General features: G+C 37.0%; 1 protein-coding gene across 1 annotated transcript; it reads left to right on the top strand.

Moving 5' to 3' along the window:
* Nucleotides 1-22,504: 22,504 nt before the first annotated feature.
* On the top strand, nucleotides 22,505-46,248 carry LOC122730446 (transmembrane protease serine 11B-like). The gene is made up of 9 exons (XM_043969573.1): nucleotides 22,505-22,583; nucleotides 27,348-27,463; nucleotides 27,561-27,628; nucleotides 31,441-31,601; nucleotides 32,911-32,949; nucleotides 37,225-37,414; nucleotides 43,286-43,545; nucleotides 45,351-45,493; nucleotides 46,090-46,248. Exons 1-9 carry the CDS (start codon nucleotides 22,505-22,507, stop codon nucleotides 46,246-46,248), a joined length of 1,215 nt encoding a protein of 404 aa, XP_043825508.1.
* Nucleotides 46,249-60,948: the final 14,700 nt, after the last annotated feature.

Below are 60,948 nucleotides of genomic sequence, written 5' to 3'. Positions count from 1 at the left end.
AATTGGAACCCAAAACTATAAATAAAAATGTTTCTTTTAAAAAAAGAAATGATAAAGTGGTGATAATATCATAGTGTTTTAACTGCTCCTGGCCCTGTGTTTAAGAAAACTCTTCTTTGTGCTCCACCCTAAAATACCCAGAAAAACTGGTGTGATTACTGAAAATTGACTTAATGACATCATATCAACTAATCAATCAATCAAAAAGTACTTACTAAGTTTCTATGATACATCAGGCTCTGTGCTAGACATGGGGGATACACATACAAAGAATGATCTAATCCGTATTCACAATGAACTTGTAATCTTTTTTAAAATTTAATTTAATTTATTTTTTAAAAAGGATGTTTCTCTCCCTCCAATCTCTCCATACCAGGTGGGTGTATAATATATAGTAAGGCTGAAAAGATAGGTTAAGATGTTTGTACCCTAGAGGCCATAGGAAGTCACTGGAGTTGGTTGAGTAGGACAGTGGTATCAAACTAAAATAGAAATTGGGGTTACTAAACCCTAAATAAAGATACTTGAATGTTGCTCATTGACTTAGAAAACCACATATTACCATTATCTATGCCCTATTGTATTTAAGTTTTGTTAAATATTTCCCAATTACATTTTAATTTTGTTCAGTCATTCAGTTCCATGTTTGATACCTTTGTAATAGGAGACTCATCCCAAGGTCAGATCTGTGCTGAACGGAAGTTACTTTGGCCAAAGGAGAAGATGGTCAACAATGTCAAATGTTTCAGTGAGGTCTATAAGACCATCAGATTTGGCTATTTCAAAGTCACTGGTAACTTTCGAGAAGAGTTTCAGTTAAGCAATAAGGTCAAGAGCCATATTTGCAGAGGGTTGAGGAGTGATTGAGAGTAGAGGAAATGGTATGTTCTCAGAGTCTACATTTATGGGAAAGAAGCAGTCTTGGAAACAGTTATGAATGTAAATATTAAAGTAGGAAAGAATCAAGTAGGATTAGGGAGAGTAAAGAAAATAGGGTCACTGATAAATCAATCAATAAATATGATTAATTAAACATCTTCTATGTATTGGGCTCTGGAGAAATGAGACAAAATTGAAATGGAACCTGTTCTCAAACAGTACATCTTGTCTGGGGAAATTACATATACGAACATGGGAGACTGAGTGGTGCATTGGAAAGGGCAGTGAACTTGTACTCACAGAAATTTAATTGGAATTCTAGCCCGGTTCTTTGTGACCTTAGGCAAGTAAACCTTTCAGGTCCTCATTTTCCTCATCTATAAAATGAGAGTGTTGTGCCAGATGACCTATAAGGGCCCTCCAAGTTCTAGACTGATGGGTGTATGATCCTAAATATATATAAAATATATACAAAATAAACACAAGGTCATTTTGATGGAGAGAAAGGTCTCATGGAGGATATGATGCTTCAGCTGAGCCTTGAAGGAGGCTAGGAATTCTAAGAGACAAGGATGAAGAGGGAGAAGATTCTAGGCAAGTGAAGCAGTCTATGAAAAGTCACAGAGGCTGGAAATGGAATGTTAGATGTTAGGGACAGGAGGAAGGTCAATCTGTCTGAACTACAGAACAGAGAAAGTGATCAATGTACAGTAGGTAAAAGTGGGTGGAAGCCTTAATGTAAAGGGTTCAGGTGCTTAATAAAATCTTACTGAATAAAAAAAAAGAAAAACTAAATAGGAAAATAACTAACTTCAGTTTTCTGTCAATGACATACTTATTATTGCATAAACCAAAACAAGTAATACTGGAATAGGGACTATCCTAGACCACCCTAGAGTGGTTTGGATTCTATTTCTGGTTCTAACTTTGTGAAACATCTTCTTAGATAGTTATAGAAAACAATAAAAAAAACTGAGTGCTGGTCTATCACTCTTAGTCCTCTCTGCCTTCAGTTATAATTAGATCTAGAGGATAAAAACATGAGGGATTTTGCTAGAAACAGTTTTAAAATTTAGAAAATGGGGAAGGATGAGCTGCATGAAAATGAGATCAAGTAAGATGAAGTGAACAATAAAGAATAAAGAGGCTAGTATGTAAATTGCACTTGTCTTGTGAGGTATGGCTTTAGACCTAGGCAGACTAGTCATCCTATTGCTTTCTAGGGTTTGGTTTGAAGGACAACAAAGACCCTTTCTAAAAATCTGCCCTCCCACTCTGAGTTTTGTTTGACAATTTTTCTTCATGTGGTTATGTATAATTTACAGTTCTTTTTTAAAAATTAATAAAATATTTTATTTTTTTCCCGTTACATGTAAAGATAGTTCTCAACTTTTGTTTATACAAGCTTTCCAATTTCAGATTTTTCTCCCTCCCCCCTCCCCTAGACAACAGGTAATCTGATATAGGTTATACATATAATAACATTAATCCTATTTCTGCATTAGTCATGTTTTAAGAGAAGAATCAGAGCAATGATGAAAAACCTCAAAATAGAAAAAACAACAGCACCAAAAACAAAAGAAATAGTATGGTTCAATCAGCATCTGTACTCCACAGTTCTTTTTTTTTTTTTTCTTGGATTTGGAGATCCTCTTCTATCATGAGTTCCCTGGAACTCTTCTGTACCATTGCATTGGTGAGAAGAATATAGTCCATCACAGTAGACCAACACTCAATGTTGATGATACTGTGTACAATGTTCTTCTGGTTCTGCTCATCTCACTCATCATCAGCCCATGCAAGACCCTCCAGGTTTCTCTGAACTCCTCCTGCTCATCGTTTCTTACAGCACAATAGTATTCCATTGTATTCATATACCACAACTTGTCCACAACCAATTGATGGGCATCCCCTCAACTTCCAATTCCTTGCCACCACATAAAGACCAGCTATAAATATTTTTGTACATGTGGGTCCCTTTCCCCTTTCCATGATTTCTTTGGGCAAAAGACCCAAAAGTGGTATTGCTGGGTCAAAGGGTATGGACAGCTTTATCACCCTTTGGGCATAATTCCAAATTGCTCTCCAGAATGGTTGGATCAGTTCACAGCTCCACCAGCAATGCATTACTGTTCCAATTTTCCCACAGCTTCTCCAACATTTATTATTTTCCTTTTTTGTCATTTTAGCCAATCTTACAGTTCTTTTTGATAACTGTTCATATCCTTTGATCACTAGGGAATAGATGATAGAGCTGTATATATATGTATATATACATATAATTATATATGTGTATATATGCATATTTGTGTATATACACATATATGTATGTGTGTATACACACATATACATACATACATACACACACATGTGAGTCATGCCTGACTCTTCATGACTTTGTGGACCATATATGCCAGTATTGTTCATGGTGTTTTCTTGGCATAGATACTAGAGTGGTTTGCTATTTGCTTCTCCAATGGATTAAGGCAAACAGAGGTTAAATGACTTACCCAGGTTTATAGAGCTAGTAAGTAAGGGCAGATTGGAACTCAGGTCTTCCTGACTCTAGGCCCAGTGCTCTATCCACTGTCATACTGTCTCTCTCTCTCTCTCTGAATATGTATATCATATACATATGTGACATATCTTGCAAAGTAAACCCTTATCACAGAAATTTGATACAAAGTTTCCCCCTACTCTATTCAACTCCTTCCCTTCTTATCCTAGGTGCATTAATGTTGTCTGTGGAGAAGCTTTTTCATTTCAAATAATCAAAATTATCCTTTTTTATCTTTTGTAATTGCCTGTATCTCTTATTTGATTAAGAATACATCTCCTATCCATAACTGTTAGAGAGGTATAATCTGTGTTTCTTTTATTTTTAATAGCATGATCTTTAATATTAAGGTCACATTTGTATCTAGAATGCATTGTGGAGATTGACGAAAAGTCGGTCTAAACAATTTCTGCTAGACTGTTTTCCAGGCTTTCCAGCAGGTTTTTTAAACAAACAGGGATTTTTCCCAAGGTAATTTGTTTTCTACTTTATTAAACACTGAGTTATTGAGTTCTATTGTTTCTGAATTTCCTTTGTTCAATATATTTCATTTATCTATCAATTCTTGAATCTGTATGAGATGTTTTTGGTGACTACTGCTTTATAATGTGGTTTAAAACTGAAAGTGATATTCTCCCTTTGACCTTACTTCATTTTATCATTTCCCTTGATGTTGTATTTCTTTCATTTTTTCAAATAAATTTTTCATTAATTTATCAAGTTCTATAAAGTATCCCCTTTGTTATTTGATTGGTATAATTTGAAATGTAAATTAATTTTGGTAGTGTTATCATTTTTACTATATTGGCATGACTAAGTTTTGAATGTAATCGTTCATCAGTTGAATAAGCCCCTATGGCAAATCCATTCACCTCCCCAGAGTAATGAACCTCATGTGACCCTCAAAGCTGGGGACAGTGGCAGAATACTTTGGATTGCTCAAACAACACATGATGAGGAACTGGAAACTCAGACATGTGATCAAGAGAAAATTCCATGAGGACATAAGTCTGGATCCTGAAACAGCCTATGCTGGAATCAGCTTGTCCACAGATAGGAAAACAATGAGAGGAAGAAATTCACAGAAATCAAAACAATTTATAGTTATTTGGAAAAATGCTCTAAATCACTATTGATTAGAGAAATGCAAATTACAACCTTGATATATAATTTCACACCTATGTGATTGGCTAAAATGATTGAAGGGGAAAGTGACAAATGTTGGAAGGGAAGTGGAAAAATTGGGGACACTAATTCATTGTTGGTGGAATTGTGAACTAATTCAACCATTTTAGAGAGTAATACGGAATTATGCCCAAAGGGTTAATAAACTGTCTATACCCTTTGACTCAGCAATACCACTACTACGTCTATTTCCAAAGATGATTAAGGAAAAATCAAAAGAACATATATGTTCTAAAATGTTTATAGCGGCTCTATCTGTGGTGGCAAAACCCTGGAAATTGCAGGGATATCCATCAGTTAGGAATGACTGAACAAGTTGTAGTATATGATTGTGATGAATACTACTGTGCTATAAGAAATGTTGAGCTCAATGATCTTATAAAAACATGGAAAGAATTGCATGATATAATGATGAGTGAAATGAACAGAACCAAGAAATCATTTTACACAGTAACAGCAATATTGTTTTAAGAATGACTTCAAGTGAATAATTCATTTTGACTATTATAAATATCCAAAACAACTATAATGGACTTATGAAGAAAGATGCTATTTGCATCCAGAGAAAGAACTGATAAATAGAAGTTTCATAGGATAATTTTCCATATAGATATATCTATTTGTGTCTAATGGTAGCCATCTCTAGGATAGGGGGAGAGGGGAAAATTATATGATAACTTTGTTATATATTTAAAAGGAATAGCAAATTATAGATAATAGCCTCCTAGTTTCATGTGTAATCAACTTTTTCCCCATTATTCTATGTTATGGAAATGCTTTATTCCATGAATGAAAAATAAAACAAATAAAAAATGCAAAAACCCCAAACAACCCCCCCAAAACAACTATAAGGAGAGTTGGTTGGCTTAGTGTAGGGAAGTGTTCTGCAAATCACTGCCATCCTTGACATCAGATGGAATTCATAGTTAACCTCACAGTGCAGGAAGCTGAGACTGGGGAGTAAACTATGTTGAAAGCTGGGATTACTTCAAGGTTAAGGGGACCAGACTTTTGAACTGCTGGTTTCTACCTGATTCTATGTCCTCCATTATGTGTCTTTTTCATAAAGCCATTTGGATCACTTTGGAATTAAAATTGAGCATGGAACAGAATTAATTGAGCTAGAAGAGTCTGGATATGGCCAGATTGCTACTGCATGTACCTATCAAGTTAATTTTCCTTCCTAAGGAAAAAAGAGTAGAGGTGTAGAAGAATGATTATGGTGCCTTTAAAAATTCAGGAATGCTAATTAATGTAAAGATATGGCAAAAAGGGGAGGAAAAAAGGCTGAAAGGAAATGGATCCCTAAGAAGGGAAAGGAACAGGCATTTATTAAATGCCAACTTTGTGTTAGGCCCTTGGTTAAGCACTTTATAAATATTTCATTTAATCCTCAGAACAACCCTGGGAGGTAAGTGCTATTATTATTTTCATTTTACAGTTAAAAAATTGAGGCAGAGTTAAAGTGACTTGTTCAAGGTCACATAGCAAATAGGTATCTGATGCCATGAACTCAGTATGAACTCAGGTTGTTTTTTGTTGTTGTTGTTGTTGTTTGTTTGTTTGTTTGTTTTTGTGGGGCAATGAGGGTTAAGTGACTTGCCCAGGGTCACACAGCTAGTAAATGTCAAGTGTCTGAAGCCAGATTTTGAACTCAGGTCCTCCTGAATCCAGCACTGGTGCTTTTTCCACTGTACCACCTAGCTGCCCTGCAAACTCAGGGGTTTTTTGTTTTTGTTTTTGTTTTTTTTTTTACTCCAGGCCCAGTACTTTAAGATCAGGCAAATTGAACACAATGAGCATAGAGGATCATTGAAATGATGAGTAGAGTGTCTCTGGGCTAGTAAAGTTTTTTTTCAATAAATGTTTCTTGAGTGCTATCATGTGCCCAGCATTATGTGGCATATTAAAGGAGAGGAAAAGGTTATCTGCTCCACAGAGGATTTCCTATCCAATTCAGGAGATAAGGCTCAATACATAAAGTGATCCAAGAAAAACACAACACTGAGAAATAGCCAGAATGGAAAAAGTACTCAACGGAGTCAGGAGATGTGGGTGGGGCAGTTACCCTGGTGTCAACTTCTCTAATTTGGGACAAATTTCTGAATTTTGGAGATCCCCAGTGGTCTTATCTATGAAATGAAGGTGTTGGACTAAATGACTTCTGAGGTCCCTTCCAGATCTAAAAATCCCATGAATCTAAATAGTGTTTTTGTTGTTATCACCTCTCCAAACCCTCCCCACTCACAGCAACAACAGCAACAACCATGAGAAAATTTGAATTTGAAAAATTTCCTGAACAAGTACTGACACATAAAGGAGCCCTGAAAATATTATAGAAGGAGGGAAAAGGAATCTGAAGCATGATAATAGTTATTGGTGGTACAAGGTATGAAGATGTGATGAGAAACAGCAGGATATTGTGGAGAGAATATTGGACTTGACATGAAGTGCACCTAGGTTCGAGTGTTTCAGTCGCTTACTAGCTATATAACCCTGGACAAGACACTTAACTTCTCTAGGCATCACTTTCTTTTTTTTGTTTTTTTTTTGCGGGGCAATGGGGGTTAAGTGACTTGCCCAGGGTCACACAGCTAGTAAGTGTCAAGTGTCTGAGGCCGGATTTGAACTCAGGTACTCCTGAATCCAGGGCCGGTGCTTTATCCACTGTGCCACCTAGCTGCCCCCTAGGCATCACTTTCTTACCTATAAGATAAGGAGGTTAAACTCAATGACTGTGAAGGATTCTTTGAGTTCTTAATTTCAGATCCAATGATCTGTGTTTTCCTATGGAAAAGCATGAGACTTTAAAGGAAAGAAATGTGTCTCCAAAGACAAAATTATGAGAAAGGTAAATAACTGCATGCCTTCTGCTTATAAAATGAAGAATAAGTGCTAGTAAGTATCAGAGTATAAGTCTGGTCTGGATATGTGAAATACAACCTCAACATATAAAGGGAAATCACTGCTATTTTAAAGTTATATGGCCATTTGAAAAACCTTTTTTGATAGTACCATAATTTTCCAACAGACTGATCCCCTGACACTCCCCACATTGAACCTGGTTTTATAACAAAGAAAAACAGGCAGAACTGATGAAAAAAATTATTGAGTCTGATGGTTCCCAGCATTTTATACCCACTTCTTCCCCTAGAAGAATAAAATGTGTGTCATCATATTTTTCTAGGACTAAGAATCCTTCTTGAAATGACTATTTTGGCTATGTTTTACTGTTGTTTTATTGTGTGTTTACATACATCATGAACCACACTGTTGAAGCCTCTGTTGTCTTCCTGGTTCTGTTTACTTCAATGGACTTAATTTTGGCTTTTAAAAAAATTTCCTCATTCTAAAGCAATGATTCTCCAGTCATGGATTAGTAATAACCCATGTTATTTCAAGGAATATTTCCAACTGAAAAAAAAATAGGATAAAAGATATAGGGCTGGATAGGACTCCAGAGGCCATCTAATCCAATTCCCTGATTTAACATATTCAAGATAAGATGAATTTTAATTATTTTGGTAAATTGTACATATGCTCAGCATGTCAAGAAACAAAACAGATGAAAAGACTGTATTTCTGTAATTCAGAATATTTTAGTTAAACAGTGAGTCAATGAATCTTGTCACAAATTTGGATGTTTTCAGCTATCTTAGGATTTGTCATCATGGAAAGATATAGATTTGAATGAATAATTTTCCCCCTATGATTAGTATTTAAAGACAGTCTCTGAAGTAGAGATAAAAATATCCTGTCTAAAACCTAACTGAAGGTTCAATCTAGAATATAGATTCAGATCTAATTCTTTCTAGTATAGTATCACTTAAATTGTAAAGAAGACGTGCCCTGCTTTGATTTCAGCCCATTTCCTTTCATTTTGTCTTCCAAGGAGATAAAGAACAAATGTTTATTAGTCTCCTTATAAACTCATAGAAATTGGGCAATCACTTAGTCATCATTTTTTAGGTTAAGTAGACTTTCTCCAAGGAACTGCAGTCCATCTTTTTCTAGTCTAGTAGAAGATTGCTTTCTGCTCACTTCATCTTAAACTATTTTTTAAAGGTGGTCCTGGACCAGTGAGTTCAATGACATCATATAATGCCAATGAGAAAACTCCCTCTACCAATGTACTCTCTCTCCTATAACTGAAAGACTCAAAGGTGTAAGAAATGCATGAGGAAGCTTATTGACTTGCTAATCACACAGTTAGTGTGTGTCAGATGAGAGACCAGAACTCAGGTGTTTTGGACTTTGAGGCTCCCTATTTGCTGTGTTATGTTGCTACTCTTTTTTTTTTTTTTTAAGTGAGGCAATTGGGGTTAAGTGGCTTGCCCAGGGTCACACAGCTCGTAAGTGTTAAGTGTCTGAGGCCGGATTTGAACTCAGGTAATCCTGACTCCAGGGCCGGTGCTCTATCCACTGCGCCATCTAGCTGCTCCCGTTGCTATTCTTTTTAATGATGAGAGACCTGAACTCAGGTGTTTTGGACTTTGAGGCTCCCTATTTGCTGTGTTATGTTGCTACTCTTTTTAATGCAACCCAATATTTTCTTACTGTTGTTTTATTCACAAGAGTAATTTATTTTCTGATTAACTATGAGCTGTGGTTCTTTTTCTGTTACATTCAAGAATAGTTTCCCAACATTTTGTATTTTGATTGTTGACTTTTGTCCCAGTGTCTAATGACTTGTAAAGGAAACTTCATGGATGCATTATTTGTTAAGGTCATGCTATCTGCCAGGCACTTTTTTTTTTGGTGAGGCAATTGGGGTTAAGTGACTTGCCCAGGGTCACACAGCCAGTAAGTGTCAAATGTCTGAGATCTGATTTGAACTCAGGTCCTCCTGACTCCAGGGCCGGTGCTCTATCCACTTCGCCACCTAGCTGTCCCCATGCCAGGCACTTTTATAAACTGCCTCAGACACTTACTAGCAATGTGACTTAAGGCAAATCAGCCTCCTTAAGTCTTAGTTTCCCTATCTGCTATTCCCATCTGAGGATCATAAGAGCACTTATCTCCCAGAATATATGTGAGGATAAACTGAAATGACATTTTAAAAACATTTTGCATACCTTAAAGTGCTATATAAATGCTACTAATTATTGTTATAGAACCATTTCCCCAATTTACTAAGGTCATTTTGAATCTTTATTCCTACCTTGAAAGATTATAGTAGCCTCAATTAATTTAATTCTAGCTGAAAATTTTACAAGAACAGTCCCAATTATTTTGCTTAGATCTCCAATGAAAATAGCTAACATAGATCTCAGGATGGATTTCATGTGATGGACGTCATATGTCTCTATGTTTATCTTCTACCACTGAATAACTGTTTTACATGTAGCTTTTCGATCTCTAACAGTATCATAGTCAAGTTCATGATGCTATACTTAGCTTGTTGATATGAATATCATGGTAGGCAGGACTAAATGCTTTATTGAATTTTTAAAACATCATTTATATCTGTCTCTTTCCTCTTGTTGGGGTTACCTGAAACTATGTTTCTGAGTTTTTTGAATCATGGGCAAGTATTCTGGCTAGATTTTGAAACTGCTATGCCTTTCATATCTACTTTATAGATTCAGATCTTTGACTTTACATGATCATACAGGGTGTTCAAATATTAATGAAGCTCACAAGAGATTGATTTATAAATTTGAGTGCCAATTTATGCAAGACATGTTCATTCCAGTCTGCATAGGGTGCTCCCTTCCTAGTGGGTTGCTTTACTGAGAAAACCAAATTGCAGATGATAGGGTTTCTTGGTGAATTTATAATCAGATTCAAAGTAGTCAGATATTGTCAAGGGATTTTTCTATCAAGCTACAGATACCTAATAAATTGCCTTCTTTGTGAATCCTTCTTCAAATACTCTAGACCAAATTGCTTTTTCCTTCATCTGGACTCATATAATACTCATGGTATGGACTTCTGTTTGGATTTTTATGTGGGAACTGGGGCTGAGAATTGGTATCTGGGGATATATTCTCATTTTTATGGTCTCCTTGTAATTAAGGCTAATAGAACCAGGTAGATTCTATCCAAAGAAAGGCAATCCAATCTTTTGGTTTCTGGATGAGATCTAGAAGGTTTGTAATTTCAAAAGATATAATGCTTACATAACTGAACAGTCAATTAAGTTGTTTTTTTTTTAAATAACAAAAATGCACACCCAGCCCCATTGAACCAGGAGCAGGCTTCAGGAGCCTCTGAATCAGCACTGTAACAACTGCTTCTGGAACTCAGCCCATAGATGGTAAGGGGGTCGAACAGTTGGCCAGAAGGAGATTACAGAGGTCTCTTTGCTAGCACTGAGACAGGAATCTGTTGTTTTGCCCGTACTCATGTACAAGTCATAGTCTTGTGTGGAGCTCCCAGGCAGGGGAGGAGCACAACCACACAAGAGCTTGCAGCCACAGTAGAGCCAGACTATGTTCATAGTTCCAGGGCAGAAAAGCAGGTCTGTGGTTGCTTGCAGACCAGAGCACAGACCAGGAGAGTGGTGATCATACCTCTCATTAAATCATACCAAAACTAAGGACTTACAAATTCCTAGAAGTATCTCAGAGAATAGCTCCACAAACTCCCTGAAGCTTGGGACAGTGCACCCTCCACCCTGGAAGCAGTATCCACTTTAACAAAGAGTTAAAAGTCAAGAAATAGGATGGGGAAATGAGCAAACAGAAAAAAAAATGCTTACTATAGAAAGTTTCTATGGTGACAAGGAAGGTAAAAATACATCCTCAGAAGAAGATAAAAAATTCAAAGCTCCTACATCCAAAGCTTCCAAGAAAATTATGCATGTTCTCAGACCATAAAAGTGCTCTAAAAGGACTTTGAAATAAAAGTAAGAGAGGTTAAAGAGAAAAAATGGAAAGAGAAATGAGAGTTATACAAGAAAATCATGAAAAAATTATCAACAGCTTGGTAAAGGAAACACAAAAAAAATGCTGAAGAAAATGACACCTTAAAAAACAGAGTAGGCCAAATGGTAAAAGAGGTACAAAAATCCAATGAGGAAAAGAATACCTTGAAAAGCCAAATGGAAAAGGAAGTATGAAAGCTCTCTGAAGAAAATAACTCCTTAAAAATTAGGATTGAACAGATGGAAGCTAATGACTTTATGAGAAATCTCCTTTTCCATTTGACTTTTCAAGCTGTTGACTTTTTTCTCATGACTTTCCTACATTGCTCTCATTTATCTTTCCATTCTTTCCTTCCTCTCTCTAAATCTTACTTCTGTCTCTCCTACTTACTCTTCAAAGTCCCTTTTGGCCTGAGATGAGTTCATATTTTTCTTGGAAGCTTTGGATGTAGAGGCCCTGAGGTTGTTTTCTTCTGAGGGTGTGCCTTGATCTTCCTTGTCACTGAAGAAACTTTCTATAATTCTAAACTTTCTTTCTTTGCTCATCTTGCCTTCTTTTACTTGACTTTTAACTCCCCACTGGGGGACCCTGCTTCTAGGCTACACTACTCTTCCCAGCTTCTGAGGGTCCCAGGTGTTTTGGTTTGAGGGAGGGCAGGTTTTTCTCTTTCCTGGCCTGTTCTCTGGTCCAAAGATAACCTCAAGCCTACTTACTAAACAACCAACCAGCAAAGCTTTCTGTGGTGTGGTTCTTAGCTTTGATGAGTCTGCGCTCCTCCCCAACCTGGGCCTCCCACCACTCAGGATTTCTTCCTTGCTGGGGAGGGTTAGCTGAATTCCTCCCTAGGTTCCACTGACACCCCTGCACTTTTCCCCCTGGCCAGCCACTCAGCCCTCTCATCCAACTGCAGGTTCAGTTCCAGAAGATGCTGGTGCAGCTGATTCAGAAGCTCTGGGGTTAAGTTTCTTTGGTGTGGCATGCCTGAGGTCTCTGTCGGTGAGATTGTGGAGTTAGACTTTATCAGTACATCAGCATGGCCCCCTTTAATCTGTCTGTGGCTGGAAAATAATCTCAGCCCATATTTTTGTGGGGTTTTCTGCTCCAGGGGCTCTTTTATTGCTGTTTTGGGGGTAATTGTATCAGGAGCTTTGCACATTTAATGTCTTTTCTCCACCATCTTCCTTTATGAGAAATCAAGAAACAATACAGCAAACCAAAAGGATAAAAAAAATAGAAGGCAATGTGAAATATATCATTTGAAAAACAACTGACTTGAAAAATAGAACCAGGAGAGATAATTTGAAAATTATTCACTACCCGAAAGGCATGATAAAAAAAAGAGCCTAGACATCATCTTCCAAGAAATTGTCAGGGAAAATTGTCCTGATATACTAGAAGGAGAAGGTAAAATTGAAAGAATCCAGTGATCACGTCCTGAAAGAGATCCTAAAATGAAAACTTCCAGGTATATTGTATCCAAATTCCAGAACTCCCAAGTCAAAGAGAAAATATTGCAAACATTCAGAAAGAAACAATTCAAGTATTGTGGAGCCAGTCACAATAACACAAGCCTTAGCAGCTTCTACATTAAAGGATCGAAGGGCTTGGAATATGATATTCTGGAGGGCAAAGGAACTGGGATTACAACCAAGAATCACCTACCCAGCAAAACTGAGTATAATTCTTCAGGGGAATAAATGGAAATTCCATGAAAAAGCAGACTTTCAGACATTCTTGATGAAAAGACCTACACTGAATAGAAAATTTGACTTTCAAATATAAGACTCTAGAGAAGCATAAAAAGGTAAACAGGAAAAAGAAATCAAAAGGGCTATTAAAAGGTTAAACTATTACTTGTAACTCAGAAAAAAATTTCTCATTATTAGGGCAACTAGATGGAGTATACTTAGACAGAGGGCAAAGGTGTGAGTTGAATATGAAGGGATGCTATCTTTAAAAAGATAAAATTAAGGCATGAGAGAGAAATGCACTAGGGAAAAATGGAATGGAGTAAAGTATCTTACATAAAAGAAACAAGAAAAAGCTTATATAGTGGAGGGGAAGATGGGGGAGGTGCTGGGGAGTGAGTGAACCTTACTCTCATCAGAATTGGCTCAAAGAGGGAATAACATACACACTCAATCAGGTAGAGTAATCTATCTTACCCTTCAGGAAAGTAGGAGAGAAAAGGGATAAGGGGGTGTTGAGATAGAAGGGAAGGCAGATTTGGCGATGGGGCAGTCAGAAGCAAAACACTTTTGAGTAGAGACAGGGTGAAAGGAGATAGAAAATAGAGTAAATGCCATGGGGAGAGAATAGCAATAGTAACTGAAAAAAATTTGAAGCAAGTTTGACAGGCCTCATTTCTCAAATACATAGAGAACTGAGTCAAATTTGATAAAATAAAAGCCATTCCCCAATTGATAGATAATCAAAAGATAAGAAGAATTTTCAGATGAAATAATCAAAGCTACCTATAGCCATATGAAAAAATGCTCTAACTCACTATTGATTGAAGAGATGCAGGTCAAAACAATTCTGGGGTACTACCTCCTTCCTATTGGATTGGATAATAGGACAGCAGAGGAAAATGACAAATGTAGGAGATATGGGGAAAATGAGACATTAATGTAGTGTTAGTGAAGTTGTAAACTGAATTTGGAACGCAAAATTTTTAAAAATGGATATTAAAATAGTTTTTACATGTAATTGGGAAAAAATAAGGTTCTAAATAAAATAACAGAAAATATAACATCATTTGCAGTCCTACTCCAATTTCTTATAGTATAGAGTGATCTTCAGTTATCCAATGTCATATAGGTAGAATATGAGGTCTGCAATCCATTGAGGCTGGAAAAGCTTTAAATGTAGGCCCCTGAACAAATTCTGTGTTTGTTATCCAGGAATCAGCATAGATGATGAGAAAGGGTCATCTTGAGGTGTTGAGGTCTTTTGGGCAACATCAACACTTAAAGATTATGTACTGAGATATAGAAGGATTATAACCTGTGCTAATAGAGTGTAATTGAGGACAAGGGACAAAATTGAGAAGGTTCTTGATTTCTCTGTTGAGAACACATTGATATATACATAAAATGAGTTAATTCTAATAGGAGCATTAGAAACATTTCTCTTTGCTTATTTTTTTAATTTAAAATTTTGGTTTTTTATTTTATATTACCTTTATTTCTTAATGTATTCCTCGTCCTTCTTCTACCTAGAAAGTTATCAATTACAACAAAGAATAATAAAAGAAAGGAAAAAAGCTATTTCTGCTTAAATTGAAATGGGATCTAGAAACCACTGGTATTTCTGAGATTTTAAAAAAGTTCCAGCTATCTCCAAAATAATTTTCAATAACAACCTCTTAGACTGTATATTTTTAAAGATTGCTTCATTTATGTGTAACAGGGATATTTTTACCTCTCAGGAGATTATAATGAATGTAATGGCTTTAAAATATTTTTTGTTTTTGTTAATGTGCACTTACAAGTCTTTTGTATCCTAAGCATTTTCTAAGATAAGAGGAAATAAACTATTTTCCTATTCATGATATACATATTATAAACTGAGAACCTTTTCTAGAAAGGATTCCTGTACCTTCTTTTGGGAGATTCATTAGACATGTGCTTTGCTGTAAAGATTTTGAGAAAACCCAGCCCTTCTTTCATGTCAGGAGGAACCTGCTTTAGGAGGAACCCGATCTGTGTGAACTGAGAGCCAAATCCCTTTGTGAGAGAAGGCGCCTACTGAGATGGGTCATAGATGTTACTCTTGGCTTCCCAGTTAAGCTACAAGTTCCTTGAAATATTTTTTTTCTCCCTTGTGTCTCATACAATGTTGGATACATAGTAGATAATCAATAAATGCTTGTTGGCTGCTTGAACTGAATCAAAGACTTCGAAGTGGTCATCTCAAATTAAAACCCATGTCCTTGAGAACAATGACAAACTCTTGCTTCACCACTGTCTTTTCTGTATGTCCCCCACTGATTATCTTCATTGCACATCTTCAGTTTTCATTGTCACTTTTCTTCATGCCAATGGATAAACTTTCATAAGAAGATATAGTTTCTAGGTTTACAGTATGTATACACACATCTATATACATACACATATATTACACACATGTAATATCTATACATTCACATATATACATATATCTGTATACATGCAATTTTGTTGTTCATTCCGTCATGTCTGACCCTGTGACCCCATGGACCATAGCTGTCCATGGAGTCTTCTTGGTAAAAATACTAGAATGGTCTGGCGTTTCCTTCTCCAGCAATTCCAGTGGATCCTTTTGTTAGGCAATCAGAGGTTAAGTGACTTGTCCATGGTCCCACAGCTAGAAGGTGTCTGATACTGTATTGGAACTTAGGACTTCCTAATACTAGGTCCAGTGATCTATCCATAGAACTACCAGCTGCCTCATACATATAATATACATATCTCTCTATATATACACATATGTATCATTTGACATGTTTTACATGGATGTATGTGCACATGTGCACACACACATATAGATATGTTATAACTTTCCATTTAGAGAAGAGAAGACTAAATAATTACTCCAATACCATTTTCAAGATTATAAAAATAGAGGAAGTTGTTAGACTGCTGATTACTATGTTCTAATAATATTATCTTCATTTCTTATTGACATTTAGAGATGTGTCTTGGAATCCATGGAAAATCTGCAAATCAAACTGCGGGATGACATTTCACAATAAATTTTTAATGTGAACTAATCCCTATTCTCTCTGTCTCTGTGTCTGTCTCTTTCTCTAGAAATACATATATATATATATAATATACATATATATAATATACATGTATAAATATATATACATATATTCATATACACATACACATACCTACACAGATATATATTTATTTCTGAGCAGTGCATAATGCTTAGACCGCTTATCTTGGAGTTAGGACAATTCAGATTTGAACTACAACTCATTAGTCATATGACTTTAAGCAAGTTGCTTCACCTCTCTGGGCCTCAGTTCCATCATTTGTAAAATGAATGGGTTAGACTCAATAGTTTTTTAGGTCCCCTTTAGTGCTAAATCTATGATCCTATTATCACTTTGTATTAATCATCTCTTATCCTAAAACTTTGGGATCCAACTTACTTTTGGTTTTAAAATATTTATCTGTTTCACATAAGGGGAAATTAAGTTGACCTGGAATGATGCTTTTAATTTTAATTAGGAAAATACTAATTAAAGCTTTAAAAAAGGATTGTTCATGTCATCTAATAAAATTTTTTCTAGCTAGTTACTGTTGGTTTCAGTTAAGAAAGCATTACATGCTATAGTAGAATTGGTCAAAAACTGAGTCAGAATCTTCCTGATTCATTGATACATTGGGTGTATCTCTGTGGTAAAGAATCCAAGTTTGGGCTATTGTTTTTTCCTAAATAACCAACTCAAGGACATTTTTCATTTCAAGATGACGCCTTCTTCAAAACCATAGAAAAACTGCTGTCATTAACACCTGCTAGACAAGTTTCATCTTGATTGTCCTATGAATTTTCACTCTGCCCATAAAACCTCACCTATCACTGGAGGTAGTATATTAACCAGCAAAGCACACACCAGGAGAAAGGCTACACAGAGAAGTCTCCTTTATCTCAATCATCATCATCATCATTGCCATCAGTACATGATGTATAAGTAAGTGGAGATGTGCTTGTTCATATTGGAATGATGACTTTCAGACAAAAACAGAATATGTTATGGGGGAGTAGCTTACTATTGATTTTCTACTTCTTGGCATTAGGTAGCTATAGTGTGTATTTTAAGAGAACTTTCAGGAGTATTTCAGGGAAAAAAATAGAAGCACAATCTAATATACTGGGAAAGGAATAACATTAACATTTGATTCCTCTAGAAGGGAAATGAGTAAAATGGAGGCAAACTTTTTTAGAATTATAAAATATATAGATAACTAGTATCTATTGACTAGGAGTGATCTTTATCTGTAAAATGAGGGGATTGGATTAGATAGATTATGAAGTCCCTTTTAACCCTAATCTATAATGTTATAAAGATTACAGTAATCCTTTCTTTGCTTTATATTTTCTTTGGAAAATATTTTTTAAAATGAGCAAGAAATTAAAATAATCTTACTGGATTTTTAGTGTTATTTGACTACATTCTAAAATAGGAGTACTCAACCAATAGATCAGTGTATACTATCTCTCTCTCTCTCTCCCTCCCTTCCTTTCTTTCTCCCTCTCTCCTTCCTTCCCTTCTTTGTTCCTTCTCTCTCTCTACTCCCTCCATTCGAAGAGAGGCAGGTGACACATTATAGTCAGCACTGCTCAGAACACATCTAGAGTATGATGTTCTGGGCACCTTTTTTAGAAAAGAGACCTAATAAGCTAGAGAGTATACGATGTGGAGGGAACCAGTCTATTGAGGGGCCTATTGACCATACTACATGGTAGACCACAGAGAATAGGGATTCTTAAACTTTTTTTGTATCATGGATCCCTTTGACAATCCAGTGAATAATGTATTTTGGTGCATAAAATAAAACACAAAGAATAACAAAGGAAATCATTTATATTGAACTATTTCTCTTTCTATTTATAATTGTTTATCCATTCTATCTATCTATCTATCTATCTATCTATCTATCTATCTATCTATCTGTCTGTCTGTCTGTCTGTCTGTCTGTCTGTCTGTCTGTCTGTCTGTCTGTCTGTCTGTCTGTCTATCTATCATCAATCTAAGCTCTCTCTCTCTCTCTCTCTCTCTCTCTCTCTCTCTCTCTCTCTCTCTCTCTCTCTCTCTCTCTCTCCCCTAGAACCCAGGATGTAGATGAAGAGCCCAGAACTGACCCTTGTACAATACCCACCATCAGCAAACAAGTCTTGGGGATGTGGTTTGGATGTTCATCTAACACACGAGATGAGAAAAAGCATGACCAGGAAGGTTGGAGGAGAACCAAAAGAGAGAAGTGCATATAGAAGAGGAGTGGGTGGACCATAGTGCCACCTGCTACAGAAAGTCATGAAAGATGGGTTCTGAGAAAAGGCCATAAAAATAGTCAAGTGGTTATCTTGGGCAGAGAAATGTCAGTGTCTCTTGGAAATGCTAGTTCCCTTCAAGACTCCCCTCAAAGGCTACCTCCTTCAAGAAGCCTCTTCTGATTCCCTTACTTGTTAGGGCTACCTCACCCCCCAAATTACCTTGCATTGATTTTGCATTTACTTATTTAGGTATGGATTTTCCCCTCCTGTAAAGTGTAAGTTCTTTGAGGTCAAGGGCTGTTCTTTTTTTGTCATTGTAACCTTAGTGTCTAGCATAGTTTCTGGTATATCTTAGGTGCTAATAAATGCTTGTTGGTTGAATGTTAGACCTTATTAAAATGAATTCAACTGCTAGAGTAGCAAAAAGACAGTTTCATCAATAAGATAGTGTCAGGCATGGAATCTGAAGATAATATAGTAAGCCTCTGGTCTGAAGAAGCATGGGGTAGGGAGAAGGGGGGAAGAAGGTAGAGATACAGTTTAGGAGGTGGTAGGAGATGATGGTTATCATCATCAATATTATTATATCATTGCTAGTTTATTAGAAAAACTGAGACTAATGTTGACAACAACAAAGAGTATTTTCTTAAAGTCTTTTAGGTACTGAAATGTAATTAATTATAATTAACTTAAGCACCTACATATTTTAAATTGAAGATAAATATTAACTAGTCAGTTAAAATGACTTTTGCTATTGAATTAATTTTTGTCCACAAATCTTTATTTAATTGAATTCAATTGAATTCTGAAATATTAATTTTTATCTTTTGAAATATCTGAACCAAACTTAACCTAACTAATGAAGGAATGAACTGTTCTGGAGGAGATACTGTTGTTGCTACTATATGAATATTACCATTATTATTCTTGGTTTTCCATAATTTACCAGCATACTAGCACTTAAAAAGTGATTCAGAACATAGCATCAACAAATCCACCCTTTATCCAAAACTATAAATCAATCCATAGAACCTAATTACTACAAAAGGGATTAATTAAAACATTTAAAAACTGCAAAAGCCATGTGGAGACTTTTTTTTTCCAAAAGATGTGTAATTATTACTTTGTGAACCACGGCAATTAGCCTCAAACATCTTTGGGATGAGGGGGATCCTCTTGATTGTTTCTGACAGAGATAAAGGAATGGAAATTCCACCAGATAATCATGGTTTCAGGTGGCTTTCAAAGGAAAACTGGTGTAAACTGTCAGGCTACCTGGACTGATAATTGTGTGCTGATCGGCACCAGAAATAGCTCTTTTGAACCAATAATCAACATTTGAACCATTATTTATCCACCCATCAGCATTTGTAATGTCTGTAGGATCAACTCCTAGTATCTAGCATGCATCTTTCCATTGCTGTTTTTTGGGTAAAATCCTGGTGTTCCTTAATTCACCTATCACCATGGCACTTAATAAATATTAGCTGAATTGAATTGAACAGTATAGATTTCATTGAGCGGATTTAGTTCCAGGCCATAATGCAATTAAGAGGCACTGTGTAGAGGAGAGACAACTTTGGAGTTAGAAAGGGCAGGGCTTAAATCTGCCACTAATCCATTGTGGCTGTGTGACAGTGGACAAATCTCTTCATTCTCAGTCCTCAAAGCAATTCTCTAAGACCAAGTTTCATTGGTAAAAATACTGGAATGGTCTGGTGTTTCCTTCTCCAGCAATTCCAGTGGATCCTTTTGTTAGGCAATCAGAGGTTAAGTGACTTGTCCATGGTCCCACAGCTAGAAGGTGTCTGATACTGTATTGGAACTTAGGACTTCCTAATACTAGGTCCAGTGATCTATCCATAGAACTACCAGCTGCCTCATACATATAATACACATATCTCTCTATATATACACATATGTATCATTTGACATGTTTTACATGGATGTATGTGCACATGTGCACACACACATATAGATATGTTATAACTTTCCATTTAGAGAAGAGAAGACTAAATAATTACTCCAATACCATTTTCAAGATTATAAAAATAGAGGAAGTTCCTTATACTAATGAAGTCGCAGGTCCTGTCCCAGTGATGCTATTAGTCAGTCAGAGAGGACTTATTAAATGCTTAGCATAGTGACATATACAAATATACTTTGACATCCCTAGCTTAATCAGACTCTGTTCAGCACATTTTTCATGACATTGGCGAACATCAAACCACTTCTAAAATGTGTCATCAACTCACACAAGAAAGAAACATTGCACCAATATAAGACTTTCCACTCTGTGGATGAGCTCCAAATAGAAACAGATAAATCACTATCTGTAAAGCAAAGGAAGCTATTCTTGAAATTCATCATGAATTAACTATTTCTTTGAGAATCAAGAAGGCTCTTAGGAAATGTTCATTAGAAAGGTCAGAGAAGAGAAAATGAATGTCATTGTAAGGAAAGAGACCAAAGTCTTGCATAAAGGCATGAAGGAAAAACACTCTTAAGGGTTGCAGTAAAGACTGAAGAACCAAAAAGGAACTATTTAGGATGATCCTCGAAGGGATGGAAAGGCCATAAATGAGGTACTCCTTTTTTAATGGTAACATTAAAGTTAGCAAACCCATCAGCAGAGTATAGGTATTTCTCTTGTTGCATGTCTTCTCTGTGATAATGGAGGTGAAATTGTAGAAAGTATGGAACTAAAAATAACAGAGTGAAGATGAAACTTTAAGAATAGAGAAAGAGCTAATACTATTTGAATACAGACTGAAGCATGCTATTTTTCACTTTCTTTTTTCCTTCCTTCCTTCCTTCCTTCCTTCCTTCCTTCCTTCCTTCCTTCCTTCCTTCCTTCCTTCCTTCCTTCCTTCCTTCCTTCCTTCCTTCCTTCCTTCCTTCCTTCCTTCCTTCCTTTCTTCTTTTAATCTTCTTGTATAAAATGGCTAATATAAAAATGTTTAACATGATTGCACATGCATAAACTATCTCAGATTACTCACCATCTCAGAGAGGGAGAAGAGGAGGGAGGAGAGAGGGATAGTATTTGGAACTCAAAACGTTTTAAAAAATGTTTAAAAATTTCAAGTGGAAAAAAGAAAATAGTATATTAATTTTTTTAAAAAAAACATCTGTTATATCATTTCCTCCACACAGCTGCTACCATGACATCAGGCATATTTCCATTAAAAACTATGAAATAATCATAGTCTTAAATTTTGCAAACACTAGAGTAAGGCTGGCTATGATAATCTCTAAGGCTTCGTCTACATAATACTGAACAACCAATGTTTACAATTTCTCTCACTGAATTAACTGGTTTTGTTGCGAAATGTTTATTGAATTGAATCCATTGACAATGATGTTTTGATATTATATTGATAAAACTAAAGCTATTTCCACTTTCATATTTTCTGAATGCCATCCCTTTTTAATATATTTAGTTGAGGCTTTTAATTTTTGTCCAATTTAACACAGTTGCGACTACATTGTAAGGGGCAGCTAGGTGGCTCAAATTCAGACTAAGACACCTATTAGCTGTATGATCTGGGCAAGTCACTTTAACCCTCTTCAACTCAGTTTCCTCATCTGTACAATAGCTGGAGAAAGAAATGGCAGACCACTCCAGTATCATTGCCAAGAAAACCCCAAATAGGGTCCCAAAGAGTCAGACATGACTAAAATCACTGAACAATAAGACTTCTTTGTATATTTTTTGTATTATGTAAAGATCATGGAATCATAAATTTACAGCTGGATGGGATCTTAGGGGCTAAACCTAATCCCCTCATTTTACAGATGAGAAAATTGAGGCACACAATGACTAAGTGAGCTCAGGGTCACACAGCTAATAAACATTTGAGATAAGATTTGAATTTAGCTCTCCCTGACTTCAAGTCCAGTGTTCCAGTTATCTAGCTAGAAAAATAACAGAGGAATAGCCTGATTATTTATCTGATTTCTTTTCTTTTTCTTTCACAGTATAGGTAGAGCTTCACAGAGGACATCCCTACCATTATGGATGATTGCCCTTATCTCATTTGGAATTCTGGCTATCTTAGGAGTAACCATTGGTCTCCTTGTTCACTTTTTGGCAATTGGTCAGTGTTGTTTATGTTTTAACTTTTTAAAATTTGTGACAACTCTACTACTTTTTAAATTATCATGTATTCTTATAAAGTTAGTTATGCTCTGGAAAAATTATTTTGTTGTGTACAATATTTATTTCATAACAATATTTTCACCATTGAAAAAACAACAGCCAGGGTTGGCAAGATTAATTGACTCAGCTACTATTTTTCTGGTTTATGTTATAAAACAACATCACTAATAGGCTAGACAACTATGTGATTGTAGGTAGGTATGGAAGGATGAGTTTTTGAAAGGAATGGACTGACCAAGATTGTAATGAGAACATGAAATAGTCAATAGTGGCCCTATTTTATATACCCTTTACCTAATATGACAGAAAATGTGATCAGCTTATTCCCTAGCCCCTTATATCTCAGATTTGTCATTCCTAACTGTGGAGTTGTTGAGCTGAAGGTCCCAATAGCAATGTATTATCCAAAAAAAATGGTTCTTCTAACATCAGATAACCAAAATGAGTACACAACAATATTCTTCAACTCTGATTCACTTTTCAACTTCTTGTTAACTACCATACAGATTTTGCCTTGCTTTCTTCTTGTTTTTCTCTCTTGTAAATAGTTTTGTGTTTAGTTTGTGATAAGAAGGGCAACATGGTACATGGAAAGTGAGTCAGATTTGGAATCAGAGATTTGAATTTGAATTTCAGCCCTGGCACTTGCATGGTCTTGGACTAATTATCTAATCTCTCATTTTCTCATGGATAAAAGGAGGCCGAACTGGATATCCTCAAATGTCCCTATAAGCTCTAAATCTATGATCTTACAATAAGAACATAATCACCCTCATAACTTACCCATGGGCCTCGTTCTAGGTAGCATTCCCCAGTAAAGGGAATTTTTTTTTGATATTCACTTTACTTTTCCTTTTAGCACTTTCTCCTTGTCCTTATTGTCCTTCCACTTTCAGACTCAGAAGTCCAGTATTCTCCATCTAAGGGTATCCTACAATCCTTATTTTTTCTCCCTCTAACCCTGAGCACAGTGTGTGACACATAATAGGCACTTAATAAATGCTTGTTGACTTGATGACTCCCTACAAACAAAATTTATCTACCCCTTCTGTCTTTCATTCTACTCTTCAACTAAACTAAAGCAAAGCTGAAATTCAAAGCCATTAAGATGTTTGTGGATATTAATAGTTGACAAGGTTACTCACAAGGTAATGTATTTCCATTGTAATAGTGACATTATGGAGATACATCATAACCTAAAGAGAGGACTCTAAAGGGGAGAATTATAGGTATTGTGACTGTATGCATAAAAGGAGATAGGGAAGAGGATACTTTGGGGGGAGGGAGCAGACCTTTCAGTATTACCCCATATAGCCTACTGCCTACTTTGCTCATATATATATATATATATATATGTGTGTGTGTGTGTGTGTGTGTGTGTGTGTGTGTGTGAGTATAGTGTGTGTGTATGTATGTATATATGTGTATATGTGTATATGTATATATGTGTGTGTGTGTATGTGTGTGTATGGCTAACTTTGTACAGCTCAAAGTTAAATCAGTTGAACTGAGTTGGTTATAGGGGGAAAATTGTCCTACTACTCTGTTGCCCTTCTTTCAGTTATTTTAAGTATTTGTTTGGAAAAAAAAAACAAACAATTTGCTCTGTGATATTTCTACCAGACCAAAGCCTCTGCCTCTCTGCCTCTCTGCCTCTCTGCCTCTCTGCCTCTCTGCCTCTCTGCCTCTCTCTCTCGCTCTCTGCCTCTCTGCCTCTCTCTCTCTCTCGCTCTCTCGCTCTCTAGCTCTCTCTCTCTCTCCTTTCCATCTCCCTCAAGACTATCCTGGTAAATGTTTAATAACCACCTCTCTTAAAATGCATGACATTTTTTTTGTTTGTTTAACCTGCATTATTAACATTTTCCCCATCACTTTCTTAAGTTTAAACATTCAACAAAACAAGAAATCAAGCCCTGATTTATAGCTTTTGCCACTTCTTGTGGTGTAAATGCTCACACTGAAAATTTAACAATTGGCTCTTTGGAGCCAATATGAGTTGACTCCAGCACAACTCTGCTTAGAATCACAGATTTAGAGCTGAAAATGACCTTCAAGGTCATCTAATCCAAGTCCCTTATTTTACAGAATATAGAACTCGGGCTCAGAAGTTAAATGACTTCTCCAAGGTCACACAGATTCTCTGACTTAAAATTCATCATTATTTCTACTGCATTATGCTGCTTCTCAATGTTTATGTATACACATGTTGATTCATGGATATGTGTATTGTGCAGTATAATTGGAGGGTTACTAAAAGACATATCACTACTATTAAAAGAATTCCCACAATTTGAATTACAATTGTCACAATTTGAAAATCTCACAATTAATGGATTGGTAAAAGGTCAAGGTATAATTTCCTGAAGGCCACTTTTAAAAATGTCCCAGACTTTATAGATCCATGGCTTATGTAGTCAAATATAATTTTTATGAATGAGGAAACTGAGGCCTAGAGTACTTAAGTGACTTATCTAAGTTCATGAAAATAGCAAATAGTTGAGCCAAGATTCAAATTAAAGTGCCTTAACTCCCAATCCATTACTCTTTTTGTAATACTATGCTGCCTCACTATGCCATATTACCCCAAGGTACTTTAAGGAACACTAAATCCATTTTCCATTATCTCAATATTTTTTTCCTAAAACCATCACCTTATTTCACAGAAATAATTTCCCCCTTCATACTACTTAATAGATGTTCCCTGATCTTGTTCTATACCTTCCTGTCTTGAGATATTCATGGCTGTAATGCATTTTCTCCTTACCTCTATCTTTAGAAAACTTCCACCTCCCCATTCAAAGGCCAGCTCAGATATTACCAGGCAGCTGGGGCTAATCCCCCTCCCTCAGCTGAAAATAATTTTGTTTTCTTCAATTTTTCCTTGTTCACTTGTTTTATTCTCTCTTTTGCACCATCACACTCTTCCTTATATTGTATATTCTTTTGTCTTCTACTTTTTGTCATATCCCTAGTACTTAGCACAGTGCCTGCCACATGGGAGGTGCTTAATACATGCTTTTTGACTGGCTGTGTAATTCTCTCCCCCAATGTAAATTTCATAAGGATAGGACTGTGACATTTAAAAAATATTTGTATCTCAACATAGCATCTTTTTCTTTCACATTAGATACTAATGTAACCCTTGGCTCAAATAACCACTTGCATGAGACTCTCCTTATGGGTGGAGATTGGTTACTTAATGTTCCATGTTTGTATGAGGCAGGAAATTGATAAGAACTAGAGAGAAGAGATCTTTTATTCCTTCCAGTCTTTAAGCTTCCAGCTTTGTGAGAGAAAACCCATCTTTCCTAGTTCTTTTCAGGTTCTTGAAGGGAGAAAAAGGCTCTGGGAAGAAGCTGACATGTAGAGGTGCTAGAAATCCCTATCACATTCCCATTCCCAGATTGTTACAATAGAATTTCCACTTGGGTGAGATCTGAGACACTTTCTTGGATAAACTGAATTATTTCACTCCCAAAGTGAGAGCTTATTTACTTTGTATATTGTCTGCTATGTGGTCTCATAAATGGATTTAGTTACTATTTGCTACGTCTGTACATTGTGAAAATGGCATCTTGTGGGAAGCAGGTCAAACCCTGGATATATATCCAAGCATGAGGTCTTCCTTTCCTATTAAGGGATAATGATGAGAAATACAGCTTGAATCTAATACATACATACATATATATATATATATGTATATATATATATACACACACATACATACATATATATCCCCTAGACTAGCAATAGATAAGGAAGCAGATGGATATAACTCCATACCTCTTCTCTCTGAGGAGATCAGAGTGTCCACTTTTTGGCCCAAACCTCCTGCTTGCCCTCTCAGAAAGAATCAGTCTCACTTGGAATCAGACTGGGAAAAGGAGACTCTAGAAATATCTATTTTTGTTTCCCTGTGAGCCACCTCTAGACAGACCAATATACACATAAGTTACATAGATAAAGCCACAAACAGCACTCACACACACACCCACTCCCCCAAACCTTTCTTACATGACTATGGATAAGGTGGTTGAACTAGATATTGGGTACTTTTTGCATGAGAATCAGGATGCAGTAGAGCTTGGTAGTAGTATACTGAAGGTACAGTATAAAGCCTCTGAACAAAGAAGTGCAGGAAAAATGCTTCTGTGGCATTGAACAATATATGTCGGGGGTGGGGTGGTGGTGGTGTTTCACTGGAAAGATGGGGATGCTTCCCCAAAGAAGAGAGGGATGCAGGAAAAGTTACTCATATATCCTTGCTTACATGATAGTATAAAGTTGTATGGTCAGTAGGCTAGGATAATTTGGGTAAGTAACCCCAATGAAGTGGTCCACATGAATTAATTTCCAGTTTTTTACTGGAAGTAACTGAGAAGTAACTGGAGTAACTTCTCAAAAGTTGCTCTAGGCAATAATAACATAAATCAGCTTTATCTTTTGCTTGTCCAAAAAATGACTTCTAAGTTTTTATCTGGAGTCAGAAGACCTAGGTTAAAATATTGATTGCCACTTACTATCTGTGTGACCCAGGTTATCTACTTTTGTGGGTCTCAGTTTCCTAATCTGTAAAATGAGGGACTTGAATAAGCTAACCCCAAAGATGCCTTCTAGCTATAAATCTATGATTCTAGATATTATTGTTTGATGCTAGGAATATGGACCTGTATGTTTTTCTGAAGATTTCTTTTTCTTACAGAAAGGACCCACCATTACCAAGGTACCTTTCATGTCTCTGGTGTCTCAGACAGTTATGCATGTGGGAAAAGAGCTTCACAGGAAAGCGAAGCTCTGATTAAAAAAATAGAGGACCTGGTAAGTCAGAACCAGCCTATTCCTACTTCATTCTAGCATTCCTGGAAATGTGAGTATACTGAGACAATTTACTTATTGCCTTTTTTTCTTTTAACAGATATCCGATACATTTCATAATTCTAGCATATCCAGAGAGTATATTCGCTCACAAGTCATCAGTCTATCGTAAGTCATTTCTTTCAATAACTAGACATATAGATTCTTTGATTTGGAAGAGAACATTTCCAATAAGTGGTCATGTTGCTTGAAGTGGAGGGGAACTCACTACTTACCATGTTAAGGCAAAATGAGAAGCTAACACTTTACAATCGACCCTATACTTGAAGATCCTTTTGGGAAAAATCAAACAATACTCTTCAGAAATATAGTATCACCAGGCCCTTTGTGTGCAGGAGAGCATTAGCTAAGTGAATGGTAGAAATATATGAGCTGGGGGAAGTTAGGTGGCACAGTGGATAAAGCACCAGTCCTGGATTCAGGAGGACCTGAGTTTAAATCCAACCTCAAACACTTGACACTTACTAACTGTGTGACTCTGGGCAAATCACTTAACCCCCATTGCCCCGCAAAAGAAAGAAAGAAAGAAAGAAAGAAAGAAAGAAAGAAAGAAAGAAAGAAAGAAAGAAAGAAAGAAAGAAAGAAAGAAAGAAAGAAAGAAAGAAAGAAAGAAAGAGAAAAAGAAAAAAAGAAAAAAAATATATGAGCAAATTGAACCATCATGCCTCTGTTGAAAGGATGCCAGAGTCACCATAGAATGATTGGGAAGGCATGATATTAATGTTTAGCTGAGTGAACCTGAGCAAGTAATTTTACTACTTTGTTCCTTAAGCAACTTCCTATCCTCATCTACAAAGTAATAGACTAGTTGTAATCTGTGATGGCAGAGAGAGTTTCCAAGCAGGGATTTCTTAAACTAATGAAGTCATAGATCCTTTTACTGTTCAACTACATAGGAAGCCCTGGACCTTGGGCTTCATTAACATTAAACAATTTTCCCAGGTTTCAGAAGAGAACAATTTTCATCTTAGAATTGTTCCAGGAAACTTAACCTTTGGTCCCAGGATTCTTTCATCTTTCATCTTTCATTCTTTACTAATATTTAAATCCTCTCTAAATTTCCCAACTCAAAGCTTGAGGACTTTTTAAGTTTCATGGCCCTTAACCCAGAATGAGTCCTTGAGTCCAGAGATGTGATAACCTTAGCTAACTAGATACCTAACATTACTTGCCCTATTAAAAGACAAATAAGCTAACACTATGATAAATTAGAATAGTTCCCATTATATAAAAATCAGGATCATTCAACATTATCCTGGGTCCCCTAAGCTATAATATCCCCCAAATCATAATAACAGCTCCATCCTTTAGACTCAGAAGAACAGAATCACAACATTTTAGGTCAAAGGGGATCTCAGTCACCATTTTCTTATATCTAAATGGTAATACTAATTTAACACACCTTAAAAGTTATTGTCGGGGCGGCTAGGTGGCGCAGTGGATAAAGCACCGGCCCTGGATTCAGGAGTACCTGAGTTCAAATCCAGCCTCAGACACTTGACACTTACTAGCTGTGTGACCCTGGGCAAGTCACTTAACCCCCATTGCCCTGTAAAAAAAAAAAAAAGTTATTGTCTAGTCTCTGTCTGAAGACCTATGATGATGGGGAACCACTTACCTTACAAGGCACTCATTCTACTTTTATATAACTGATTGCTTTGGATAGCCCATATGCCATTGATTTCCAGTATTTGTGGAGAGAATAGCTAAATACCCAGTAGCAACTTTAAATGGATTTTAAAATAGGGGATCCCTGGAAATGAAGGCTAGGAACTATTCACTCCCCACAAGAGGATTTTCTATTTTATAAAACAAAAAAATTGACCCACTTCGATAGTGGTGAGTCAGAATAGGTTGCTCAGGTTTAAACTAATCCAAATATGTCAATTGGCAGCTCTTTGGCCTAAGATTCCCAGTTCTGGGAATATTCTGAATTATACCAAAGCCCTTATTTACTATGATGATTGAGAAACTGTATGTTACACTTAAGAGAGTTGATTATTAAATCCTTCACCCACCCCCAATTCTTTTTATGTAAAATTTCTAAAATAACAATTTAAGGCCTAAGTAATATGTTGTTTAAAAATCTAAATGTGGGTTCTAATCTGCTCCCCCCCCCACTTTTGAGGGGAAACTGGCTAAAATCACTGATAAATTCAGCAAGAGTTTAGGCTTTTAAGGATTTATTAAAAGATATATTATAAGATAGTGAAGAGAGAGAAAGATTGAGGACAGATTCCTTATAGCATGGAAATCCAAGCTTTCCTAGCAGCCCACTTGAAGTTTTCCCGCCAAGCTGATGTCTCAACCCAAAAGAGGAAGATCCAGTCACACAGCCTCAGCTTCCTACTTCCTGTCTTCCTCCCCCAAAATGGGAGGTTCTTCAAGTTGATTGGTTGAGAGTGGTCTCCTGTTGATGTCGTAGTCCACAGCCTCTGAGAACACACTCTATGCAGCATTGGCCATGTGTGGTCTTGATTTAATCAACCTTAATAGATTCAGCTTCTGAGAACAACACCCTACTCAGGGCCATCCAGGTGTGGTCCCGATTTAATTATCCTTAAGTAGGTTCTCAGTCTCTCAGTCTCACCCAATTCAATCAATTCCAAATCAATCTTCAGGTGGGGCTCCTGGGTGTCTGACAAGTCCCATTATTTTATCACAGTAAGGATGTCCTTAATAAGAAGAATACAGAGGCAATATGGCCTGGCCTCAGAGGCAGGAAGAATTGGTTTAAGTGCTCTCTGACACATACTGGCTCTGAAATCCTGGCTAAGTTATCTAAGCTCGCAGAACAAATAACACTCTAAGCTGGAGATCAGGTGACATTTTGTGCTGGTAAATGAAGTTTCCTCACCAGGAGTTTTACACATCAATGAAATCATAGGTCTGAATGAAAAAATTTTTTAAATCATTTATTTAATTATTATTTAAGAGTATACTCTTTTTTCCCTCTGATGATTGAGGTTCTTTGCAATGACTCAGTTATACCTGTTAACAAATTCTTTTATTCAGTGCCATAAATAGAGGAGTAGATTAGGTAGTATAGCTATTGACCCCTTTCGCATGTCTTTGATATTGTTGTTGTTCAGTCATGTACAACTCTTGTGACCCCATTTAGGGTTTTCTTGGCAAAGACTCTGGAGTGGTTTTCCATTTCCTTCTCTAGTTAATTTTACAGATGAGGAACTGAGGTGAACAGGGTTAAATGACTTGCCCAGGGTTACACAGTTCATAATTGTCTCAAACCAGATTTGAATTTACAAAGATGAGTCTTCCTGGCTCTAGGCCCAGCATTCTATCCACTGTAACACCTAGCTGCCCCTGTCTTTGATGTTATTACTTTGAATACAATCAAACAAACAGCTTTTTTTTTTTTTTTTTTTGCTAAGGCAATTGGGGTTAAGTGACTTGCCCAGGGTCACACAGCTAGTAAGTGTCAAGTGTCTGAGGCCAAATTTGAACTCAGGTCCTCCTGAATTCAGGGCCAGTGCTCTATCCAGTGTGCCACCTAGCTGCCCAGTCAGCTTTTATTAGTAGCTATTTGAATCATTTTGTGACATGCTGAAAGTCAGGAGAAAAAATATCATTGAGGGTGCTAGTTAAATGGATTCTGCTTAATTGAGGTTTTAGTGCAAATTCCAACATTACTACTCATTGATTTTTGCCAGCCCACTGCCTGGCCCCCTAATTTAAATTCATTTATTTGCGATGTTTACATTTGACTCTAGTCCTGGACCATATTTCCTTTCATATACCACATTAGTCAACTGCTTAGAAACTTGGTAAAGCCAATTGTATATTGTGCATGGAAAGAGTACATTTTTTTTTGTTTTGTTATAAATCTAGAGCTGATAAAAGATTTTGTGATTACAATAAGGGCGGTTACTAATATACTGAACTATTCTTATTGTTTCTAGTGCTGAGACCAATGGTGTAATGGCTAAAATCTGGCTGGCGTTTAAGTTTGTTCTTGCTAAGAGGAATTATATGAGGAGAAAAATTGAAAGTATCTTACATCAGATGCTAGAGGACAACAAAAATTCCTTGACCACCAACCCCTCTTCTCTTAAGATTATGGGTATTTAATTTATATAATAATAATAATAATAATAATAATAATAATAATAATAATCTAACTAGAATTTATATAGTACATTTAGAGTTGCAAAACACTTTTTGTGATATCTAATTTATTGCTAATGCTTAATTTTCTGGATGACTGAAAGCAAACTTAATTTAAGGAATTTATTAAGAAAAAAATGCAGTTCCTGAAATCTTATGCTGTTGCTTGTCAGAAGGAAGTGCAAAGAGGATGGGTTTGGGGACCTGAAGCAATCAACAGTATAGAGGACTTTGTGAATGGGCAAAGAAAGGGTATGCAAATGTAAAAAGTAAGTAAGGATTATTTGTTGGAAGATGGACAGTTTAGCCATTTCACTTCACATGTAGCATCTTCTCTCCCCCCTTCAGGGTTTTTGTTTTTATTTTTGTTTTTTGTAAGGCAATTGGGGTTAAGTGACTTGCCCAGGGTCACATAGCTAGTAAGAGTTAAGTGTCTGAGGTGGGATTTAAACTCAGGTCCTCCTGACTCCAGGGCCGGTGCTTTATCCACTGTGCCACCTAGCTGCCCCTCTACCTTCAGCTTTGCTGGTAGTAAGTAGATTCTGGGTTTGAAAGGGATGTTTTTTTGGGGGGTGGGGAGGAATATGCTTATTTCAATGGTAGTGAGGGTTGCCATTTCTTGGAAGCAAAAGGACTGGAAGAGGTCCCTAAAGAGTAAATTAGATTAGTTTACACATTGTAAATGTTGACATATACCAAATCAAAGGATTATTATGAATTCCTATTGGGTAACAAGTTGTAAGAGGGTAGTGTACCATGTTTAAATAGTATTTATTGATATCTCTGGATGTCTTCTTGTAATTTGGCTCCAAAAATACATTGAGATACTAATCAGAGTCATAACTAAAAATTTTGGCATCTAAGGAAAATCTGATTGAACAAAGGGTTGGAAGAGGCAGTGGGGTGAAGAGTAAAGAGTCAGGAAGTCCAAGGAGGCCATGGATCTGACTTTGAGTAATGCTTAGAGAGAGAGAATAGTCTATATTTCTTACCTTCCTCAGTTTTGGTGTGACCGTGTTGTGTCCTGACCCACATTTCCCCCAACTCCCTAAAATGGGAAGGCCAACATAAGACTTTCAAGGCTTGGGGACACTGTTCTCCAGCCCATTATGAGGAGAAAGTATATATACCTTCCCACTGGCGGTAACTGCCAAAAGAAAAACCATAGCTACCCCATCTTAATTACGGCTTTATTCCTTAAAAACTTTAGCATATTGGTGAAATATCATCTTCTTGCTTCGTGCTTTCCTTTTTTCTTATTTCAGAAATCAGTGAAGATGGTGCTGAAAACCTTTTCATCAACTGTAAGTTGAGAAATATCACAATGAAAATATGTTTTATGTAAAAAATATACACACAGATATATTCAGCACAGCATCTCCCACCATCCCCTTAAATATTAAAATGCAGCATATGATGAATTATGTCATAATGTTTCCTGTAGTAGAAGCACCAAGGGCATTTGTATAAAGGATGAAAGCGGGGCTTGCTTCCTTAAAACACTCCATTAAGAGACAAAACCATTGGCTTGAATAGGAAGAGACTGATAATAGAGTTGGGGAAGTGAAAAGAATGAAAAATATTTGAAACTGTGGGGACTGTGTCAGGGAGTCACAAAGTAGTAAAATGTGTAACACCAACAAGAGCCCAAGTGTGGCTAAATGGTAACCATTTCTGTTGGAATCAGTCAATGAAGCTTTATAATTTTTTCTAACAATGCATAGCAGCCCGAGATTGGGGGAGTGGTAGTGGGGGGTGGGGGTGGGGGAAAGGAAGAGATGGTAATAAATAATAACGATGAAATTAGAATCAGCTCTCAGAAATAACTTTGAAAAGTCAGGTTATAGAAGCAAAGTTTCTGGTCAATCTATCTGTCACTGGAGTTAAAAAGAACTAGGATTTTATGTCTAGGTAGCATGGATTTGGCTTTTAATACATAATGTTTTTAGAAGATTTGTGGCTTTTCATAGCTCATTTGCATACATGCAGTTGGTTTGAGGTTAAAATCCCAGGGAGAAAATCAGTTAAAAGACCCTAGTGTTTTATATTTCTTAGAGTTTCTTTTTTTAACCAAATGAACAGTACCTGCTGTATGAATAGCACCTTTTTTTTATCTCTAGAGAAGATTTTGAATCAACTAGGTGCTGTGGGAGATGCAGATTCTCTCTTCTCAAGCAAGATATATTCTAGTTGAGAAGACTAATGTACATGAAAGAACAACAAATTTCCAGGACAATGTAAATGATTATGACTTGAATTATGAACACCCATTTTAGGCTAATCTTTCATCCCCTTGAGGTCACTGTTTTATTTCCTACATTATTCAAACAACTATCATGTGATATGGTTGTTTTCTCCTCATAAATTTTGTCACAGTCCTCTGAATGTACTTCAGCTTTTCAATATCTACCAGAAAATGTGGTACCTAGAACCGAATGTAATACTCAAGATGCTCTTTGACCAGGAGAGATGAAAGTGGAGCTATCAACAACTCCTTTGTAACACTATACTTTTATTATTGTAGTCAAAGACCACATTAGCACTTTTGATTGCCATAAAATACTGCTGACTCCATTCTAACTCTTTTGTTTTTTCTCAACATCTATTATTTTCCAGCTATGTCTTTATCTAGTAATTAAGTAGTTGATTTTTTTAGTCCATGTGTAAGACTTTATATTTATCATTGTTCAAGTTCATTTTCTTTTTATAAGCTCACCGTTTTAGCCTGTTTAGACAAATTCGTAACCAAGTTCTGTCATTTACAATATTAGACACCTATCATAGCTTAGCATAATTATAAACTTGACAAGTATAACTTTTTTTTGTTTAAGTCATTGGTAAAAATGTTGATTAGAAGAGGGCAAAGAAAAAGTTATTTGGGAGGGTTTACACTAAAGCAGAGTTTCTTAACCTTTTTCTTTTTACATCATAGACCCTCTTTGTCAGTTTGTGAAGACAATGGGCAGGGCAATGAGTGTTAGGTGACTTGCCCAGGGTCACTCAGCTAGTAAGTGTCAAATGTCTGAGGTCGGATTTGAACTCAGGTTCTCCTGAATCCAGGGCCGGTGCTTTATCCACTGTGCCACCTAGCCGCCCCTTCATGATATTTTTATATACACATATTTTAAAAAATGTGATTACAAGAGAAGCCAATTATGTTAAAATAAAATTTTCAAAATATTTTTAAAAATAAGCTCATGGATTCAAGACTAAAAATCTCTGCTTTAGAGACCAGTCAACTAATCAGCATTTATTAATGGCTTACTATATTCCAGGAACTTTACTGAGAGTTCAATTTATGATGAAATTAGACACTCTCTGGATCTGGTAAATAGATTCAGAAGCCACTTAAATATACTATTATCCTGCCCATATTTGTCCATTTTAACCACGGATCTAAATATATGTCACCAGCATTCCTCTGATCAACTATACTAATAATCCTATTCACCCTCCAAAAAAAGGAATAAAGTGCATATGACATGATGTAATGAATGCATGTGGGCTCTTCACAATTACTTCTTTCCTTTCAAAATGTTTAACCACTGTCCTTTTGTATGGTATCTTGCCCCCATTGGAATCTAAGCTATTTGGTGGCAAGGGCTATATTTCTTTTTGCTTGTTTTTTATCACTTGTGCTTAGCACAGTGTCTGACAAATAGTAAGTACTTACACCCTTGACCTTGCCTTTCAATAATAATGTTCTAAAACTTTACTGTGAATCAGTGCCAAGTGCAATGAACTATTGTTTAAAGAATCTAATTATTTCCCATTTGAAAATTGGGTGGATATTTGTCTGTCTCTAGGAACAAGGCACCAGTCTTTCTCACCATAATTCCTCGAACATCCCTGTGAACAGTTCAGTGATCATATCAGCTAGTTTACCAGAAAGTTCCCTCAATGTGCTGACTGTGGTTCATACAGGTCAGGGGCTACCTAAACACGCTGAGGGGAGCTACATATTTTCCTTACAACCTCCTCATATATTCTTGTTTTTAATTCCTGCTAGTCATTTTTGTTTTATTCTTTCCCATCCAAAGATCATCTTTGTTAGCAAAAGAATGAAGCAAATTAGCAATTAGGTAGTCTTTCTTTCTCTCTATCATGTTATCATTTAGCTATCCACTTTAAGCCAGGGCTCTACTTTTTCCTCAATCTTCCTCTTGCTCCCAATATAGCTTTAAAAGTTAATTTTATCCTTATTAACATTTATCACAAAACTCAATGGATACTGCGCTTTAGCCTTCTTTATCATATTCTTGGGATGAGTCTTTGACTATGTACCCTTACTTCCAACTCTCATACATGTCCTTTGTAAGTCTGAAGTGGTCGATGAGTTAGTTTGCTGTGCTGGCACACTGGTGTTCTTATCCAACTCTATGCAAAGCACTTTGAAAACCTTAAAATGCTATAAGCTGTTATTATTATTCCTCATCAGAATGAGTGACAATTGCATACAGGGGTTTTATAGTATACTACAAAAGTGCAAGACAGCAATGTGTTATGGCATCCAAAAGAGCTAATGTAATCTCAGACTACATTAATAGAAACATAGTGTCCTTAGGAAGGAAATCCATGAACTCATTGTACTATCTCCTGGTCAGATGACTTCTAAAATATTGTGTTCAGTTCTTGGTGCCCCGTTTAAGGGAGGTCATTAAAAATAACTGGACACGTCAGTTTATATCACCAGAATTTCATTCTTGAGAGTCTTTCATATCTGATGATTCAAGTTTCTTATTAGAATCTCACACTAGGGTAGTCTACTCTTTGAAACCTCTTCTCCTAAAGTCTAAGCTGTACTTCAAACTATGTATGGCTCTCCTCTCCTTATTTCTCACAAACTCTCAAACCCTCACAAGGTTTCCACGATATGCAGTGTGTCCACCAATTCTTCTTGTGAGGTTGATCAAACCTTAATGTGAATGAGTTCCCTGTGAACTGATTTTGATGGAGAAAGGGGGAAAAAAGAGAGCCTAGGAGGTTAGTGATCACCAAAGGGGAAGATGAAAATTCTATTAAATAGGGAAATCAAAATAATCACTTACTATGCTGTTTTTATTTTTTATCATAAAAGTATTTTTATTATTTTCCAGTTACATGTAAAGATAGTTTTCAACATTTATTTTCATAGAATTTTCAGTTCCCAATTTTTCTCCCTCCCTCCCTTCCCTTCCTCCTCCACAAGACAGAAAGCAATCTGATGGAGGTTATATATGTACAATCACATTAATCATATTACTGTATTAGTCATATTGTGAAAGAAGAACCAGAACAAAAGGGGAAAACCTCAAAAAAGCAAAATAAACAGCCAAAAAGTAGAAACAGTATGGTTCAATCTGTATTCAGAATTCACAGTTCTTTTTTTCTGGATATAGAGAATATTTTCTAGCACGAGTTCTTTGAAATTGTTTTGGATTATTGCACTGCCGAGAAGATACTATACAGTTTTGACCACTTATTTATATTTACTTTTTCACATTTGGTACTTTTTTCCAGTCAATTGGAAACAGTGGTTTATTAGGATAACGACTCACTACTCTTCATAGTGTTCATAAACTGACAACTCCTTTTGACAGGTTGTGGGAGACGACCAAGATTGTTGTCAGATGACCTAATCACAGGAAACTACAGAATTGTAAATGGAAAGCCTTCTAAAGAAGGAGAATGGCCATGGCAAGCCAGTCTAAAAATGAATGGTGAACACGTTTGTGGGGCATCCTTGATCAGCAATAAGTGGCTGGTGTCTGCAGCTCATTGTTTTGCAATGTAAGTTCATCAGTTGAGGTAAAAAGCAAGGAGTAAGACAGTCTGGTACAGATTAAAGAGCATTTGACTTGGAGTCATGAGACTTGGTTTCAAGTTCTGAACCATCACTTACCAGTTTTTTGAGCTAAGGAAAATCATTCACTATCTCTGAGTTCTGGTTTACCTAGTTATAATATGGGGATATAAGGACTTACCTAGCATACTCACAGGTTTATTAGAAAAAATGTTTTCTAAAGTGTTATATAAATGTGACCTTTTATAATTATTGCTAAATGCAAGGTGAGAACAGCTGGGTGGCACAGCAGATAGAACACCAGGTATGGAGTCAGGACTACCTGAGTTCAAACCTGGTTCCAGACACTTACAAGCTGTGTGACCCTGGGCAAGTCACTTAACCCTGTTTGCTGCAGTTCCTTATTTGTAAAATGAGTCAGAGAGGGAAATGGAAAACCACTCCAGTATCTTTGCCAAGAAAATCCCAAATGGAGTCACAGAGTCAGACAGGACTGAAATGACTAAATGGCAGCAAATGTCAGGTGTAGATCTGAATAATGTTTACTTCAAATAGTCAATCAAAAAGAATTTATTAAGAACTTATTATATGCCATACACTTAGCTTTGCTCTGGGGATGCAAAGAAAAAGTAGAAACAGTCCATGTCTTCAAACAGCTTAAATTCTAATGGGGTATACAACTTGATCAAAATGAGTACAGCTAAGGATATATACAGATGGGCCTTTGGAACTTGAAGAAGATATTGGTAGATCTCCAGAGATAGATGAAATTCAGGGTTACTTCTCCAGGTGTAGCCTTGGAGCCAGGAAAAGCTGAGTTCAAGCCATACCTCTGACAAACACTGATTGTCTGACCTTGGACAAATTGCTTAACATCTCATTGACCCAGACAACACTCTAAGGCTACCAGTTGCAGAGTGGCCATGAATCTGCATTGGTAGAGGAAGTTTCCTTATTGGAAGTACCTTACAGCAATGAAATCTCAAGTCTAGTCCAAAACATAAGTGAGGGAAATAATAGATTTAGAATTGGAAGATCATCATACTTCACCCTCTTGATTTTACAAATGAAAATATTAAGTACCAGAGAGATGAAGTGAATTACTCAAAGTTCACATGGTTAATCAGTGGCAGACAGGATTTGAACACACATCCCTTGACTCTCAATTGATTGCTCTTACCCCTGTATCTTTAGTGGAAAGGAGACATTTGAAGTAAGTAAAAAAGAAAGACCCAATTCAAGCCCTATTAATTTGTCTTATCTATGGACAACCTAACCAATATTGGTAGTTATTAGTTCTAATTCCTATACGGATGCTATATTTCTTGGTTTCACCTTTCCAATGACATTAGGGGCAGCTAGGTGGTGAAGTGGATGGAGCACTGGTTCCAAAGCTGGGAGGACCTGAGTTTAAATCTCACCTCAGACACTTAATAGCTGTGTGACCCTGGGCAAGTCACTTAACTCCAATTGCATTAAACATCTGGGACCATCTCCAGTCATCCTAATGTATATCTATCTTGCCATTGGACCTACATGGTTCTGGAGGAGAGAGTAGGACTTGGTGACCTTGCACAGTCCTCCCTCACTTAAATTCAATTTGGGGCAAGTCCAAACATCATCCTAATATCATGGTCCTCTTCAAGAATGAAAGACAAACAACAAGTGGCACTGCCACAGTGTCTGCCACAGTCACTAGGGGGTAGATTCTGCTATGCTTACCAACCTCTAACCCTTTTGCCCTACAACATTATTGTCTCTACACTCTTAGGGCTATATTCTTCTAGTTCATGTGTTTCTGTTAAATGGGGTTACTGCATCTCCAATGCAATTTGTGTATACAGAAATCATTTCTGAAAATATATCATAGCTTGTAGCTTCACTAATCCACTTGCTTTGACTGTCAGTGAAATATAGTTAGCTCAGAGCCAAGATGGCAGAGGAAAGGCAAATGAGCTCTTGAACTCATGACATGATCGCTCTGAAAAACATCCAAATAATGCCATAGGACAATTCCTGGAGTAGCAAAACCCACAGAAGAATGTGCTGAAATCATCTTCTAACCAAGGACAGCTTGGAAGGTCAGAAGGAGGGAGCTCCTGTGCTGAGACGGGAGTGGATCCCAACCCCACAGTCACCCTGACACAGATCCAGTCCCAGGAAGGCCTTGGCAGAGAAAGAGCCCCCCCCCCCCCGAGCCTCTGAACCACCTGCAGCACCAGTGTCATCTGGAACTAAGCTCACAGTCTGGCGAGAGGGCTGAGCCCTTGGCAGAGGGGAGATTATAGGGGTCTATTCTGGTGCTGAGGTAGAACTTGGGTTTTTCACCCCTGCTGAGAACCAGGAGGTAGGCTTGAGTAGCAGTGGTCCAGGGAGGGGCACAGACTCATCAGAGCTAAAAGCCACAACACACAAAGCTGGTTGTTTAGCAAGTTGGTCTGGGGTCATCTATAGACAAGGGAACAGGCTAGGTGGGTAAAGAACCTGCTCCTCCTTAAATCATACCACTTGGGACCTTCTGAAGCTTGGGATAGTGCAGCCTGGAAACAGTGCCCCACTTTAAGGAGCCAAAAGTCAAGTAAAAGAAAGGCAAGATGAGCAGACAGAGACAGGTGAGGACCATAGAATGTTTTTTAGTGATAAGGAAGATCCAGGTGCACCCTCAGAGGAAGATGTCAACATCAGGACCCCTATATCTAAAGCTTCCAAGAAAAATATGAATTGGTCTCAGCCCATAGAGGCTCTCAAAAAGGACTTTGAAGATAAAGTTAGAGAGGTAGAGGAAAAAATGGAAAGAGAAATGAGGGCGATACAGGGAAGACATGAGAAAAAAGTCAACAGCTTGAAAAGCCAAAATGGTCAAATGGAAAAGGAGGTACAAAAGCTCTCTGATGAACATAATTGTCTAAGAATTAGGATTAAACAAATGGAAGCTAGTAACTTTATGAGAAACCAAGACACAATAAAGCAAGTCCAAATGAATTAAAAAGTAGAGAGCAATGTGAAATATCTTCTTGGAAAAAACTGCTGACATGGAAAATAGGTCCAGGAGATATAATTTGAAAATTATTGGTCTACCTGAAAACCATGATCAAGGAAAGAGCTTAGACATCATCTTCCAAGAAATTGTCAGGGAAAATTGCCCTGATATTCTAGAAGCAGAAGGTAAAATAGAAATTGAAAGCATCCATTGATCACCTCCTGAAAGAGATCCCAAAAGGAAAACTCCTAGGAATATTATAGCCAAATTTCAGAGCTCTCAGGTCAAGGAGAAAATATTGCAAGCTGTCAAAATGAAAAAATTGAAATACTGTGGAGCCCCAGTCAGGATAGCACAAGATCTAGCAGCTTCTACATTAAAGGACCAGAGGGCATTGAATATGATATTCCAGAGGGCAATGGAATTAGGATTACAACCAAGAATCAACTACCCAGCAAAACTTTGCATAATCTTTCATAGGAAAAAATGGCATTTCAATGAATAAGAGGAATTTCAGGTATTCATGATGAAAAGACCTGAACTGAATGGCAAATTTGACTTTCAAATACAAGACCCTAGAGAACCATAAAACATTGGAGTTGGGGGACATACCTAGGGTCAGGCAGTGGGTGACTGTCTTGTGTCCGAGGCTGGGTTTTGGCTGGGATCCCCCTGGGTCCAGGGTGGATGCTTTGTCCACTGTGTCACCTAGCTGCCCCATGATGACATCTTTAGGGTTAAATTGAGGGGTGAGGGGGATACACTGCAGGAGGGGGAGGGACAGAGGTAGCATGGGGTGAAATCCCACAAGAAAGAAACAGGAAAGGGCTTATGGAGTGGGGGAAGAGATGGGGGAGGAGCAGGGCAGTAAATGAATTTTACACTCATCAGAATAGGCTCAAAGACCTTAATCTCATCAGAGTTTCCTCAAGGAGGGATTAACACACATACCCAATTGGGTGGAGTAATCTATTTAATCTGGGCAGTACATGAGCCTAACACTCATCAGAATTGGCTCAAAGATCTCAATCTCATCATAGTTGGCTCAAGGAGGGAATAACATACACACTCAATTGAGTGGAATAATCTATCTAACCCTGCAGGAAAATAGAAGGGGAAGGAGATAAAGAGAGAGGGGCAAAAGAATGGAGGGCAGATTGGGAGAGGGGACAGACAGAAGCAAATCCCTTTTGAAGAGGGATAGGGTGAAAGAAGATAGATAATAGAGTAAATATCATGGAGAAGGGAATAGGATGGAAGGGAAACAGTTAACAATAGTAATCATGAGAAAGAGAAAAGGGGGAATAATTGTACAGAAATATGTATAGCAACTCTTTGTGGTGGCTAAGAATTAAGAACCAAGGGAATGTCCATCAATTGAGGAATGACTGAAGAAGGTGTGGTATATGATTGTAGTGGAATGCTATTATGCTATAGGAAATGACAAACAGGATGATCCCAGAAAAACCTGGAAAGACTCATATGAACTGATATATAGTGAAGTGAGCAGAACTTGGAGGACATTGTGCACAGTAACATCAGTATTGTTGGATGAGCAATTGTGAATGACTTAATTATTCTCAGCAGTGCAATGATCCAAGACAATCCCAAAGGACTAATGAGGAAGCATACTATCCACCCCCATAGAAAAAACTGATAAAAAGAGCACTTATGGTTTGTACTTATATAACCTGGTTGATGTCTTGTGGAGGGGAGAGGAAAGGGAGGGAGGGAGAAAAATTTGGAACTCTAAATCTTATGAAAATGAATGTTGAAAACTACCCTTACATGTACTGGAAAAAATAAAATAAACGTTTGTTTCAAAGAAAAAATAAATTAAAAAAAAGAAATATAGTTAGCTCACAGCAATACATAATATATAAAGTGTAAGATTCCTTCTCTGGTCCAGTGCAGCTCAGTTCAGTGAAACTCAGTTTTAAGCTCAGCCCAGCAGAGAAACAGCATTCATAACCTCAAATCTATCCTTTAGGAATTGTGAGCTTTAAAGTATCTCCTGAATTTCTGATGGTACTGAGGCAAACCTGGGAAGCCCTGTGTTTTTATGTATTCCCTTGTTAACCTAAGACTATAATGTTCTCTAGACCAGTGGTGCCAAATGCAAATAGAAATGGGGAGATGGACACTAATCCATAATCCAATAAGCCATGCAGACTTCACATTAACTTAGTTTTAAAATGCAGTATTATCTAAGGTTTTGTTTTGTTTTTAGTGAGGCAATTGGGGTTAAGTGACTTGCCCAGGGTCACACAGCTAGTAAGTGTTAAGTGTCTGAGGCCAGATTTGAACTCAGGTACTCCTGACTCCAGGGCCGGTGCTCTATCCACTGCGCCATCTAGCTGCCCCATTATCTAAGTTTTATTGTATTTTTGCTTATATTTTACAATTGTATAAAATGAATAGCACAAACAATAAATTTTCCAGGAGTTCAGAGGGAAGAAAGATATTTCCATCTTGAACAGCCAAAGATTTTTTCACTGAAGAAATGAGATTTGAACTAGGCTTTCATGAGCTAGTAAGATTTCAAGAGGAGATGGGGAAAATACAATGAGAATAGAGGAAATTCTAGGAAGGCAAAACACAATTTGCAAAGACAAATCACCTTGGAAAGTTGGATTAGAGGTAGAAAAGTGCAAAATGATGGGGATAATGAACATACCAGTTTGTCAGGAGTTTTGGTCCAAATTGAGTTTTTGTGTGGCATGTGGGAGAAAGAGCAGGAAAGGGAGATTGAGATAAATTCTTGTGAAAACTGGACATGATGGGTTACCTAAAGAATCTTAATGTTGTGAAATAATAACCTTTGGGAGTACCACTTTGACTTGACACTGAAGATATCAAAAATAAATTTTGTCTTTAGGAAGAATGACACCAAAATTTGGACTGTTACTTTTGGAAATATGGTAAATCGTCCCTATGCGAAACGAAATGTTAAAACCATCATTGTTCATGAAGATTATCAGTCTCAGATGGTTACTAATGACATTGCTTTGGTGCAACTTGCTGAAGAAGTCACTTTCACAAGCAACATTCGTGCCATTTGTCTTCCTGAAGCTACACAGAATATTTCAGCAGGTGACTTGGCCGTTGTTACAGGATGGGGAGCACTTTCTATGGGTGGTAAGTTCTTCACTGAATATTGAATAGCCTCATGCAAAATGCCCAAGCTGCAAAGAAGACCATTTTGAGTCATGTAAGGGAAACCAAAAGTATCTCCTATTTCTCAATTTCTGGTGCAGGACAGTTCCAAGTACTAGTTAGTAAGGCAGTGGGTTTGTACTTAAGGAAGCTAACTGTTAGCACAAGTTGGAAATCTGAGCATATGCTCTGTGGGAATGGGAAGCAGTTCTGATGAAAACATTAATGACCTGTCTATGCTGAAGTTCCTGTCACTCAATATATTTAAGCAAAGAAGGGCACTCCAATGATAGTGCTTGAAAATTGGCCCTTATGACACTTTGAAGTCAGATAGCATTGGAAGAAAGAATTAGCCAGTCATCAAGCTTTTATTGAGAGTCTACCAATGTGTCAGGCATTGTCTACATGGTGGGGATACCAAAAAAGTTCCCAAGGAACTTACAAACCAATGGAAAGAAGGAAAGAGGTAATTTTTATTTTGTCCAGCAAAGCAGCACAGGTGAAGGGAAGGGGAAAATGGCCAGTGTTACTAGATATATTAGATTTATGTTTGTTTCCCTTATCTTGGGAGTCTCCCTTTCTCTTGGGGGTCGTATGTGCTGTGCTACTTAATTACATTAATTTTAGGCACATAGTTTGCCAGTAGGGAGTGTTCAGAGAAAATATGCCCTTGATTCAACAAATACCTTTTGAGGATCACTCACTTGCCCTTCCCATATCCCCTGGAAGTCTCTGAACTCCTCCTCTTAAAAATACCCCATGCCTAAGATAATTTGATAATAAGGTAGGGAATCTTGACACATGCTGGGTCTGAATCATCCCTAAGGTCTAGAGACCTTGATGGACACTTGGAATCTAGTTCATTTCTGACCCAAAGATGTGAGGAGTAAAACAAAGGCCTAACATGGAAGTATAGCAAAGATTCCATTTCTTGATACCTCTTCTTTTTTATGTTTAGAATTTTTATTTTCCCAAACTACATGTAGAAACCAATTTTGACATCATTTTTTAAAAACTTTGTGTTCCAAATTCTCTTCCTCTCTCCCCCCTTCCAAAAACTCAAGCAATTCAATATAAGCTATACATGAGTAGTCATGCAAAACATCTCCACATTAGCCAGGTTGTGAAGGAAAACAGACAAAAAACCAAAACTTCAGATAAAGGAACTAACATAAAAATATGCTTCAATCTGTATTCAGACACCATCAGTTCCTTCTCTGTAGATGAATTGCATTTTTCATAAGTCCTTCAGAGTTGTCTTGGATCACTGCATTGCTGAAAATAACCTAGTCCTGCACAGCAGATAATCCTACAATATCACTGTTATTTTGTACTCAATACATTTCACTTTGTATCACCTCATGTAGGTCTTTCCAAGTTTTTCTGATAGCGTCCTGCTCATCATTTTAAAAAATAGTAAACTACATTTATATAGTACTTTAAAGAGAGATTTCCTTATAATAAACCCATGAGGTTGATTATTGCAACAACAGTAATAGATAACATTTATATAGTACCTTATACCTGACAAAGAATTTTCTTCACAATAACCCAGCAAACTACCATATATTTTATTATCATCATAAATCATTCAGTCCTGATCAATTAATCCTCTCTTCATCCAATTATCATCATGATATCTCTTCTTGAAGGGATGTTGGTGACCATCTAAGATTTAAATCATCCCAACAATAGATCAAGAGTAGTAAAATCCAACTATGGTTCTTGCATCACTTCCTGGATGTCATCCAGAGTAGCTTACTAAGAACATTATTTGCTGTTTCTAGGACCTCGGCCAGTGATACTTCAACAAACCACTGTGCTAATCATTAATACAGATACCTGCAATGCCCCACATGCATATTCTGGAAGGATTAAAAATTCCATGCTTTGTGCAGGATATATGGATGGAAAAACTGATGCCTGTCAGGTAGGTCTGAAATGCAAATACAAGCAAACAAGAAAATCTCTATCCTCAAGGAAAATGTATTCTAATGAGGAAAGATAACACATAAAGGGGGAGTTGAAATTAGGGATGGGGGAAGTAGAGAGGGGAAAGAAGAGGGCTCACAGATGAGTATGGCAGTTCTCAAGGAGGAAGGAAAGTCTGAAGATTAAATTGGGATATGAGTGCTGTTGTGTTGCTTGGACATTCAGACGATTAGGCAACTCCATGGAAATGCAGTATAACAAGGAATTCCTTGGCATCCATCCATCCATCCATCCATCCATCCATCCATCCATCCATCCATCCATCCATCCATCCATCCATCTATCCATCCATCTATCCATCCATCTATCCATCCATCCATCCATTCATCAATAAGCATTTATCAAATTCTTACAATTTTCTGTGGATACAAAGGGTAAAAACACATGCCTACAAAAATAGTCCCTACCCTCAAGGAGCTAACATTCTAATGGGTAAAATTATGTGTAAATACATGGACATACAAGAATCAGAGTGGAAGGAAAGAATAATAATGAACAGGCATGGCATAATAATCATTTTTTTTCTTCCTTTAGAATGACTCTGGTGGACCATTAGCTTCACGTACTAGAGGTATCTGGTACCTCATTGGAATAGTGAGCTGGGGAGATGGATGTGGTAAAGTCAACAAGCCAGGTGTCTATACTAAACTGACTTTCTACCGGGACTGGATTGGTAACAAAACTGGCATCTAAAGAAGTAATTTATGGAGTATAACAGGGATTGTTGCAAGTCACAAATACTAATCAAGAATTCACGTTTAATATGTATTCCTTTAGCATCTGAATAATGGCTGAAATATTGTCTTTAAAGCATGCTGAGAAAACTGCTTATTCAAATATTATATTTCTATATGAATACAGACAATCCCCATGAATTTACCTGTTTCACTCTTCAATTAAACTGAAGCAAAAGGAAAAAAATTTGATAAATTCTAGTGAATATTTTTGTCTAAATTTTTATTTTGCAAAATTTTCTAATGTTATGCATTTTGGTCCAAAATGAATATTACTCACAATTGTATTTTTAAATTTTATTTTACACAGATCAAACCCACACAACTGGCTCAAATTGGTTGTTTTAATCTTGATTTAGAAAAGAAGCAAAACATTATTGGAGTATGTCTGAAGCTCTCTGGTTCTATGATTCCTAGTACAGTGCTTGGCACAAAGGAGGTACTTTTTATAAATCAACAAACACTTTTCAAGCACCTACTATGTGCTAAGCACTGGGAATACAAAGAAATTAAAAAAGAACCCCTACCCTTAAGGATCTCATGATCTAATGAGATATATGTCATGCAAAAAACTAAAAAACAAATAAAACATAGGGTAATTTGGAGATAATCTTAGTGGGAAGATAGCATTAAGGGGAGTTGAGACAGGCTTCTTCAAGAAGGTGATAGCTGACAGGGCTGGACAAGAGATGAGGGTGAGGAAAGAGAGAATTCCAGGCATGGGGGAGAGCCAGTGAAAATGAAAGTTTTGAAAATGTAAGAAATGGGAGATGCAGTGTCTCAAATGAATGAATAAAACATTTATTCATCACTTACTACATACAGGGTGTGTCAGAAGTCATGAATATTTAATAACTCCTTTATTTTTTTGTTTTTAATTTATGATGCCATAGCATTATATACAGTATATATAGAAAATGAATTTACATTACATGTGAAAAGCCAAATCATGTAAATGGTGAAAAATAAAAATAATTTTCAAAAAAATCATTAAAACATCAGACCTCTTCTTTTCTTTTGGACCACCCTGTACAAAGCATTGTGCTAAGTTCTGGGGATTCAAATAGAAAAGCAAGACAATTCCTATTTTCAAGGAACTCACATTCCAATGTGGGGGAGGGACATAACAAATATGAAAGGTTTCAGTGGCAAGTCACATTAAAAAGGTCCTGTGGTCCTTAGGGTTCAGTAGCAAAACAGATTTTAATGTTTTTTCTTTCATGTAATTTCCTCTGATAAAATCATATTCATTTCTGCTGTTGAATTATTTGACAGTGCCAAAGACTTTGGTTACAAAGACTTTCATTTTGGGGTCTTTGATAGATGTCCTTATAGCATTTACAGAAGCAGATGTCAAACTATATCTCCACAAGGCTTGCTTCCCAGGATGATGGCTTTGGGCACTGAGCTGGAAGCATTGCTATTCCAAAGGCTCTTGGGCTCAAGATAATGGGCTATCTCCACAAGAGTTTGAGGGAAATAGTAGTGAGGGTTGTGATGGTGATTTAATCCCTCTGGCACATGCTATTTCCTGTTTCTCCCAATGGTACCTTGATCCTTCAGTCAGGATGGGTTACATGATCTGTTAGTTGTTTGCTAGTTGGCAGGAATGAATGACCCCTTCTCTATAGGAATTGCTTCCCAGATGATGGTTGTGAGGGCTGGACTGGAAACAAGACCTGTGATTCCCCAGGGTTATAACTCCATTGTTCCTATGCTCATCTGCCTATAGGTCAATCAGTAGTTGTTGGCAGTGAAGAGGAAGGTCAGCTCATTCTTCACAATGATTTCTCCCATAAATAAGGTCTGTGGGGAGCTAGGTTAGAAGCGGGTCTTGTGTTCTTGGGGACACTACTATTCTTGGGTTTAGGGTCCTGGGCTATCTCCATCAGACTTTGAGGGAAAATGGTGTTCAAGGTGGTGGTGGTCAAGGTAGTTCAATTTGCCTGAAACATGCTCCTTCCTGTATGTCCCTGAGGTTGCCCCATTGCTTTAGCTAAGCTGGACTATTCTGTGTGAGGCAAGTTTTATGTGAACTGGTATGACTGGACCCTTACACTGGGGGGCAACAAGGTATAAGAAGATTGGGAACATAGGAGGCATGTTATAAAGGGATGAAAAACCAAAAAATTTTAAATTTGATCCTAGAGGACATAGGGAGCCACTGAAGTTTACTGAGCAAGATGATATAGTCAGAACTACATTTTAGTAAGATCAACATGCCAGCTATATGGAGGATGGATTGGAGTGGGGAGAGACTTGAGTCAGAGAGAACAACTGGCATGTTATTGTAATAGTCCAAGCATGAAGTGATGAATGCTTGGACTAAGGTTGTGGCAGTGTCAGGGGAGAGAACAAGGTGTATATGAGAGATGCTATAGAGGTAGAATTGACAGGATTTGGTAAATGGTTGCATATGTGGAGTGAGAGAGAATGAGGAGTCAAGGATGTTACTTAGATTGTGAGCCTAAATGACTGGGAGGATAGTGGTACTTTTGATATTAATAAAGAAATTAGGAAGAAAGGAGACATAATTTGGGACATGGGTTTGTATAATGACAACTTGGGTTCAGAATCACTGAAATGGAGAGGATATGATGGGGTGGGAGTTCATATATAATTAAAGATTGTCCTTGGGAGTTCTGCCCTGAGGTGGAGTCATCCCAGGGTGGTATGAAAAGGTAGTGGATCAGTGTGGAGAGAGGTAAGAGGTGAAAGTGCAATGGAATAGCTGGCCCAGGGAAACTATCATGTTCTTCTCCTTCCCAGGCAATCAAGGCAAGTGGTATGGAGATGTAGGAGGTGAGAGTATGATGGAATGGCTGACCTAATTAGACTTTAATTTCCTTTAAAAATTATTTTCCTTTCCATGCCATAACATACGACAACCAATTTCTGGGATTTATATTTAACTCTTTCTTCTCAATTATGTTTAGACCTGACACTGGAACGTTGTTACTTCAGGTTCTGTGTTAGGATAAAATGAGGAATTTACACATAATTTAACAGTTAACAAAAGTTTTATTCAGACATAATAATGTGAGGTTATTCAACAAGGATGTAGTGGTCCTTAGCTTTGGTAGACATGGTTCTTCATATGGAAACACATCTGTTCATCAGGGCAGGGTGTGATGACTCACATAGTTTTTGGATACCCACCAAGTTGGAAGGGCACTGACCATATCTGGGTCACCTTTTATACCCCCTTTTAACCAGTAAGTTACATCAATGCATGCAGAGGCCACCAAAAAACTCTCTGAGGGGAGGTAAAGCTTGAGCCTCCTGCAGTAATTTTCTTATCCCTAAAACTGGAACAATAAATATATCAACCTCATGGAGACTAAATATAGAAATTCATCCACAATGATACATTTTGAAAAGAACAATTAGTATTTGTTTCTGTGGATTTAATTTTTTTCACCCATAAGCCTTTGTTAGGGTGTACCTGTTCATCCCACCATATAAAATCATAAAACCTAATAGGATTGTGGGATAATTTGTTTCTAATTTTTTAAAATAAACTTTTAAAAATTGATTCTCCTTTCCTCCCACACCACCGTCACTAATTAATTATTGCTGTCCTCACCATTACCCTTTTTTTTTTATGTATAAGGTATTTTATTTTTTCCGTTACATGTAAAGATAGGTCTCAACTTTTGTTTATACAAGCTTTACAATTTCAGATTTTTCTCCCTCCCTCCCCTCCCTCCCCCCTCCCCTAGACAGCAGGTAATCTGATATAGGTTATATCTATATATCTCTATACATATAGATATAGATATATATACACACACATATATATATACACATAATAACATTAATCCTATTTCTGCATTAATCCTGTTACAAGAGAAAAAATCAGAGCAGTGATACAAAACCTCAAAATAGAAAAAAAAAACAACAGCACCCAAAACAAAAGAAATAATATGGTTCAATCAGCATCTATACTCCACAGTTCTTTCTTTCTTTTTTTTTCTTGGATTTGGAGATCCTCTTCTATCATGAGTTCCCTGGAACTCTTCTGTACCATTGCATTGCCTCACCATTACCTTTTAACAAAGGTAGTCAAGGAAATCAAACCTACACATCAGCCATCTCTCATTCTATAGCATTACCTCTCTGCCGAAAAACATTATGAATCTTCTGAAGTCAGGACAAGTTACCGTGCTCATCACATTCATAGTTTTGATATTTTTTGAGCTGTTTCCCTTCACATTATTGTGATAATTGTGTAAATTGTTCTCTTGGTTCAGCTTACTTTGCCCTCTGTGTTAATTCATGTAAACCTTTACATGTTTCTTTTTCTTTTTCTTTTTTGGAGCCCTAAGTAATACTTGCTTTCCAGATTTTCTCTAATTATCTGTTGGTAGTGCAGATGTTAAATAGAAGGAGCTCTTTATTTTGATGTAAAAATAAAATTAAAAACTAAAGCTAGAATGAGCTTTAAATCAGCCATTCCTTTGACTGGTATATGTGACACTTAAAAAGAAGTCTGTGACACTTGGATGGATCTGTGATCTTGTGCCTCCAGTATTGAGGATCACAAATTAACAATGTCTTCTTATCTAGTGTTATTCTTTTCCACAGGCTCTTCTTAATCTTGCAAAGATGGTTCATCTATTATTCCGGGATCCTTCCATTAGGTCCCTTGATATTGCATGTATATCAATGGATCATGTAGCCATTGTCCTCATTCTTGCTACATGATTGACACATTTGACACTGTACATCTTGTGGAAAATATGACTTACTGATTAATAACTGAATTGGTCCATCCTGGGAAGTTATATCAAGTAAACATTAGCCAGCGTACAAGTAAATTAGAAATTATAGAACTAAATGCTAAGAAACTTAAAATTGAAAGGTTAGAAGTGTTTCCCAACTGAAATCAGAAATAATCACACCCAGGCATGAGAGAAAGAAACCTTGAACTAATTGTTGGGTTCTAGTCTTATCTCTGGAATTAGTTGTGTGACTTTGGTCAAGTAACAACTTCCCATTTTCTTCATCTGCCAAATGAAGAAATTGGACAGTAAATAGACCTATAACCAATTCATTTTAACAATCTATTAATGGTATTTCCCCTTTCGTAGAGTTTGAAGCCTCAGCTAGAAATTGTCCCTATTCCCAGCCCAACTACTTATATTGCTATATTTTCTGTTATTTCTGGAGCCATGTTAATACTTAAATTCTGTATATTATTCTAATTATATGGTTCCTTCTAAGGTCCCATTTGGTTCTAAAATTCCATGATTTTATAATTGAAATTATGATGGTTGGTGAGAAATACAGAATGATAGAACTTAAAGGGACATTAGAAATCATCAACTTCAACTTCCATACTGAGAAAACTAAGTCACAAAGAATTTATTAAATTTTTTGGCCAGTTAAAAATAGAGATGAGACTGAAATTCATGTTGTCTTTCAGACTAGGGTTCTTCTCCATCATACCAACCACTAGAATGAATTTCATTTTTTTTTAAAGAATTTTTTGTTTGTCTTCCATGCCACATTCATGTGTCAATAACTCTTCTCACAGAAGCATTTTTTTTTTTTTTAGTGAGGCAATTGGGGTTAAGTGACTTGCCTAGGGTCACACAGCTAGTAAGTGTTAAGTGTCTGAGGCCGGATTTGAACTCAGGTACTCCTGACTCCAGGGCCGGTGCTCTATCCACTGCGCCATCTAGCTGCCCCAGAAGCATTTTTAAAACAAAGAAAATAAGTAAAGCAAAATTAAGCATCACAGCTATCACATCTGACAGCCTATAGAGCAATCTTCATCCATAATCCCCACCTTTCTACTAAGTGAAGTGTCTTTTGTCATTTATCTTTTGGCAAGAAGATTGATCATTGCATTTAATATAATTTATGAATTTTGATGTTATTTAAATTTATATTACTGTTGTCATTGTATATTTTTTCCTGGTTCTACTTTCTTCATTCTGCATCAGTCTATGCAAATCTTCCTGTTTCCTTCAATTCCTTATATTTTTGTTTCTTATAGTACAATTGTATTCTAATATATTTATATGCCACAATTTGTTCAGGAATCAGGATTCAGTCACTTTTCAGTTGTGTCCAACTCTTCGTGACCCCATTTGTGTTCTTTGTTTGTTTGTTTTTGGCAAAGATACTGGAATGGTTTGCCATTTCCTTCTCCAGCTCGTTTTACAAATTGAGGAAATGATGCAAATGGGGTTAAGTGACCTGTCCAGAGTCACACATGTAGTAATTGTCTGAGGACAGATTTGAATTCAGGAAGATGAGTTTTTCTGATTCCAGGCCCAGCACTCTATCCACCATGCTCCCCCATTTGCCCCAATTTATTCAACTATTTCTCAATTGATGGGCAACTATTTTGTTTCCAGTCTTTGGCTACTACAAAAAAAAGTTGCCATGAATATTATGGTATACAGGGACTTTTCCTTATGCCCTTGACTTCTTTAGGACACACACCTAGGACTGATGATCTAAAGGGAATCAATAGTTTAATGATATTTATAACAGAATGCTAAATGTTTTCCCACAAGTTTGTATCAATTCATAGCTCTACCAGCAGTACGTTGGTGTGTCTATCTTCTTATAGCACCTTCAATATTTATTATTTCTAGCTTTTACTATATTTTCAAATTTTCTGGGTATAAAGTGATGTTGAGTTTTGGAGTACTTTTTACTGGCATATATCTTTTTTATTAATGATATGGAATATTTTTCACATAGTTATTAGTTAGCATTTTTTTCTTTTTGGAAATTATATATGAAGACTTTAATGTTTTGACTCTTCAGTGGATATGGGAGCTGATCTCCTTAGTGGCACAGATCTCACCCCATCTATGCCTGCTCATCCTATGCAACTCTTGTTCATGTCGTCCCATAGAAACTCTCCCCAATATACTGAGGGCTTTTTTCTGAAATTCTAAACACTGGATGAATACTGGTGGAATATGTGGGCTGCCCATAGTTTCTTCCTCACTCTTTTCACATGACCAACCTGCTACCTTTTCTAGTCATAAGTATCTCTGAAGGTATCCTTTATGTCACTTCTTCTGCACAATTCTTCATTGTTTAATATGCTACATCTTACTCACCTTCTTCATGTTCTTCTCCATTGCCTTTTCATTCTTATAGCCATGCATAATTCACACAGCAAAATTAGAACACTAAAATAATGTCTAAAAAGTAAGCTTGTATGTAAAAAACAAGGTATAATTATGGTCCCAAGATCATCTCAGACACAAAAGTCTGTGACTTTAATATATGTACTTGTTCAGTGATGCTATATGATTCTTTTTTTTAAAGTGAGGCAATTGGGGTTAAGTGACTTGCCCAGGGTCACACAGCTAGTAAGAGGAAAGTGTCTGAGGCCGGATTTGAACTCAGGTACTCCTGACTCTAGGGCCAGTACTCTATCCACTGCCCCACCTAGCTGCCCAGATGCTATATGATTCTAAATCATGAAACACCATTTTGACTTCAGAAGAATAAAACAAATCAGGCAATGAATTCAGTTTTTCTTTAGTGCTATTGTTAGTTACATTATTGTAGTTTTGTGTAGAATATAGATTGTTGCATTTCTTTCTTTTGAAAAAATTTCAGAACTGATTTTAAATAATTTGCACACTTACAAGAACATAATTTCTAGAGAACTACCCCAATATGAACTTTAACAACTTTTATAACAATTTGGATGTGTTTTCATCACAACCATGATCAGTCTACAGAATTTATTTCATTGTAATACAATATACAGTCCATTCAGAGGTCACTCCTAGTCTAATGCTCATTTCACTAATAATAGCAACAATGTTAATAATGCCCTTCCAAAAAGGAAAACTCCTAGGAATATTAGAGCCAAATTCCAGAACTCTCAGGTCAAGGAGAAAATATTGCAAGCTGCAAAAAAGAAAGAATTCAAGTACTTTGGAGCCCCAGTCAGGATAGCACAAGATCTAGCAGCTTCTACATTAAAGGACTGGAGGGCATGGAATATGACATTCCAGAGGGCAAAGGAATTGGGATTATAACCAAGGATCATGTATCCAGCAAAACTGAGTATAATCTTGGGGCAGCTAGGTGGCACAGTAGACAAAGTACTGTCTCTGGATTCAGGAGGACCTGAGTTAAAATCTGGCCTCAGACACTTGACATTTACTAGCTGTGTGATCCTGGGCAAGTCACTTAATCCCAATTGCCTCACCAGAAAAAAAATTAGTATAATCTTTCAGAAGAAAAAAATGGGACTTCAATGAATAAGAGGACTTTCAGCTATTTGTGATGAAAAGGCCTGAACTGAATGGCAAATTTGACTTTCAAATACAAGACCCTAGAGAACCATAAAAATTGGAGTTGGGGGACATACCTGGGGTCAGGCAGTGGGTGACTGTCTTGTGTCTGAGGCTGGGTTTTGGCTGGGATCCCCCTGGGTCCAGGGTGGATGCTTTGTCCACTGTGTCACCTAGCTGCCCCATGATGACATCTTTAGGGTTAAATTGAGGGGTAAGGGGGATACACTGCAGGAGGGGGAGGGACAGAGGTAGCATGGGGTGAAATCCCACAAGAAAGAAACAGGAAAGGGCTTATGGAGTGGGGGAAGAGATGGGGGAGGAGCAGGGCAGTAAATGAATTTTACACTCATCAGAATAGGCTCAAAGACCTTAATCTCATCAGAGTTTCCTCAAGGAGGGATTAACACACATACCCAATTGGGTGGAGTAATCTATTTAATCTGGGCAGTACATGAGCCTAACACTCATCAGAATTGGCTCAAAGATCTCAATCTCATCATAGTTGGCTCAAGGAGGGAATAACATACACACTCAATTGAGTGGAATAATCTATCTAACCCTGCAGGAAAATAGAAGGGGAAGGAGATAAAGAGAGAGGGGCAAAAGAAGGGAGGGCAGATTGGGAGAGGGGACAGACAGAAGCAAATCCCTTTTGAAGAGGGATAGGGTGAAAGATGATAGATAATAGAGTAAATATCCTGGGGAAGGGTATAGGATGAAGGGAAGCAGTTAACAATAGTAATCATGAAAAAGAGAAAAGGGAGAAAAATTGTACAAAAAAATATTCATAGCAACTCTTTGTGGTGGCTAAGAATTAGGAACCAAGGGAATGTCCATCAATTGAGGAATGACTGAAGAAGCTGTGGTATACGATTGGGGTGGTATATGATTGTAGATTCATATGAACTGATATATAGTGAAGTGAGCAGAACTTGGAGGACATTGTGCATAGTAACATCAGTATTGTTGGATGAGCAATTGTGAATGACTTAACTACTCTCAGCAATGCAATGATCCAAGACAATCCCAAAGGACTAATGAAGAAGCTTACTATGCACCCCTATACAAAGTACTGATAAAAAGAGCACTTGTGGATTGTACATATGTAACCTTTATCAGATTGGTTGATGTCTTCTGGAGAGGGGAGGAAAGGGAGGGAGGGAGAAAAATTTGGATTTTATGAAAATGAATGTTGAAAACTATCCTTACATGCAAGTGGAAAAAATAAAATAAATGTTTGTTGCACTGAAAATTTTTTAAAAATCAACTTATACCCACAAAAAACCAAAACAAAACAAAAAAACAATACCCCCCAGACATTTATGGTGTACGTCAAATCTCCAAAGCATATTAACAATTTTATCTCAACCCAACTTCCCAACAAGCCTTTCAGGTAGGTAAGGAAAATATTGTGATCATACAAATAAGGAAACTGAGACCTTGAGAGTTAGGTAAATTGTTCAAAGTCACGAGTTACTAATACATCTTGATGATTTATTTGACTTACCAGGATTTAATTTCTATATGTGGGACAGTAGATAGAGAGACATTCTGTATGATGTTGTTGACCTGGGTTCAAGTCTTCCTCTGACACATACTTATCTCTGTGATCATGGCCAAATTGCTTCACCTCTTAGTATCCCCAACAACTCTCTAAGACTATAAATTACAGATAAGTTCTATCAATGAAAGGAGATGCCACACTGGTTTAAAATCATAGGTTGGAATAATATACAATATAATATAACTCAATATTAATTTTATATATTTATACATATATATACAAAACTTAAAAAATAATACTCCAAAGTCTTAATGCTTTTACACTGGCTGCTCAGGAATGCTCTTCTGGAGAAGTAATCTTTACAAAACTATGTCTAGATCAAGGTTTATGTTTGATTGGCGGGGGGAGCTTCCCTCCCATAACCCTAATATTCTACCCTTCCAGGTTCTATGCACCTAGTTTGTCATGTATTTCTGGTGTTGGGGATTTAGGTTAATAACATAAGAGGATTAACAAGGAAAAGAAAAGCAAAAGACCAGGAAATGACAATTTACAAGGTAGAAATAGTCAAACAAATTTGGAAATTGGCAAAAGAACTTTCATGGTCCTAAGCATATAATGCACACTCAATGAAGATGTGATTGATTAAAGGAAAACATTCAGAAAGGCAATATAAAAAAGAGAAAGAATATATTTAAATGTATTAAAACAATGTTCTATCAGCTATTAAAAATGGGTAATGGATAAGAAAAATTTCAACATCAAGGTCTCATTGTTGCAAAAATTAGCATGGATTAATAACACTGAAGAAATTATTGGTGAATACAACTATGAGAGTTCATCAAGAACACTGTGTAAGGGGCAGCTAGGTGGCGCAGAGGATAGAGCACCGGCCCTGGAGTCGGGTGTACCTGAGTTCAAATCCGGCCTCAGACACTTAACCCTTACTAGCTGTGAGACCCTGGGCAAGTCACTTAACCCCAACTGCCTCACTAAAAAAAAAAAAAAAAAAAGAACACTGTGTAAGCATGAAGATCAAAGGAATAAAAAGATTTAACTGTTACTTTTCCTCATAACTTACTCCTCAAAACAGTACTCTTTCCCTAGCCCTTACACTTTGTGTTATTTAGTCATTTCAGTTCTGTCTATGTTCCATTTTAAGGTTTTTCTTCAAATAGATACTGGAGTGGTTTCCCATTTCCTTCTCCAGTTCATTTTATAGATAAGGAAACTGAGGCAAACAGGTTTGGGTGACTTGCCTAAAGTCACACAGCTAATAAGTGTCTGAGGCTGGATTTGAACTCAAGAAGATGAGTCTTCCTGAGGCATTCTATCTGTTCTATCACCAAGCTGCCTTAGCTCTTGAACTAATAGTCTTTAAATAAGGGCTAAAGAGGTGGAGGTTTTATTGCTATTTTAAAAAGTTGTCTGTACGCAATATGTTGGCAGGTATAGACATACCCACTTCACTCATTTATGATAGACAGGGAAGAATTATAGCTTTCTCTAAGAAGATTTTAGGTAACATTTATAGGAGTCTTGAATGAGGAAAAGATATTTTAAAATACAATCTGGGTTAACATCCCTCAAGTGAGCAAGCAGAACATGATTTCCTTCCTTCTAGGCATATGTGAAGTACAGAAAGAGATGGGATCAACGTACATGTTAGCCTTGTCCAGGGGAAAGATTACTTATCCCTCCAAGACTGGAGCAAAAGAAAGAATGGTGGGGGAGAGTGATGTCGGGTTATAGAAGCAGAGTGAAAAGAGCACCTGAAGGGTGCCCTCAAATTTCTCAGTAAAATATGATCCAATGTTTTTCTGTTCAAAAGATGTAAGGGTTACATAGGAAGATTAAGAGAAGGGAAGGTTTAGAATAAGGCCTCTGGTGTTGTGGGATAGTGAGTTAATCAGAGAATAGCGAAAGGATTAACCTGTACCAATAAATGCTATGCTGGGATTAAATAACACAAATTTGTAGTGTATCCAATCTGCAAAATTGTGTGGTTCCCCCCGCCCCCCCCACTCTTCATTCAATAGCTCCAGATGGTAGGGAAGATGATAGTTTAGGGAGGGGGAGAAAGGGGCATAACCTTGGGTTGGGATTTGGGAAGGAATGCAAGGGCAGAGGGGCAAGGGTAGATGATAGCAGAAAATTCAATTGATTAACTTTATGGCCAAGATTACAAAGACAGTTAACAAACATTCAATAAGCACCCACTATTTTCTAGGAACTGTGCTAACTTCTGGGGATACACGGAAAGGCAACCCAGAAGAGGGGAGATGAATCATGAAATAAGGGAGAGGTAGAGTGACTGAAAATTGCAATGAGAATGGAAAGTAGGCTTAAGAGGAATGAGGCAAGAAGAGAGATTAAAGGAAAGGTCCAGGCCAAATGAGCCAACTCAAAGCCTTAGCCTATAAACCAGAAGGGGTCAGTTTAGTCACCTGGAGAAAGTGGGGTTGGGCTCAAGCTCAGTGAGGCACCACATCTCAAGAGTAGAAAGATCTGAAGTTCTGGGAAGAGGCTTACAGTTTTGACCCCTATATCTCCTCCATCTTGCATTATTAACCTGCAGGAAATCCCCTGAGCTTTTGATTGACTCATCTGTTCATCTTAAATCACTGAACATTAGCGGCCCATATTGCTGATCTTGGCTCAGACAATTTCAGGGCTATGTGCAGTGAGCTGTTCCTAAAGAAGAGGCAGCGTTTGCTTATAAATGCCAGGCATAGGCTCATATCTGCAAGCCAAGCAAATCCAAGCAAATTATCATTTAAAAGAAGCTAGGTAATACAGAGGGTAGCTAAGTGACATAGTGGATAAATTTCTGGAGTCAGTAAGACTCATCTTCCTGAATTCAAATCTAGTCACAGACACCTAATAGCTGTGTGACCCTGAGCAAGTCACTTAATTCCATTTGCCTCAGTTTCCTCATCTGTAAAATGAGTTGGAGAAGGAAATGACAAAGCACTCTACTATCTTTGTCAAGAAACCCCCAAATAGAGCCATGAAAAGTTGGACATGATTGAAAATGACTGAACAACAACAAAGGTAATATAGTGGTTACAGCACTGGGCCTGGAGGCAGAGAAGACCTTTAGAAGAGTTCAGATTTTCAGATACAAAACTAAATGTGCGTCCTACAGAAGGGTAAGGGAATGATCATTTCTTAAGCACTTACTGTATTTCAGGACTGTGCTAAGTGCTTTACAGATATTCTTTTATATTACCCTCACAACAATTGTAGGATTGGGTGGTATTATTATCTACATTTTAGAGTTGAGGAAACTGAGGCAGAGTTTAAATGACTTGCCCAGGGTCATATATAACAACAACAGCAACTAACATTTATATAGCATCTATTATGTGTTAGGTTCTTTACAAATATTTGTTTTGATACTCACAACAACCCTGGTGGGAAGGTGATATTTTTATCCCCATTGTATAGTTGAGGAAACAGAAACAAAAGTTAAGTGACTTGCCCAAGGTCACATAGCTAGTATGTATCTGAGGTCAGGTTTGAACTCAGTTCTTCCGGACTCCAGGACCAGTGCTTTATCTACTGTACCACCTAATTAACCTCTAGTTGCCCTGGACAAATCACTTAACCTCTATCTGCCTCAGTTTCCTCAACTATATAATCGAGATAATGATAACACTTTCCAGGGTGGTTGTGAGGATAATAAGAAATAGAGTGTGGATCAATGGAATAGATTAGGTACACATTACATTATAGTAAATGACCATAGTAATCTAGTATAGGATAAATCCAAAGATCCAAGCTTTTTTTGGGGGGGGGGCAGGGCAATGGGGGTTAAATGAAGTGTCTGAGTCTGGATTTGAACTCAGGTCCTCCTGAATCCAGGGCCAATGCTTTGTCTACTGTGTCACCTAGCTGCCCCAAGATCCAAGCTTTTGGAACAAAAACATATTGTTTGACAAAAACTGGGGCAGCTAGATGGCACAGTGGATAAAGCACCGGCCCTGGAGTCAGGAAGACCTGAGTTCAAATCTGGCCTCAGACACTTAACACTTCCTAGCTGTGTGACCCTGGGCAAGTCACTTAACCCTAATTGCCTCACTAAAAAAACAAAAACAAAAACCAAGACAAAAACTGCTAGGAAAACTGGAAAACAGTATGACAGAAACTATGTATAGACCAACATCTAACACTGTGTAACAAAATAAGGTAAAAATGGGAACATCATTTACACATAAAGGGTGAAACCATAAGCAATTTAAGAGATCATGGAATAGTTTATCTGTCAGATTTATGGATAAGGGAAGAATTTAGGACCAAACAAGATATAGAGAGCATTGTCAAATGTAAACTAGATAATTTTGATTTTATAAAATTAAAAGTTTTGTACAAACAAAACCAATGAAACCAAAATTATAAAAAAACTGGGGAAAAATTACAAGAAGTATGTGTGATAACGGCCTCACTTCTCAAATATATAGTGAACTGAGTCAAATTTAGAAAAATAAAAGTCATTCCCCAATTGTTAAATGGTCAAAGGATATGAACAGGCAGTTTTCAGACAAAGAAATCAAAGCTAATGATAATTATATGAAAAAATGCTCTAAATTATACTTGATGAGCAAAATGCAAACTAAAACAAATCTGAGGTATAATCTCGCATGTATCAGAGTGATTAATACCACAAAAATGGAAAATTGATGTTGGAGGGGATATGGAAAAACTGGGACACTAATGCATTGTTAGTTGAGTTGTGAATTCATCCAACCATTTTGGAGAGCATTGGGAACTATGCCGAACAGCTATAAAAATGTGCATACCCTTTAATCCAGCAATACCACTGCTAGGACTATGTCCTGAAGACATCAAAAAGAGGGAGAAAAGGACC

This window comes from Dromiciops gliroides, chromosome 6 (assembly GCF_019393635.1).
Source record: "Dromiciops gliroides isolate mDroGli1 chromosome 6, mDroGli1.pri, whole genome shotgun sequence".
In the NCBI taxonomy this organism is placed as follows: domain Eukaryota; kingdom Metazoa; phylum Chordata; class Mammalia; order Microbiotheria; family Microbiotheriidae; genus Dromiciops; species Dromiciops gliroides.
Note: the sequence above shows the minus strand (reverse complement) of the source record. Positions and strands in the feature narration are given on the sequence as shown.

Coding starts and splice junctions, on each gene's coding strand:
- LOC122730446 (XM_043969573.1), top strand. CDS start 22,505: ATGATTGCCCTTATCTCATTTGGAATTCTGGCTATCTTAGGAGTAACC. Junction 31,602..32,910: donor CTCTTCTCTTAAGATTATGG/GTATTTAATTTA, acceptor TTCTTATTTCAG/AAATCAGTGAAGATGGTGCT. Junction 37,415..43,285: donor GCAGCTCATTGTTTTGCAAT/GTAAGTTCATCA, acceptor TTTTGTCTTTAG/GAAGAATGACACCAAAATTT.